This window comes from Adiantum capillus-veneris, chromosome 9 (genome assembly GCF_014529385.1).
Source record: "Adiantum capillus-veneris isolate H3 chromosome 9, ASM1452938v2, whole genome shotgun sequence".
Classification (NCBI taxonomy): Eukaryota; Viridiplantae; Streptophyta; class Polypodiopsida; order Polypodiales; family Pteridaceae; genus Adiantum; species Adiantum capillus-veneris.
Genome location: NC_140939.1, coordinates 99063952 through 99136040, shown reverse-complemented (window position 1 = coordinate 99136040; position 72089 = coordinate 99063952). Strand labels below are relative to the sequence as shown.

The following is a 72089-nucleotide window of genomic DNA, read 5'->3' as shown; positions in this document are numbered from 1 at the left end:
TATTCCTAATGGCTTCAAAAATTTTTAAAAAGGTATTCTTAGTCTATAGCACGCAGCAACAACGGGCAATGGTGAAGCACATAGATTTGCAACAGTATCAGATGGCCATGAGAAGGACGGATACTACAGAGAGAGAGAGAGAGAGAGAGAGAGAGAGAGAGAGAGAGAGAGAGAGAGAGAGAGAGAGCAAGGACACTTTAAAGAGAATAAAATGCTGAAGGAAAATAAAGGAGAAGAGAAACACAAATGTAGACCACCTCTTTATATGGACACAAAAGGTCTTTTGGATTTCCACCTTCATATGTAATTTTACTTTCCACCTTCATTTGTGTTTTCATTTCCTAAACTCACCCTTCACTTACACACTTAATATGTTTTGAAAGACTTTTATTTTTTTGAGATTGAGGAGACCTAATAGGTTTAATAGAACCTTTATTAAAAATACAAATAAAAATTAAAAGGTACTCCTAATGGCTTCAAAAAAATTAACAGGTGCTCCTAATTCAAAGATTTCACTCAAAATCATGCGTTAATCTATAGCACATAATGACAGGCAACGAGGAAGCACATAGATTTATAACAATATTACCTAAGAAAGATGAATACAACATTGAGAAGAGAGAGAGAGAGAGAGAGAGAGAGAGATGCTAAAGAGAATTTAGAAAAAAACGCTAAAGGAAAAATACAAGAGCAGAGAAACACCTATTTATATGGACATAAAAGGTCTTTTGACTTTCCATCTTCATTTGTCTTTTGACTTTCCACTTTCATGCGTCTTTTGACTTTCCACCTTCATGTGTCTTTTCATTTCATAAACTCACCCTTCACTTATGCAATTATTATGTTTTGAAAGAATTTTTATTTTTATGAGATTGGGGAGACCTAATAGGTTTAATAGAACCTTTATCTACATTGTCTTGCAATTGCCTTTCTACCTCTAAGTTGTGTGCTTGGCCTAATCTATAAAGTGGTTTATACATAAGCTTTGCATCTTTGATAGCATGATCTACTTTACCCCTTTTAGGAGGTAAAACTTTTGGAAAATCATTATGATCAGAGTCCATATTGATAATAGATCGGCACATCAGAGTCCATATTTACAATAGATCGACACCAAAGCATACTTACATCACAAGACCTTTTATTTACAAGCTTTTGCAACTCAAGAGAACATATCAAAGGACTATCCTATACATCATGCTCACCTTGTATAAAACATCTTTTATCTTCTTCTTAAAATTCTAGTGAGTTTTGCTGGTAACTCCATTTCATAGAAGGTCCTAGCCCCCACAACCATTCCCTTCTCAAAACCAAGTCTCCAAGATCCACATTCATAATTTTGAATTCAAGGGTATCTTTATACCCTTGTATCTCAACTTCCAAATTGGATACTAGAGAATACCATATCTTCTTGTCTTTGCTATGCATCATGGAGACGACATATTGGTGAGCACTTGGTTGTTGAGAAAGTTTTAGTTTCTTAACAAGAGCATAGTTCACAAAGTTTTTTGTGGTAGAGTCATGTATCACAACCCTGACTCTTTTCCCATTTACAAATTCATTCATTTTTACCAGCTCATGTGGACCAAAGCTTAATTTTCACATGTTGGTTGACAAGCAACAATAGTACTCTTGATGAATTTATAATTTTCATTACCATTTATCGGAAGTGTTGGACAACATGGATTTGCCTATCTTTATGACTCTTATTAGGACCTTTATCCTTTTCGTTTGTTCTTTGGATAATTCCAATGAGAATGGTCTTGTGAAAAACAAGTGCAACACAAGTTTTCCTTTTTAGCCTTTGCAAAGTCCTCTTGGTTCATTCTAGGTCCTGGTACAACCCTTTTTTTAAACAATGATTTACCCTCCTTATTAAATAGAAATTTCCTCTTTCCTTTTAGAAAAGGCCGTGATACCCCCTTATCGGTGGATTTAAGTGGGATAAGAAGCTATCAAGTGAGTATTATCTTCACAAATTTGTGCAAATTTAATTTCTTCCTCTAAAGTTCTTAGTGCAACTGTTTTTACCTCTGGCTTGAAATTTCCATCTTATCCCCCTATAAACCCTCTTGCTTTATGCAAGTCATCTATCCCTTAAAGCCTAAGGATTATTTCTCTATACTCTGTAATGTAAGTAAGCAAAGGCCTACCCTATTGCATAGGTTTATCCCAGTCCTCCCAATTTTTTTTTGCTTCAGTTTCAGGGAGAAATTCTTTCACAAAAGCTAGCACTTGGTTTTTCTCTTTGTTTAAGGAAGTTAGAGAGAGCTATAGGGAGGTTTTGGATCACTTAAGAGATAATTTCTGCAAACCCCAAAACACTCGAAATCTATGGCAAGACATTGTTTTCCCACAAGCAAAAAATTATTGAGGACTACTACATCTACAAGTACGAGTTTCTACATCTTTGGACTATATGGGTAAGGAATATTTCTAACCCCGGGATGGTGCAAACTTCCTAAAGAAGGAGATATTCATTGTGGGATCATATCCCACACTCAAGGTAAAAGTTGAGGCGGGAGCACCTACTACCTTTGATGTTGTTGAAACTAGGGCTATCTTGAAGTACAGAAAACTGAAGTGTATTCAACAAGGGCTTCTTGTAGAGGGTCCTATACCTAAGGAGACAACGCAAGCATCCACTTCTAAACAGATGTCCGAGGTAGCAACCGAGGTAATTGAAAAGTTAAATGAATCCTTAAGCAACTTGTCAAGACAAACAAAGAAAGTTGAGGAGCGAGAGCCATAACCTAGACAAGTACTACAGTGTTGGAGTTGCGGGGAATCTGGGCATGGGATGTATAATTGTCCTTGGCCTCGTGGAGAGCCAAGGAGACCTAACTTGAATTATCCAGTGATGAATATAGGTGAAGGAACTAGTCAACAACCAATGCTTCTGCAAATACCAAATGGAGTAAGACCACCTCCACAAGAAATGGAAGGAGTTCCACCTTTGCCTGATCCAAATGTGCATGTGGAAGAGGTGATAGATTTAAATGAGGTTGACATGGAATAATATTTCATTAAGCGAGACCGTGGAAAAGGTAAGGAGAAAGAAGGAGTCACATCACAGAGTGACCAATGACGAGGCAAGAAGGAGAAGGAGACGAAGGAAGCCAAGAGGACTCAACGTCGTATCAACCTCCAAGACTTTCCTGTTGGACATGGTATGGCTCCATACAACTAGTTGGAAGACATGAGAGGTAAGGATCTTGATAATTCATGGCCCCAATTTCTTGCATTGTGTCGATAAGTTAGGAGGGAGCTATCGAAGGGGATTAGGACTAGGAGAAAGGTAAAAGAGAATGTGCCCGTTGTGAAGGTTGCAGAAGCTGAAATGAAGGAGGATATTACATATGTGCTAGACTATTACATCAAAGTAAGGTTGGTTAGGAAGGTTCTAGTGGATGGGGGTGCACAAATTTGCATCACGACAGAGGGCCGACTAGGCATGCACATCCATGAGACACCTGAAACAAAGCCAAGATGGAAAACAATATCAGAGATAAGTGTGTAGCAAGTTGTAAAAATGTTTTTGTGGAGGCCTTTGACATTAAGAAGGCTATTGATTTCTATGTTATGTCTACCAAAGGAAATGGTTACCCATTTATCCTAGAAACACCATGGCTAATGAAAATGTGAGCTTTGCAAGATTGGGAAAGCAGAAAGGTGATTTGTAGGAATGAAAATCATAAGAAGCTTGTCTTTGACATGACGGAGCAAAGTGAAGAGAAGCTCCATGAAGAATCATCTCAGAGTGAGACAAACACTTGACTGATAGCACTTTAGAAGAAGAAAGTAGTGGCATCATTATTGAAGAGGAGTCTTCTATCAAAGTAATGGGGGTAAGGTTTAAGCCAAGCAACCAAGAGACCTCTTGCCCAAGCTTAGAAGAGGTAGGTCCTGAAGAGAACCAAGATGTGCAAGATGAAGGGATGCTAGGAGGTATGTTATCAAAAACACTTTCAAAGGAAGAAAGAGAGGAGTTCAAAGGTGTGCTAAGGAAGTTTCCTAGGTTTTTTGCTAAATACTACACTGACGTGCGTGGAGTAGATGTTGTTAAGCACAAGATCAAGTTATAGCCTACGGCCATACCTAAGGCACATAAGCTACAAAGGCTAGGAATAATCAAGGAGCAGTCTCTACTCAAGGAGCTACGAAAGCTTCTAGCAATTGGTTTTATTATCTGGTGGAGAATTCAAAGTGGATCTCCCCAGTTCTAGTCACTCCTAAAAAGAATGGGAAGTTGAGAGTATATGTTGACTATATGCCACTCAACGAGGGGACAAAAAGAGATCATTTTCCCCTTCCATTTCAGGATGAGATACTAAATGTGGTAGCTGGTCATGAGAAATACACTGTGTGTGATGGAAACTCAGGTTACTTTCAAATAGGGATAGCATTGGAGGATCATTTAAATACAACCTTCATCACTCCTTGGGATTGTTATGCTTTTAGAGTCATTACATTTGGCCTAACAAATGCTCCAACAACTTTTCAACATTTCATGAACATGGTGTTTCAAGCATTCTTTGGAAAGTTGCTGGGAGAAGGGGAGACTGGATGCTTGGGAAATTCAACAATTCCTCACAAACATCACCATGAACTTGTCACCTTCTCTCCCAAATTCAAGTACACACACACCTAGACTAGGACAACACACACACACACACACACACACACACACACACACACACATAAAGAGAATAGATTTGATGAAGAAAAAGTGTAAGAGAGTGTAATATATTGTAAGAGATGTAGACATGATTAGAGGGTACACAACATAATTTAGCATAGTTTAAGAGAGAAGAGCAGAGAATCTTGCAAGTGAATGGCTTAAAGCATAGCCCCAAATTCCACGGCACCCCTTCTTGTGGAGTTTGGTATTTAATTTATTATTTGAGTTTTTTTGGGTCGAAAATTGGAGACCCCTCTTTTACATCTAGTACACTTTAGTACTTGAGTGGAGCACATCACTTATTGCATGTCCCATAAGGGTGAGTTTCCACTAGAGATATTTAGAAGCAGCCATAGTGGCTTATTGAATAAAAAGTCTAAAATATTGTGCAAAGATAAAATGGCTGCGAGGGTGATTATTTACCAACGCCTCCTTTTCAACTCCTAGAATCCCAATCTAGAAATCATCATCAACTCACTATTAGTAAAATCAAATAGACATCACATAATTAACCATTATGCCAACTATCCCAATTGAACTTAACCACGTATAATAGGAGCGTGCCTAGTCTCGTAACATCCCTCCCACCAAGGATAGCAACGGACCATGAGTGAGGGAAAGTGTGGAGAATGTATGGGACGTTGTGGAAAAACTTTCCAGGCATCCTCTCTAGCGTGGCCTTTGAAAGTCAAAAGATAGTGGATATAAACCATGCTAGTGCCTGTGGTGGTCTCATGATCAACTATTTGTGCAGGGATGAGTTGTTCTTCTTGGTCTACAAGTGAAGGTGGATTCTCATAAATGTGATGTGTAGGTACGGGTCCTCTGAAAGGTCTTAAAAGATTAATGTGGAATGCGTTGTGAATGTGTCAATGTGAAGGTAAGTCTAAACGAAATAAAACATCATTGATCACATCAAAAATTTTGAATGGACCATAAAAACAAGGAGCAAGTTTATAAAAACATGAGTGGTAACACGTTTGATCCTTCATTTTTCAATGTGAAGCATAACATAATCACCTTCTTTTAACTGGCGTGTCATGTGGTGCTTGTTAGCATGCTTAGTGTAAAGTTCTTGTGAATGTTCAATGCACACTTGCATAAACATAATGAAAATTAGCAATAAGATCATCAGTGCGGTAGGCACAGCATTAGAAAGACGTGAAGCAGGAGTAGAAAGAGAGTGATCATACACAATTTCAAATGGAAATTTACCTGTGGTAGCATGAGTGGGATTGTTATATGCAAACTGTAGAATATGCAGATAATCATCCCATTTCTTGGGTTGAGAAGAAACATAAGCTTTTAGCAAGTCAATAATAGTGCAATTAGTGACTTCAATTTAACCTTTAGACTCATGATGGAATGCAAAAGTAAAATCAAGTGTAGTTCCAAGGTTTTTAAAAACAATAGTCCAAAAAGCACTATACAATTTGGAGTCTCGATCTGATATTATAACTTTAGGCAAACCATGATGTGAAAAGACAACTTTAAGAAATAGAAGTGTAGCTTGATGTGATGTGAGTGTTTCCTTACAAGGAATAAAGTATGCTTGTTTAGAAAAACGGTCAATAACATTCCAAATCATATCATGCTTCTGAAAAGTGAGTGGAAAACCAGTAACAAAATCCAGTGAAATGTGTTCCCAAGGTCTTTTAGGAATGGGAGGAGGGTGTAAAAGTCCCAATTTCTTACCTGTTGCTACTTTGATCTTTTGGAAAATCACAAGTTAAAACATAATGTTTAGCATCACTTTTCATAGCAGGCCAATAAAATCACAACATAAGTTTTGAAAAGTAGCAGCAAATCCTCTATGTCTAGCATAGGGTGGTTTGTGCAATTCTTCAATGATCAATGTAAGAAAAAGGTTTAGTTACACATAATTTGTGCTTGAAATAAAAGAAAGTTTTCTTGAATAGTGTATTCCAAAAATGTATGCATAGTATTGTCAAATATATCCAACCATGTGATTTGAAATCATAATCTTGTGCATTAAGTGTCACACATAGAATCAAATGAAGTACCGGTAATGGTTGATAGATTATTAAGAGAGGGTATTCGACTCAAAGCATCAACTATAATATTTTACTTACCAGGCTAGTATTGACCATTGGATTGAACATTTTGGATGAAGGCAACCCACTTTATATGTTTATCATCTATTAAGGGTTGAAATAGTAAGTACTTTATACTTTGTTGATCAGTTTTGATGATTAAATCAACACCCATTAAGTAATCTTTCCAGATTTTTAAAGCATGTACCACAATAGTCAATTCTTTGTCATAGGCACAAAACTTTGATTCAGAAGGTTTGAATTTATGACTTCAAAAGCGAGTGGATGGTTTGTTGGAATTAGGGTTGCAGAGAAACACACACAGCTTGGAGAAGACGAAGGAAGCTCAAGGCACATGATAGAGAGAGTATTACTTAGTGTGCAATGGAAAGATAGATAGCCCTAGAGTGATGGGCGTATATACAATGCTCGGGGGAAAAAACCTCCTAAAGAGGGAAAAAATGCCCCGGCGGTCCTAATGTGTTCACACACATCACTACCACATGTATATGGTAACAAATCCCCCCTGGAGTGATGCGGTGAACGAGAGCTAGCACATGAGTAAAGGGAAGTGCCATGCCCTGAGGACATGATCAGTCCACAAAGGGGAGTAAGCCCAAAGCTTTGCGGAAAGCTTCAAGCTTCTCACGAGATAATGCCTTTGTGAAAAGATCTACAAGGTTGTCCTATGTTGGCACATAAGCCAAGCTGATCTCTCCTGTTGAGAGCCTCTCCCTAATAGTGGTAATACACCTCAATGTGCTTTGTGCGAGCATGAAAAACTGGGTTCCTCGCAATTGCCAATGCGCTCTGACTGTCAGTGTAGATATTGTTGGCAGTGTCCTGTCCAACACCCAAATCAACCATAAGGCGTCTGAGCCATACACACTCAACCGTAGATGTGAAGATTGCCCTGTACTCAACCTCACAACTCGAAGTAGCCACAATAGGTTGCTTCTTGCTCAACCATGATATACATGAACTGCCAAGCATGAAACAAAAACCACTTCTGGACACTCGCGTGTCAAAACAACCAGCCCAATCTGAGTCCGAAAAAGCATGTAAGTCTGGCGGCAATGATCCACCCTTGGGATAAAACAAGCCAAGATGTAAAGTGACACTAAGGTAACGGAAAATCCTCTTCATAGCCTGCCAATGCTTAGACCCTGGGCTATGCATAAATCTGTTGACCTGTGAGACTGCAAACTAAATATATGGCCTCGTGTTGCATACATAAATGAGGCAGCCAACAACAGTTTGTTAAAGAGTGACATCAGCAGGATCGCCAGCATCATGTAGACTCAACTTTAAACCTGTCTACATGGGAATGGCAATAGGTTTGCAATACTCAAGTCCAAAGTTACATAGCAATGTCTCTATGTAACTTTTCTGACACAAGACAATACCACCATCACACTGCTTAAACTGTATACCCAAGTAATGATGCAACAGCCCCAAATATTTCATCTTGAAAGTAGCATTCAATTCAGCCTTAAATTCAACAATATGTCTCTCATTTGGTCCAGTGATCAACAAATCATCGACATAAAGAACCACAATGAGAAGTACATCACCCCCACGCTTTACATACAATGTGCTTTCTGTTGGACTGTTACAAAAGCCTCGTTTGACGAAATGAGTGTCAGCTTTCTCATACCAAGCACGAGGGATTGCTTCAACCCATACAAAGCCTTCTTACATCTGCACACTTTGCCATCTTGCCCTTTTATGACAAAACCGCGAGGTTACGTTACATAAACTTCCTCAAATATGTCACCATTCAAGAAAGCAGTAACAATGTCTGATTGATGTACATCCCAACCAAAATGAGCTGCCAATGCACATAGAAAATGCACAATAGTCATACGACAAGTGGGAGCAAAGGTCTCTTCATAATCTATGCCTTTTTGCTGTGCATAACCCTTTGCAACAAGTCAAGCCTTATGGCGATTGATCTCACCATCCGGCTTGCGCTTCAACTTGTAAACCCACTTCGTACCAATGGTCTTTTTGCCAGGAGGCAAATCACATAAAGTCCATGTCATTTTCTATAAGTGCATCATATTCTTGGTAGCCATCCAATTTTCTGAATTCTGTGCTTCATCAAAAGACAGAGGCTCCTCAACATCATGTAAGCTAGACATAGCCAAAGCATAACAATCTGATGCATAAGATGCATGGCGAGAGCCTGAACGAGTACGAATAGACAAAGGTGCATCCAATTTACTGTCACACAAAGTGTGCACCAGCCATTTTGGCATACCTCTAGCCTGCTCATTTTCAGCCCTTTCCTCATCAAGTACATCATGTACATCTGCATCAGTAATATGCTGGTCTGTAACATTTTCAGAAACCCCCATAGGCTGTACATTTGCCTCATTGGAAATTACATTCATATTTCCACCACTGAAAAGAGGCAACAAAGTGTCATAAATGTCTTGTGAGCTTACATTACTGTCTCTAGTATATGACAGCAAGGGCTGAACAGAATCTTCCACAAACACTACATCCCGTGAAACCAGAATATGTTTTGTTTGCAGATGATACAACCTGTAACCTTTGCTTTCAGCACTATAACCAACAAAAATACATTTGACAGCCTTATCATCCAATTTTTTGCGCCGTGTTTGTGGCACCAAAGCATATGCCAAACAGCCAAAAACACGCATGTGCTCAATAGAAGGCTTTCTATCATGCCATGCTTCATATGGAGTAATAGACTGCAGAGCTTTTGTAGGACACCTGTTTAGTACATAAGTGGCACACATGATGGCCTCAAGCCAAAAAGAATGCGGCAAAGCTTGACTTTTGACCATACATCGTGCCATTTTCGTAAGTGACTTGTTTTTCCTCTTAGCAACACCATTTTGATGAGGTGTATAAGGCACTGTACATTGGTGTTTTATCCCACGACTAGCCAGAAATGCATTGAATTCATGAGACATATACTCCCCCCCTCGATCAGAACGGAGGGTGCCCATAGTACATTTCGAGACATTTTCAGCCATAGCTAGAAATTGTTTGAAGCACATAAAAACTTTGTACTTTGCTTTAAGCGGGAATACCCATGCATGCCTGGAGTAATCATCAATGAAAGTCATGAAGTACAGGTAATTACCCAAAGACGGAGTTTGCATGGGTCCACAAACATCACTATGCACAAGCTGCAACCGGCATGTGGCCCGAACTGAACCATTCTTTGGAAACTTAGAACGCTGCATCTTACCCAAAATACAGCCTTCACAAACATGTTTGATAGGTGCTTCAAGAGGCGGAAAAGAAGCAACCATATCAGATTTCTGCAAATGCAGCAAACTGACAAAATTCAGATGACCAAAACGTGCATGCCAAAGTTTTGCATCTGAAATAGCCCTTGAATCTACAATAGCATTTGCAAAATTTTTTCCACACTTTTCATACAAAGTGAGCTTATACAGACCACGACACAAAAGGCCAGATGCAACAATTTCATCACCAAAATTGAGATCATGAACTGTAGATCTGTCATCCACAAATTTGACTACAAGTCCAAGTCTAGCAAGTGCGGATATAGACAAGAGATTCTTCTTGATCCCAGGTACATAAAGTGCATCAACAAGTGTGAAGGAACTGCCATTTGCAGCAGTAAGCACAATCTTTCCAACTCCCTGAACTGGATAAGAGACATTGTTGGCACAAGTGACTGAATTCCCATGAGGGACAGACTCGAGAGAGTTAAACAATTCACGATGTGAGGTAATGTGCTTTGTAGAACCACTGTCGAAATACCACACATGTGTCTGCAGCAACTGACAAGCATGCGTCATGGACAACAAGATTGTAAGTGCACTCTGCGCTAAAAGCCCATTCTGCATCAACATCAGCAACATAGTCTCCTTTCACAGAAGACTCAACAATGGCTGCATTTGTAGTGGAACCAGCATTTGCAGTGGAACCACCCTCTTTCTTCTTAGCCTCTTTGGCCTTCAACTTAGGACACGACTTGATCAAGTGATCATTAGCTTTACAATAATGGCAACACATCTTCTTTTTGCCCTTATCACCAGAATTTCCAGACGAAGTGATGCCAGCAGAAGCATTGGGAACAGAAGTTTTTCCACTCACAGCAGAACCATAAGAAGTGGTTGCATTGCTGTTACCACCCTTTCTTTGAGAAGCAATAAAAGCATGTTCAATTGTACACTGTCTAGTCTCGTTTTTTCTGGAAAGTGACTCTTGCAACAACAATGTGCATAATGCATCAAACTTGACAACTTATGGATTTCCTTGGGTCATAAGTCTCCAAGTACTAGCAAAGGTCTGGTAAGAATCTGGTAAGGCATCAAGGACAGTCTGCACAAGGGAACTGTCTGAAATGACTTCACCTGTAGAAATAAGTTGCTCATTGATATCCTTGACACTAGCAAGGAAAGTGTCCATATCATCTTCCTCATGCATAATCTTCGACTCTAGCTCTTTACGCAACAAAGCAATTTTAGCCTCATTGCGACTTGCATAAAGACCAGCCAATATATCCCAAGCCTGTTTTGCAGATTTTGCTGAACGGATGTGAGGAACAATGGTGCGCTTCACAAACAATACAATCAATGCATGAGCCCGCACATCCTTTACATCCCAACGAGCTTGTTCTGCCGTAGGCAAAACAACTCTAATAGCAGCAATCCTTGCAGCATGACCTGCAACATCCTCAACATCGCCTACATCCTCAGAACCAGGACGTACATCAATGCCCTGCAAAATGTTCCAGACTCCCTTTGACACAAGAACATGTTGCATCATATAAACCCACATAGGGTAGTTGTCCCCATCCAACCTGTCCTAAGCAGCAAGCATCTTGAACACATCTGTGTTGTTGTCAGCCATGGTAAATGATGCACCTGATGTGAAAACTACCCAAAAATAGGAGAAATGGAGTGGGAACAACACGTGCTATATAGCACAAACCATAGAAGAATAAAAGACACCTATTATGCAAAAAACGGCAACGATAGAAATTCTGCACAAAATGACAAAATAGCATGTGCAGACCTGCCTATAGTGGAAACGGAGGCCGAAATGAGCTCGAATTAGAAATCTGAGCAGATTAAGCTCTACGAGCTTACCCGAAATTTTTGTCGACCTGCGAACGCTCGGCAAACCTCACTGAAATTGGAGAAAGTGAGCAGGCGTGTGCTGGAGCAGCTGGCGACTAAGCCAGGGAGGACGTAACCTACTCTGATACCAATTGTTGGAATTAGGGTTGCAGAGAAACGCACACAGCTTGGAGAAGACGAAGGAAGCTCAAGGCACACGATAGAGAGAGTATTACTTAGTGTGCAATGGAAAGATAGATAGCCCTAGAGTGATGGGCGTATATACAATGCTCGGGGGAAAAACCTCCTAAAGAGGGGAAAAATGCCCTGGCGGTCCTAATGTGTTCACACACATCACCACCACATGTATATGGTAACATGGTTGCCATAAAATCTAACATATAACCAACCCAAATGATTTTTTCATATTAAACTAATCATTTAATGTGGGTGAATAGACGGGAACAAGGTTTAGAATATAGACATGTGCTTTTGGGTCTATCTCGACACGTGGCCAATGGTGAAGGGGACCAAATGAGAGGAGATATGTCAAAGAGAAAGGTTGGCCAATGGAGCTTAAAAACCTTAGGGTTAGATTCATTAAAGACCTCCAATGGCTAGTGTTAAAAGTCCTTTGACCTTAGGTAAGCTAGGGTTGTGCTTGAGGTGCTTGTCGTGCTTTGCTGACTACGGTGCTCTAGGTGCTTGTCATGCTTGTTGACTAAAGTGCTTGAGGTGCTTGTCTTGCTTGCTGACTAAGATGCTTGAGGAGGTGCTTGTCGTGCTTTTCGACTAGGGATCTTGAGGTCCTTGTGGGAACACTACCCAATCTTGAGGTGCTTTGTCGTGCTTGCTGACTGAGGTGCTTGTGTTACACAAAGTCAAAGTAATACTACACAAGGGGTATGAGAGAGAACACACACACTCACAAGGTAAGCTCAAGCTTCAAGAGGCAGTAGGGACACATGTCAAGCCCCTACCTATGGTACCCTCATGGTGTGCCTAAAGCCTATTGGTTGGCCTTCCGACAAGGGGTCCAATGATAAATTACTTAATTTAATTAATTGTTTTAGCATTTATCAAGTCCTCTCTCTCAAAGGACAAAGGTCGACCAAAGCAAGAAGGGGGGTTTCTTGGGGGGTATACTCTCCCACACACACTCACACACACTCTCATTGTGTGAAGTGCAAACTGCAAGAGCTCCATCTCCTTCTCCAAGCTAGTAGAGAAGTTGAGAGCGTACACCAACACTCTTGGCTATGGAATGTAAATCTAACCATGATCCATGCTTCAATGCTTAAGCTTGCCGTCTTCTCCATCTTCATTACTATGCTATTATGTATGCTAGCAGGAAGAGTGATGATAAGTGAGGAACTACTTCTTTCTCCTATGGAATGTTTCTTCTTCCTCTTTCCTACCTTCATTCCCCGCTAGATCTCTCCACCTTCAAAGGTGTTTGAGGCCTTTGGACCGAAGGTAATGCTTTTCGCAAAGTTTATGTTATGCTCGTGATGCATGAAGCTTTCCATCTTCATTGCATCACCTAGGTCATAAGGAGCACAAATATTGTATTATACCAAGTCTCTCTTGATGGGAGAATCTATAATACAAATGCCTATTGGAGGGGGGACCGGCTCCACATTAATCCGGTCTTCAACTATTGTCATGCTCTCTAAACTCTCTCTCTTGAAAAAGTATTGTTCATGCCAAGTTAACTAAGTACTATGATTATGTTGCTAACCATCAATTAAGTTCACCCTCTATGATCTCAAAGTAGTCTCACAAAAATGTTCTCTCTAATTCTCTTAATTTCGCTATTCTCAAAGTTCATAGGCCATTTTCATTACAATGGTTATCTTGCATAAGAACAACACCGATACCTTTTCCACTAGCATCAGTGACTATGACAAAGAATGGTCTGCAGTACACGTGCATTTATCAAAGCATTCTTGAGTGCATTAAAGAAAATTTCTTGCAAGTCACACCATGCATAAGGAGAATTTTTCTTTAATAGGAGAGTGAGAGAATGCAATTTGTAAGCAAAGTTATGTACAAACTTTCTATAATAAATGCATAGACCAATAAAAGAACAAAATTCATGCAATTTTTTGGGTCTAGGCCATGACTTAATGCCTTTAATTTTCTTGGGGTCAACATGTATTCTCTTGCCCGATACAATGTGTCCCAAATATTCAATCTCAAATTGAAAAAATTAACTCTTTTCAGCATTTAGATACAATTGGTTGTGTGTAAACATACCAAATATATGTGTTAAGTGCTCTTTATGCTCTTGTTCAAATTTATTGAATACAAGAATATCGTCAAAGAATACAATCACAAAATCTTAATGGTCAATGAAAATTCTCTTCATCATGCGTGTGAATGTGGCTACTGCATTTGTTAGACCAAATGGCATGACAAAAAATTCATAATGTCTTGTTTGTGTTTTGGAAGCAATTTTGTAGACATCTTGTCAAACATTTTGACTTGATAATACCCCGATTTGAGGTCAGTTTTGTTGGAAATGTTTTCCCCTTTTAGTTTGTCTAACAGATCATCCACTCTAGGAATAGGGAACCTATTCTTGATGGTGATTTTTTTAAAAGCCTTGTAGTTGATACACATACGAAAGATTCTATTTTTCTTCTTAATAAGAAATAATGGAGCTCCGTATGGTGAACTACTAGGTCTAGAAGTCCTCGTTCAAGCAAGTCAGTGATTTGAGTTTGTATCTCCGTGTTTGCAGTCAGATTTACATTGTAAGGTGCTCCACAAGGAGGTTCACTACCCGGTATAATATCTATTTTGTGGTCTTCTTGGCAAGAAGGTGGAATTCTAGGTGGCAGGACATGCATGAAACAATCCTTAAATTGTGATAGAAAATTTGGATTACCAGCACCAGATATGTTTTCCCTTGTTTTTGAACTGTAGTTTGTCATAGCAAAAGCCTCTAACAATTCTTGGACATAGTGTTGCCGAGATTTGTCATCTCAAACTCCTTTTCCAAGATCTTTTTCTTAATGAAATATGTAGAAACAAAGGTGTCCCAATTTAGTTATATTAATGCTTAAATTATCAAATTCTAAGCCCACTTTCCCATAGTTTAGTGTCTTATCGATTCACTTTGGTTATTGAAGACTTTCGATTTGATCATAAACATTGTTTATTGCGTTATGTACATCAATAAGAAATAAAAATTTCTATGGCAATGTTATCTATTTTTTAAATTCATCGTCTATCCCTAGACGCTTTGTTGGCATTGCCTGTTTGCAAGCGGTGATATAGGCGTGGTACCTATCAAATCGTGTAAACATTTTTTAGTCTTTCTTTTAGGCTTTTTAAGGTCATTTTTCAAGTTTTGTCAGCTTGCTTAAAAAACTATTTTTTGACTCTCTCTCTCTCTCTCTCTCTCTCTCTCTCTCTCTCTCTCATCTGCACTATTTTTCAAAGCACTCAAGAGCTCTCTCTCTCTCTCTCTCTCTCTCTCTCTCTCTCTCCAACAGCAGGCAGTGTGGTGACGGCCTTGCCATCTTCTAATTTTAATTTTTAATTTTAACATTATTTTTGACGTGGAAAACCCTCCGACCAGCGTTCTGTTCAAAATCACTTTGGAAATCATTGCATAGTTAGCTTTTCGTTTAGTTATAAGACTACCGGGGTTTTCGAAGGGCAAAGCTTTGAGGTGCTCTACTACCGTGACGATTCTCTGCGCAGGTGCCCATCTTTAATTTTAGGGTTTTTTAGGTTTTCTGCAGGTGCCCATTTCAACCCCGGAACATGAGCTCTCATAGGCATAAGAAACGTAGCGTATTGAATGAGCCCCTGCTTCCTCCACCTGCGAAGTTGCCTCGGACCTACGATGAGCTTCCAGCCACCGATGATAGCCAGCAACTTATAGCCGAACACTACAGCAACCGATCTAACCAGACAGTTCAAGAGAGAGAGGCCAGCCCCATAATCCACCTCAAGAAGCTGAATAATTGGAACAAGAGTGTTCTGATTCAATTATATACAAAGAAGAATGATTCTGTCATTGATATCGCCTGCGGCAAGGGTGGTGATTTGATCAAATGGGATAAAGCCAAGGTGAGCTACTATGTGGGTATTGACCTTGCCAAAGGATCAATAGAGGATGCTGGCACACGCTATAATGGAGATGCAAGCCACAAAAGCAAAAGTTTCTCTTTTCCTGCTCGGCTTATACATGCAGATTGTTTTACTGTTCATCTTGATGAGGTTCTTCAAGATGAAGGGCCCTTTGATATCTGTAGCTGTCAGTTTGCTCTCCATTACTCATGGGCAAGTGAAGAGGAAGCCCGTGCTGCATTACAGAATGCGTCAGCTGTTTTGAATCCAGGTGGGTATTTTATTGGTACAATGCCTGATGCAAATGTGATTGTCCGAAAGCTCCGGGAAACAGATGGCCTAGAGTTTGGAAACGCATGTTACAACGTCAAGTTTGGTGACAAGTATAAAGAGAAGAAATTCTTGCGGTCAGAGCCGTTTGGAATTCAGTACCAGTTCCACCTTGAAGATGCAGTTAGCTGTCCAGAGTGGCTAGTGCACTTCCCAACCTTCCAGGCCCTCGCAAAAGAATATGGACTGGAGCTTGTTTTCAAAAAGAACTTTCATGATTTTTGTCATGAACACATAAAAACCCCCATATTTGCAGAATTGATGAAGATTGTGGGTGCACTTGGCCATGGCAGTTCTAGAGATAGGCTCTCTGATGATGAATGGGATGCAGCTTATATTTACATGGCTTTTGTCTTCAAGAAGGTTGGACCGTCTCATTTGAGGAACCAGAGAGGCCCAAGAAGATTGGCTGGGCCGATTAGCCAAGAGGAGATTTTGCATGTGGAGTAGGAGGCATGGAAGGAGATCATTCTTTCGAGACAGTACTGGAGTCTCTTGGCTGCGAGTTTGTCGATTTTTCTTCCCTGAGCTGGAAACAAGTAGCCGCAGTCACCTTCTTATTCTTTCTCTACTTTAATTGTCACGTAGTTGCAGTTAGTGACACAAAAGACTGGAAGCTGTGAAGCTCCGGATCGCATAATCTGAGTACACAATATGCTTTTCTTTCAAGAATTGACTAAAGGCTATGGAGTTGAACCGTGTGTGGAGTTGTCTTCGTTCTAATATTTGAAGTGCAAGCCAGATGCCTGCACTAACAATTGGTTCAAGGAAGCCAGCTAAGTTTTGCACCTGAGAAGGTATGGATTCATTTAGGTATTTGACATACATTCAGTTTTGTATGTTTTCACTGCAATGTCAGTTAATTGCTCAATGGTTCTGGATCATTTTGTCTTAAATTTTTCCGCAGAGTATCATATTCTTTAGAGTTTTATGCAGGTATGGGAGAACTCTGCAGAGGCCGTGTATAGTGGTCTACTTGTTTGATTGTGAAATTTGCACGGTCTCTGAGTGTTAGGTAAGGTAACAACAATGAGACTATCGGCAGGGTAGGGTGCAGGTTCTTTGCCCATCTTGCAACTATAGGACAGGTTCATTATATCTTGGAAGTGGGGTATAGTACATATCGTCATTAGAGCAATACAAAACCACACAAGACATCATAACCAAGTCTTCATCATGCCAGCCTTCCTTAAGACTTGCTAGCAACCAATAAAAATATTTGTAGATGGCCCAACCATATGTTGATGCCCAAAAATGTATACATAGTATCACTGTGCGAGCAGAAGATCACTTTTAACTTTTTTTTCTACCACAGTCTCAAGATGTTTACATAGCATCAAACACTCTTGGATTATCTTCACTTAATGTGAAAATTCCACGACCATAGCCTATCATCTCATCTTCACTACAAGCATCCATGTCTTCTTGTTGCAAATCTCCTTTTTCAAACATACACTATTCTTTGTGCAAGGCTACCATGTTCTTCATTGATGGATCTTGTAGCTCTATGTCATCATCGTATACATCGCCATACCAACTCTCACCAACATCACATGTGTCACCACAAAGGACGTCTCATTCTCCTCAATTTCATTCTTCTCATCTCCACTTTTCATGCTAATGCTAGACTTTCACATTTATCAATTGTGTCCTTGATGTTTTGCACCACATGCACCTTTGTGCTCTTTACTCACTTTATTTACATTGACTTGAGAAGTGTATGGTTGTTTGCACACTTCTCCAAATTGTTATCATGTAGTAACACGTAGCTTTCTGTCTTTCCGTAGCACTATCTTCAATACTTCACACATAGAATTGGAATCTTTCTTTGTACTTTCACTTTAAGAATCGCTCGACAACAAACTTGTAGATACCTGTATTCTTTGACTATTTGTAAACGCAGAATAAAACTCTCCTTTAGACATGGATTCTGCTTACAGTGGAGCATCTCATAAGGGCCAAAAATTACTCAACAAGGTTTGTGTAAGGAATTGGTTAACTTATTAATTAGTAGAGCCGTTGATGATCAAAACGGCTCTAAATTTGGTCATTTTGGTTATTTAAAGCATTTTTACACAATTTAAAGTACATATCTTCAAATATTCAAAAAGATATCATTTTCTTCACATTCTTTTGCGATTCACCACGAAATTTGTTTTGATTTACTTTACTTGACGATAAATAGTTGTTTTCACTTTTGAATTACTCAATCTCTCTTTTTTCTCTTGACTTTTCACGAGCTTTTTATTTTCTTTTATGACGTTGAAAGCTCTGCTACTACGTTATCTCCATTATACTATTTGTGAGCTCTGCATTGTACATTACTTACAAGGAGTAATACATCTTTCATTAGTGATAACCGCAAGTTTCACTTGAACATTAAGCAAAGCCAACAATATGCTACTACCCTGAGTGTCTATCAAAGACCAATTATAACTGCAAATGAAGCACAACAACTTCGCAATGCGGGGAAGAAACAATTGATCTATGGATAGATGAGAGCTTGTATCCACCGAATCCCAACATTGGAAGGTATCCATTTTTTCAGACACCTCATGATTTGATGAGATTTGTTGGAGATGGGATTGATGGCTTACTATGATATAGTTCTAAGTTATCTCATTTACACATTGAGCATACACATCATTTTCTTCACATTCTTTTGCGGTTCACCACAAAATTTGTTCTGATTTACTTTACTTGACGATAAATAGTTGTTTTCACTTTTGAATTACTCAATCTCTCTTTTTTCTCTTAATTTTTCACGAGCTTTTTATTTTCTTTTATGATGTTGAAAGCTCTGCTACTACGTTATCTCCATCATACTTTTTGTGAGCTCTTCATTACTTACAATGAGTAATACATCTTTCATTAGTGATAACCGCAAGTTTCACTTGAACATTAAGCAAAGCCAACAATATGCTACTACGCGGAGTGTCTATCAAAGACCAATTATAACTGCAAATGAAGCACAACAACTTCGCAATGAGGGGAAGAAACAATTGATCTATGGATAGATGAGAGCTTGTACCCACCGAATCCCAACATTGGAAGGTATCCATTTTTTCAAACACCTCATGATTTGATGAGATTTGTTGGAGATGGGATTGATGGCTTACTATGATATAGTTCTAAGTTATCTCATTTACACATTGAGCATACACATCATTTTCTTCACATTCTTTTGCGGCTCACCACGAAATTTGTTCTGATTTACTTTACTTGACGGTAAATAGTTGTTTTCACTTTTGAATTAATCAATCTCTCTTTTTTCTCTTGATTTTTCACTAGCTTTTTATTTTCTTTTATGGCGTTGAAAGCTCTGCTACTATGTTATCTCCATCATACTTTTTGTGAGCTCTTCATTACTTACAATGAGTAATATATCTTTCATTAGTGATAACCGCAAGTTTCACTTGAACATTAAGCAAAGCCAACAATATGCTACTACGCGGAGTGTCTATCAAAGACCAATTATAACTGCAAATGAAGCACAACAACTTCTTAATGAGGGGAAGAAACACATTGATCTATGGATAGATGAGAGCTTGTACCCACCGAATCCCAATATTGGAAGGTATCCATTTTTTCACACACCTCATGATTTGATGAGATTTGTTGGAGATGGGATTGATGGCTTACTATGATATAGTTCTAAGTTATCTCATTTACACATTGAGCATCCACATTGCATTCAATATCTCAAAACTGCTTTTTCCTCGAATCAACAAGAATTTTAGAACTTGAAAACTAAATAGTGTCTCTAAAATAAGAAAATCATCAGCTTCAGACTTTAAAAGAAACCCCAATAGGATTAAGAGCACGAGTAAAATGAATGAGAAATGTAATAAACTTAACATAAGGTTTCAGACAAAGAAAAAAAAAGTTTAAAGATAACTAGAGAACACGTGTCCAACTTTTTAAGATTTGACATGTCCAATGTTCAAAGAAAGGATGAGATTTTTGAATGAGGTAATGAACAAGAGTGAGATTTTGAAACTTCCCAAATATCGAACCCAAAAGAAATTGGTATTTCAAAATTTATTGAAAGATACGGGTTTATTGGTTCAACCTTCTCAAATGCAAAAAGTTTGACACAGTGGGGGTGAGTAGAAGGGGCTATACGAGGGCAATCCCTAAAATGTAGTTTTAGGTCCTTAAGTATTACAAGGTTAAAGCTTTTGAATTTCCTAAGCTTCACAATGTTGGGAAAGTAAGGACTCTGTTAAACAAAAAAATACCTGAACATTTTGGAGAGTACTATCGTATAGAAGGAACGATGCCATATGAAAAACAGAAGAAAAAATCTTCTTTTGAGTATAATATTTTTAATAACGTTTGGATGAGTATAAAAAAAGTTCAATCTACTATAGTGAGATACTATAACATGTGAGAAGTAGATTGTGAAGGAAAATTTATATTTGTTATGAAATTGGATGAGGCTCAAATTCAGAAATGTCAAAAAATGAAAAGAGTATCCATCTCCCTAATGAATAGAGAATTTGATTATAGCCAGGGTAAGCTTGATTCCCCATACCACAAAACTCAATCAGAAATGGAGCTCTGGTGAATTGGATCAGCTCAAATACCAGTAGAAAATCATGATACATTGAAATGGCTCTTTTTGCACACCGATATCTTTTCTGTTATACAGGATCAAAATGCAGGTGAACAACTCCGTGTAGATGGCATGGGTGACTTCATTGTAGAATGGCACTTGAGTGCTGACCTAAAGGCAATGAAGTGCATATTTGGTGTATATGGAGGTGCCAATACCAAGTATCCATGTCTGTTTACATGGCAAGCACTGGAACAAAAGGATAGCTTTTAGAACATGAGGTTGGAAAACCACCATCGAGAAATAGTGTGAACGTTATCGACTATCCATCGTTTTTTATGATTTGAGGTCCAATTCTAGCAATAGATTTAAAAAATGTACATATATGTTCAATGCATGCACAGATTAGAAGCTTGGACAAATTGCTTCGACTCTATCTTGATTATGCATATTCTATTAAGCCAAGTAAACTTGCAGACGAGTGCATAGAGAAATGCGAGGCTTTGTTCTCTCGAATGAGTTTTCATGGTGGTCAAGTGCATTTAAAAAAAGATCCTACTCTTTTGAAAGGAACGGGTGATGTTTTGCAAGATATTTCAATGGGTGGAGAAAAAGTTAGAAGATTTTTGAGCAACCATGACAATAAACAAGTCAACGCTAAGTAAAACTGTTTGAAGGATCTTTGTGTAATAACAACCAATGTCAAAAGTAGACCAAATGTAGCCAACAAACATATGGAAATGTGAAAGAATCTTGATAAATTTTTGAAAGTTTTGAGATAACAAGTTAGCTCTACTACTTATGCAGATGACTTTAAGAAGCTAATAAAGTTTTAATAACTACTATCACAGATGCTTGGGGAGCGAAACAGATCACATATTACTTGGTGAGCATTTGTGAGGTCCCTACCCCTCTGTCTCAAACGACGGATCTGATGGTAAACCTGGTGGCCACTAGATCTATAGCGGAAGCAAACAAAGTGGTTCAGGGTTCATCTAGCAGATGATCTCTCATCACAAAGTGAATCGAGTTCGAGCCTATTAGCAAGAAGATCTAGCTCCACCTTGCAGGGGAAACATGCTTAACCTATCTAGCGATCCTAAGACCCACCTTCTAAGAGGAGAGAAATCCCGAGTGCCTTTTTTCCCATGTTTCAGAGGTACGTACACTTGAGACCTCGCCGCCCTTGGCAATGAGTATTACTAATGTCGAGTTATACACTATGGGGACGGAGAGTTCCCGACCAATCGGGATCACCCTTCTCATAGGCATTGGCAACTTGAGCTAACCCCCACTTTCCACCCCCACCCTCACACTTCCTTGTGTGTCATAATTACTACCACAATGGTTGTTCAACATAAAAATTCCTTGGTTAGATTCCGAATCACAATGTTCGTTAAGACAGCCCTTCAATCAGTATTGCAAAGCGGCACCAAGACAGAAACTCTAGTAAAAATTCTTACTCAAACTTATTCATTAAAATTCCAATGTTCTGGAGGTACAACATCCCCCCTCCAACAAAAGTTTACTTCTCCCGTTGTCGCCTAGCTGGTACAACTAGGTATGTCCACCGCATAGAAAGCACGACATGGACATTCCCACCGCATAGAAAGCAAGACACGGGTTCCCACCGCATAGAAAGAAAGTCGTGGGTAAAGGCCCTAAGCTAGTAACTCTAGCTACTGCGAAATCGTCGCGAGCCGCCCCCTGTGATCAATAGGGGGATCAAGACTAATTCAACATTGGAAATAGAATCAACATGCCGAGCTAAATTTTTCCTAGCAGACATTCTTTCCTATTGCAAACAGTATATCCGTCAACCACTCTTTCGTACTTAGACTTTAATATCCAATTGAATTCAAATGCCGAGGTTTTCGTCGGATTTTCTCCAACATGTTTTAAGGATATGTTCCTTCCTAATTATCGTATGCAATGTTAAATTAAACAACTTGAATGAAAATGTGACCTATCTCCTCCATTTTCTCGTCAATGGCCCGTGAGATGGCCGGTGCTTGTTCGTCCATGGGAGCTTTTTCTTTTTCATTCACATTGCTCGTTCCCGCCTCGCGGTCATGGGTACCACCGAAGCAAGTTCTCTTTATCAGGGCCATTTTACACTCACTACTTAATTGACAACTTGGAGAAAAGAGCTAATGTCCGATAGTATCATAACAATCAAGATGACAGATTAGAATCACTGAACAATCCTTCTTATACTAGAGGGTTAGATTTTCCTTCCAAACATAGTAATTTTTATGGATAATACTTTACTTGTCCTATGGGAACCGGCTCTAAAGTTAATCACTTGGCTTAAATAATTATCATAATTTTACTAATTCAATTAATATAGAGTGAATTAGACAAGCTCAACCACCTTCCTAATGCAAGTAGAAAGATGCAGAATTACCGTATGCATAGGTGAGAGAAAATTCCCTTCTTAGTGGCTTAATGACGGATTAATTTTTTCTTAATTATGTTAAGTATGGAGCTTGATTTACCCTTGTAATTTTCTGTGGTAAAAGCGCACATTTGTAAGGCCCCCATTATGAGGAGAAGCCATCGTGCGTGAAGGAAAATCACTCACCGGAAACCAAAATTTTCACGGACTTTTTTTTCGCCGGAATATTCTTTTTCGCCGGAATATTATGGCCGGACGGCGGCCGAAAAGTGGTCGGAAAACAACCGGTTGGTTGGTCGGTGGCCGGTAGTCAATGGCCGACTACTCACTCTTACACATCCCTCCCTCTCCTTCCCTCACTCAAACCTGCAATTTCCATGGCTTCTCCCACCCTCTTCACCATTACCCTTCTCTCTCATCCCTATAGTTCTTTTATGAACCTCTACATACATACACCCTCTCCATGTCTCTCTCTATTGCTTCTATGTTACAATTTCATTTACCTCTCCTAAAAATATCTAAAATTCAGCACCTTAACCATGATAACTTGTGCAAATTGAGGATTTTTCATCAACAAATCCTCTTTTCAACGTGGTGGTCAACTGTGGCGGCGGCGTAAAGAAGCGAAGAAGACCAGCGGTCATTTTTTCCACAATCTACACAAGGGTGAGTTCAAGCTTCTTCAAAGCTTCACCATCTCAATGATTCTTATTTAATTCACCCCTCTTCCTTCATCAAATCAACTCATCCTACCCATTGTAAATGTATCACTAACAATTCTAGTGATTATTACCACTAACAACTAACTTCTCTTGTAAAAATGCACCCACACTATCAACATATGGAGTAGGTAACCGCACAAGTAAACCAAATTCACTCACTCACATGGAAGCTTCTCTCCTTTCACCACATCAATAATTCTCTTACTTGAGCCCACATTCATGTGACTCAAGAGATAAGAGAGACCCCATTCTCATTTGAAATTCATAAAAATTCATAATCCTTGATCTTTCCTAATAAAATTGATTAGGCTTAATCCTAATTGATTATGCTTAATCCTAATCAAGGCTTCTAAAACCTATAAATTGAACCCATTCCTCCTTGTAATAGATATGACTATACCATTGCACACTAGATTGAGCGTACCACACGCCAGTTCTATCTTGGTTGTAAAGAGAGAGTAAGCTTTCTATACACCATCACCTTGGTGCATAGAAAAGGTTGAGCTAGTTTGAGTGAGTGCGAGTAGAAGATATTCTTCCTACCATTGTTGTATCTACCCCAACATAAATGAATTGGTAGTTTTGGGTGCAATTCATGTCCAAAGGCGCACGCTTCTCCTCCAATTTGGCTTGGCAAACTCATTCAGCTTCATAAGGTGACTTGTTTCATTGAAGGTTGTTGTTTTGTTGCTTGTGATTCATTGGCTATTGTTTGGCTACCATTGTAAGAGGGTGGATGGTGAGAGGGCTCCCATAACCCTAAGACAATGTGCTAGTGATGCTATAACCAAATCTTGTCACTTGATTCCGCAAGCTCTAAGTTCCTTTTTTGTGCAAAATATAAAGTTGAAGCTAAGTTGTACACCATCTCTCTCTCTCTCTGTCTCTCTCTCTCTTTCGTGTTTTAGTGTGTGAGAGTGTTCCATTGGTGTTAGGGTTAGTGTAAATTCCTTGCTTGTTTGTGGGTTGCTCTAACGATTCTCCTCTTTTGCGTCCCAGTTCGCTCTTAAACTAGGTGGTGCCCCTTGTGTAGTTGGGATTTGGCTGTGGGTTTGTTGTTTTGGTTTGTGTTGTATTGTTCCCCAGCCCCATTGAGCAGCATGGGAGCCTTGAAGGGTGTCTAGAGCTTACTCTTCTTGTTGCCCGCCCCGGACCGCCTCAATTTTGGTGCCCCCACTGAGGAGCGATTGTGTGCTTAGTGTTGTTGTATTGCATGAATGCTTGAATTTCAGCATAATCAAGTAGATTTTATGAATCATGAAAACATGTATGACCGAGTTTAATTTCAAGGAAACAAAAATTGATCTAGAATATGGTTCGGATTATGCATAACATAAGAAAGGAAAAAAACATTTTCACATAAAAGTCTAGAATTCATGTTGAAAGACCTTTCAAAACTTTGTGTAGTTAGTTGATGATTGTTTGGAACTAGTCTTTGTGTGGTTCTAGCTGGAGAGACTATGACACGCTATACCTTTGATGATATCCCAATCTTCTTCGAAAATCCAGAAGAAGATGTTGATGATTTTCTTGCTGATTTTAGAATGGTTTGTAATATCTTTGGTAAAAGGGATGACATTGAAAAAGGGGATTTTCTATTGCTATGCCTTAGAGGCAACGCTGAGAAATGGTTTTGGAGTATGTCTTCTCAGATTGAAGATGGATATACCCAAATTTCCAAAGCTTTGAAGGTCAGATTCTCTAAAGTTCCAACAACGGAGAAAGCATGGGCTTCACTACGGAGACTTCAACAACATGGTGAAGACTACTATGCTTATGAGGATATTTTTTCTCGTCAATGGGAAGGATGTGGATTTAGTTCTACATTTTCAGATTATGTAAAAATGGATCAATTTATTTCGGGTTTGTCTCCTTTCCTAAAGACTAAGGTTACTTGTAGTGGACCCTCTACCTTTGAAGAAGCGGTCACTATTGCCCGAAGGAAGTTTCACAAGTACTTCTACATCAAAAATGGTTTCCACCATGCGGGAAGATCCAACCATCATGAAAGTGTTTCTATCAAGGAGTCATCTCCTTTGCCATACTTGTCTCCTTCTACTACGACAAATGTTGAAGAAGTTACTTACATGCCAACTGATTATTCAAGTGCTAAAGTGTGTGGCCAAGATTCAAATGTGGAATCTCTTTCTTCTACCTTTATCACAAGCATGCAAAAATCGACACAAGATATCTCAAATGGCATTGACGATTCAATAATGGATATATCCAACCCTTTGGCGGAGGGTCAATTTCTAGTCCGAGCAGACGAAGCTTTTGTGCAACATGACTCTATGGAGAATGAAGACCTTGAAGGTAACCTTGATCTTATGGAATGTTCTGAGAGTGTATCTTGTCTAAAAGAAGAGAGTGAAGAAGAAGATGAAATCATAGGTGGAGAGATCATAGACCACATTGATCATAAAGAGATGATTGTGTACATGGAATGCCAACTCCAAAACAAAGTAGAAGAGTGTGAGTTGAATCCATGTGAGGATAATCTTGAAGAAGTGTTTGAGGATGTTGAAAAGCATTGGTATGACCCATGTATGTTAAGCATGGAGGAACCTATCATGCAAGAAGCCAAATGTTTCACAAAATCAAACAGTAATCCATCAATCTTTGAAGTGGTACGATGTGAGGAGTTACAACCTTGCCAAAGGGGGGGCTTAGAAGGGGATGAAGAACATGGGAGAGTAGTAAAAGATAAAATCATAAAAGGAAACTATCAGAAGGGTATCATTCTCTCCAATGGTGTTTTAGTGGGTGGCTCTTCATTCATGGGACAATCTCTTAGCAAGGAAATCCAAGCTTTTGAAGCCCCAATCATCTTCATATTGGGTTTCACCTCTTCAAGGTCAACTACTCCTCTCTTCACATATACCTTTCATCGGGGACACCATACCTTCTTAAGCAGAAGAGGACATGAATACTTGGTGATAAACGGATGTTTCCAAATCTTCTTCATTTGGTTCTTTGGTGTATGGAGGTCGCACATTGTGATGCTTCTGGTCTTCATCATAGATGAAAAACTTGTTGATTGCTACATGTGGATATTTCATCAATCAGTACCAAAGTCTATTCTCTTCCAATGTATTGAAATCAATAGAAACCTTTGTCTATTATCTACTTATGTGGTAAACTATTTGCAATATCTTCCAATAGCAGCTGGAAGCATGGATCAAGCTTTCCTAAATCATGAAGGTCATAGAATTTTTTACTTGTTGATGAGCCTACCCAGGTTGAATGAATTTTATGAGCTACAGTTCAAGAATTTTCTCATACAAGCTCTTGAAGATCGTAGCAGATACATCAACTTTACACAGGAGGAAGAGCAACCAATCTTTTATATCACATTCATAGTGATAGATGCAATGATGGACAACAGTAAAATCTACAAGTTTCTTCAACCAAAAGCAGTAAGTGATTCCATACTTTACATCTCGCTTTGGGAAAGATATTTCAAGATCTTTGATCCTGGGGGTGCTTATGGAAACTTTCTCAATGGAGGAGGTATACTCCGTCACTTCATTTCATTTTGCTATTGGCTCGGAGAACCTTCCATATCACACAAGGTTTTTTAATCATACAACAAAGGTTCTTCAAAGATAAGAGCAGACAAAAACAGACGTTACATAATATACATGTTGTATGATCGGATAAATGGTACATGAATGTACCATTATCTAAGGGGGGGACTAATGATAGCCGTTTTTCGGCTCTCCATGATTGCCATAGTAAGTTACTCCACCCTACCAAATTCACCCAAACGCTATGGCTATCCCTACCATTTCGCTGTACATAGGCGTCTGTGAGTTAGGGGGCTTTTCCCATATCTTCTTAAAAATCCTCAGCTAGCTAGTCACTGGGCTAGTTGAGCCAAAAAAATAAAAAAAATAAAAAAATAAAAGTATATTATGGCCTCTTTGTGTGTAAATACTTCATTGTATATATGGCCTAAATATAGGGATTTTTTATAATTATTTTGGTATTTTATTTAAATATTTCTACTTAGGTGTGTGTTTTATTAAACCTATGTACACCTTCTTTCATCCTCTTACACCATAATTATATTTTTTGCCAATATGTAAATACTCTAACCTCATATTTTTCCTTTATACAAATCACTCCCACATTTTCACCCTCATCCTCGTGAAAACAAAAAATTGATTTCTACTCATTGGTTACGTTTATTATACTATTTACTTGCATACCTTTTCCTCTTTCACCCAAAATAATTCAAGGAGGGACCATATCATATGATTCCAATATCTTTCCATATCCATAACTTCTCCATATTTTTATTATTATTTTTACTCATTATTCTAACACCATGTGCTCATTGAGCTAAAGTCCATGAATAGTCCATACACTAGTCCCACCATGTATATATTTCTTTATTCACCAATAATCCTCCTCCATGCATGGGTCAAGGGAAACTTGGATGCTTTGTATTATAATATGACAAAGGAGGGGATCACTCTTGGATGCATTGTACAAATTCAACCAAGGAGGGGGCCACTAAAAGACTTTTGCAGGCATAAAAACAGGATCTTTTGGTGAGAATTTTGGCACCTATCTCCACTCTGAATTTGGAGCGGTGGTCAAATAAGAAAATGTAGCCCACGTTCTGAATAATCACCTCAAATTTTTTCATGATTTTTGGAGCTACCAACGGTGAGCTATGCTTTTTTGAGTGGACCCCAGTATGCCCACTTTTCTCACAAGTAGCCCTTAGTCTTCTCTCACCCTTCCACACACCTACTCACTCTTACACATCCCTCCCTCTCCTTCCCTCACTCAAACCTGCAATTTCCATGGCTTCTCCCACCCTCTTCACCATTACCCTTCTCTCTCATCCCTATAGTTCTTTTATGAACCTCTACATACATACACCCTCTCCATGTCTCTCTCTATTGCTTCTATGTTACAATTTCATTTACCTCTCCTAAAAATATCTAAAATTCAGCACCTTAACCATGATAACTTGTGCAAATTGAGGATTTTTCATCAACAAATCCTCTTTTCAACGTGGTGGTCAACTGTGGCGGCGGCGTAAAGAAGCGAAGAAGACCAGCGGTCATTTTTTCCACAATCTACACAAGGGTGAGTTCAAGCTTCTTCAAAGCTTCACCATCTCAATGATTCTCTTTTAATTCACCCCTCTTCCTTCATGAAATCAACTCATCCTACCCATTGTAAATGTATCACTAACAATTCTAGTGATTATTACCACTAACAACTAACTTCTCTTGTAAAAATGCACCCACACTATCAATATATGGAGTAGGCAACCGCACAAGTAAACCAAATTCACTCACTCACATGGAAGCTTCTCTCCTTTCACCACATCAATAATTCTCTTACTTGAGCCCACATCCATGTGACTCAAGAGATAAGAGAGACCCCATTCTCATTTGAAATTCATAAAAATTCATAATCCTTGATCTTTCCTAATAAAATTGATTAGGCTTAATCCTAATCAAGGCTTCTAAAACCTAAAAATAGAACCCATTCCTCCTTGTAATAGATATGACTATACCATTGCACACTAGATTGAGCGTACGACACGCCAGTTCTATCTTGGTTGTAAAGAGAGAGTAAGCTTTCTATACACCATCACCTTGGTGCATAGAAAAGGTTGAGCTAGTTTGAGTGAGTGCGAGTAGAAGATATTCTTCCTACCATTGTTGTATCTACCCCAACATCAATGAATTGGTAGTTTTGGGTGCAATTCATGTCCAAAGGCGCACGCTTCTCCTCCAATTTGGCTTGGCAAACTCATTCAGCTTCATAAGGTGACTTGTTTCATTGAAGGTTGTTGTTTTGTTGCTTGTGATTCATTGGCTATTGTTTGGCTACCATTGTAAGAGGGTGGATGGTGAGAGGGCTCCCATAACCCTAAGACAATGTGCTAGTGATACTATAACCAAATCTTGTCACTTGATTCCGCAAGCTCTAAGTTCCTTTTTTGTGCAAAATATAAAGTTGAAGCTAAGTTGTACACCATCTCTCTCTCTCTCTGTCTCTCTCTCTCTTTCGTGTTTTAGTGTGTGAGAGTGTTCCATTGGTGTTAGGGTTAGTGTAAATTCCTTGCTTGTTTGTGGGTTGCTCTAACGATTCTCCTCTTTTGCGTCCCAGTTCGCTCTTAAAATAGGTGGTGCCCCTTGTGTAGTTGGGATTTGGGTGTGGGTTTGTTGTTTTGGTTTGTGTTGTGTTGTGCCTTAGTCCCATTGAGCAGCACGGGAGCCTTGAAGGGTGTCTAGAGGTTACTCTTCTTGTTGCCCGCCCTAGACCGCCTCACTAGCAACAAGATCTAGCTCCACCTCGCAGGGGAAGCGTGCTTAACCTTTCTAGCGATCCTAAGACCCACCTTCCAAGAGGAGAGAAATCCCGAGTGCCTTTTTCCCCATGTTTCAGAGGCACGTACACTTGAGACCTCGTTGCTCTGGCAATGAGTATTACTAATGTCGAGTTATACACTATGGGGACGGAGAGTTCCCGACCAATCGGGACCACCCTTCTCATAGGCATTGGCAACCTGAGCCAAGCCCTCACTTTCCACCCCCACACTCACACTTCCTTGTGTGTCTTAATTACTACCACAATGGTTGTTCAACATAAAAATTCCTTGATTAGATTCCGAATCACAATGTTCGTTAAGACAACCCTTCAACCAGTATTGCAAAGTGGCACAAAGACAGAAACTCTAGTAAAAATTCTTACTCAAACTTATTCATTAAAATTCCAATGTTTTGGAGGTACAACATCCCCCCTTCAGCGAGAGTTTACTCCTCCCGTTGTCGCCTACCTGCCCATACAACTAGGTATGTCCACTATATAGAAAGTACGACATGGACATTCCCACCGCATAGAAAGCAAGACGTGGATTCCCACCGCATAGAAAGAAAATCGTGGGTAAAGGACCTAAGCTAGTAACTCTAGCTACTGCGAAATCGTCGCTAGCCGCCCCCTGTGATCAATAGGGGGATCAGGACTAGTTCAACATTGGAAATAGAATGAACATGCCAAGATAAATTTGCCCTAGCAGACATTCTTTCCTATTGCAAATAGTATATCCATCAACCATTCTTTCCTACTTAGACTTTAATATACAATTGAAGTCAAAGTGCCGAGGTTTCTGTCGGATTTTCCCCAAAATGTTTTAAGGATATGTTCTTTCCTAATTATCGGATGCAATGTTAAATTAAACAACTTGAATGAAAATGTGACCTACCTCCTCCATTTCCTCGTCAATGGCCTGTGAGATGGCCGGTGCTTGTTCGTCCATGGGAGCTTTTCCTTTTCCATTCACATTGCTCGTTCCCGCTTCGCAGTTGTGGGCACCACCGAAGCGAGTTCTCTTTACCGGGGCCATTTTACACTCACTACTTAATTGACAACTTGGAGAAAAGAGCTAATGTCCGATAGTATCATCACAATCAAGATGACATATTAGAATCACTGAACAATCCTTCTTATACTAGAGGGTTAGATTTTCCTTCGAGACATAGTAATTTTTATGGATAATACTTTACTTGTCCTATGGGAACCGGCTCTAAAGTTAATCACTTGGCTTAGATAATTATCATAATTTTACTAATTCAATTAATAGAGAGTGAATTAGACAAGCTCAACCACCTTCCTAATGCAAGTAGAAAGATGGAGAATTACCGTATGCATAGGTGAGAGAAAATTCCCTTCTTAGTGGCTTAATGACGGATAAATTTTCCCTTAATTACATCTTAATCTATGAGTAAATTGAATCTAACTTAGTTACACCAATATTGTGTGGTAATAGAATGAATTTGACCAAATCTACATCGTTACCGACTTGACAATTGATTACTATGCTGCCTAGAGGGAGATTTATCTTCTAATCATGAATTAATCTATGATTAGGAGAGATTAATGTCTGCGTAATTAGCTATTGGATGATGATTATATAATAGAATATTGATATGGAGAAGTAGAGAGCAGCTATTGAGAATTATAGCTAGGATCAAGAATATTAGATGAGGAATTAAGAGAATGATGAAGAGGTTTACAGAAGAGCATAATTTAAATCAATATTACCGTTATTAGGGGCTGAAATCCTCTCGAATTTCTGATCCAATGGAGCTCTCAAGACGAGAATCGGGCAGCACTTCCCTCCTTTGCTTCTTCTCCAAAAACTATGTGTGCCGACAGCACCTCCCCAAGGTGTGTGTAAGTGTGTGTGTGTCGTGAGTGGGTGTGTGAGCATGTGTGTGTGTGTGTGTGTGTGTGTGAGCACACTCTTAAATAGGATCCTCCATTCTGAAAATCGACCAGGCTTGCTAGTTGCATCTGAATGAGCACTCATTTTATGCATGGCAAGTCTAGTTACCTGCCTACCAAGTGTGCAGTTAGCTAGTCTAACTGACTCTCACACTAACTCTCAAGCTTGGAAACTCTCCCAGAACTCCCAAAAGACAAGAGGGTGTCCCCTAGCTGCTAAAGCAGGCTCTGAGTGGCCTGGGACCTGTTCCCACACAGCCTCGAGCCCCGGTGCCTCCCCGCACAACTTTAGGAAAAATTGGTTTTGGGCTAAAATGGGCCATACGAGTCGGAATTCAATGCCGTAAATTGCTATACTAAGCTCCAACTAAGGTGTATCTGTCCGAGTACCTGCCATATTTAGCAGCCCCCGGGATCCAAAAATGTATTTTTTCCAAATTCTGGGTGCGGGTGCAGTTTTTCGAGACGGTCAAAACTAAACGGGTCGGGTGACCAAAAACTTACTATTTTTGGAAATTTTTTCACAAAAATCATTTTAATTCACATTTGGAAGCTTTATAACATTCTAAACATCATGTCACTGACAGAATTTGGAAAACTGCTAAAAATAGTAACTTTTTTCATTATGTTCATTCCATGGTACAATGGTGCTCTTTTTTGGCCGGGGTCAGAGACCTTACAGTATTCAATTACTTCTTAAATTCTAGATAGTTTTTTTACATTGCATCCTATGAGTTCAAGTAACCCTTTTTTTAAAAATAAAAGCATATTCTGTACCTGGATGGACCATATTTTGCAAAACAAGGACCCCTTGCAACATGGAATACTCAGGGAATGGAAAAATCTCACTATCAAGCGAGGACTTCTGTTTTGAGATGTACGAGAAAGGGAGGGGGGTAAAGAAGGAGAAATGCACTAAAGGAATTATTTAATTTGTTCTTAGAAGGCAATTACAATGGATGAGATCAAACAACCATGCTTCGTAACCACAAATGGAGATTAATGCTTCACTTTGAAACTTTGTACGGAGTCTTTCTAAAAATATCCAAATTTAAAAAATATATTTTCACGCAAAGTAGTATCAATTTTACATCAGTTTCTTATTCTTTTGGTATCACTATGCATGTCACCCCTATATCTCAAATTTTTTTTTCTTCTATAGCCCCCAAGAAGATTGATATTTTTCTCCTCAGCTGCTGCTACATAACGGATTAATTTTATTTGCGAGTTGATCAATTCGTGTTTTTAGGCTAAAGGTGATGCTTTTTTGAGTTTATATAATCATGTATTTCTCTCATATTTATGTACGCTCTCTAAGGTGGTGTTGAGGTAGGTGAAATAAGTACCGAGGGAAGGAGAGAGAAGAAGGATTAGACGGAGAGAGAAAAATATATTTGTGAAATAGAGATAGGATAGGGGTGTGAGAGTACCGACAACCAAAGAGAGAGAGAGAGAGAGAGAGAGAGAGAGAGAGAGAGAGAGAGAGAGAGAGAGAGAGAGAGAGAGAGAGGCCCGAGTTTGAGAGGGTGTGTGAGGGATAGAGAGAGAGAAAATGCCAAAGTGAAAGCGGCCCGAGAGAGAAAATCATTTGCACAATAGTCAAATTGTCATTTGTGCAATGATAGGGGCATAATAGTGTATAAATCAAGCATATATTCTTGCACACTCAACTAAAGCAGTTAGTGGTGGTCACTCATGGCACTAGTAGATGCTTTTCAAGATTTGTGACTACTCGTGGCACTAGCATATGCATGTTGTCATAATAATCAATATGTAATTCTCATAAACGATTTTCTCATGTTAAACTGATCATTTAATGGGGAAGTGAGAGGGGAGAAAAAGCTAGAATATTGGTTAAGCTAGCAGACCGGCCACAATAGGGATCCAAAGGTGGGGACCATCTGCAAAAGAGAAATGTGCAACAATGGGCTTAAAAGGCCCTAAGGTTCAGTCCATTAAGACTTCCAAAATACTAAGGTTCCAAAATTCAAAGGTTGTGTCCAAAAGTCAAACATTAAGGGAATTGGATGCTTTGTGTGTGTCACAAAAAGTCTTCATAATCCCTACATAGGAGGGGGCGAGCCTTGCAAGTAGGGGATGAGAGAGAAACTGACCTACACACACTCACAAGCTTCATTTGTACACAAGGGGAAAGAGGGACACATGTCAACGCCCTAGCCCAGATGCCTACAAGGTGTACTCAAATCCTATTGGATGGCCTTGGAGATGGACCAATGAGAATTAGGCTAGAGTAAATCTAGTTTAATTAATTTAAAAACACTTAATAAAAGGACCAATAAGAATTAAGCTCTCTAGAAGACTATTGGACAGTCTCCCAAGGGGTCCAATGAGCATTCAACAGCCCAATGTCTTGCGTGATTCCTATTGGCCAGGAGGCAAAGGGGTCCAATGAAATTTTGGTTGAATTGAATAATTACCTAAAGCTCTCAAAAAAGGGGAAAGGGGGACACATGCCAGAAGACTATCACTTATGCTGCTTAATTTCCATTGGCTAGGCCTGGGGAGGTCCAATGAGGTGTGAGGATGAGCAAATAGCAAGAGGGATCGACCAAGAGAGAGAGGGAACTGATTTTTGCAAGGCATTATCACACACACACACACACACTCACACAATCTCATGTGTGAAGCAAATAAGACTCTCTCTCCTTCTCAAGCTTTAATGGAAAGCTTACCACCTACTCCAAGCTTGTGATAAGGGAGGCCTACACCAACAATCTTGGCTTTGTGATGCAAATCCAACCAAGAGCCAAGCTTCAATGCATGCTCATCTCCTCTACCATGCTAATTACTCAGCTAAGCTATGCTAATATGAGTGATTATGTGAGGAGATGTACATCTTTCTCGTAAGAATACTCCTTCCTCTCAATCTACTCTCATACCCCGCTAGCTCTTACCATCTTCGAAGGTGTGTGAGGTCTTGGGTCTGAGACCGTGAGGGTATTGATGTTGTGTTTGATAAGTGTTTTGCTTAGTGCATGAAGTTTCCATCTTCATTGCACTAGCTAGTATTGAAGGAACACAAAGGATTGTATTGTAAAATGTCTCTCTTGATGGGAGAAACCATAATACAAGGCCTTTTGGAGGGGAGACCGGCTCCATGCAAATCCGGTCCTCAACTATTGTCAATTGCTTAATTTCTCTCTCTTTTGAAGTATTTTTCATTCTATCTAACTAGGTGTTATACTTTTTGTTGCTCTCTCCACCCAAGCACTCTTGTTATTCTCATTAGGAAGCTATTCTAATGAAATGCTCACTATGTTCATGCTATTTTCCGCTACACACAAGTTATTAATCCATTAAATGTTACATTGGTATCAGAGCACAATATTTCTCTTTTCTTGCTCAAGAAGGGAGGTCCTCAAGCTAGCTATAAATGGTTGGTACTATTAATTGCATGTGGGTCAGTAGAATAGGGATTTTTCAGCCTTGTAGTGCGCCTGCCTTTGTGCAGTTAACGGGGCATCACCATCGAGAGCTATGGTCTTAATAATGGACTCCTAATGGGGCTTGCCTACGGCTTAACCACTATTGAGCTATTAGAAGCTTGACATGAGCCGGTGCTGTTTTGGTGTTGAATGACCCTCTCTTCTATTCCTTGCAATTAATGGTATTCGAGCCCTGAGTACAATAGCTTGAGTGCTTTTTCTAAAGGGGTAAAGAGGAGTAGAAACTAGAGCTTGAAGTGCCAAAGTACACCTAAAATGTTTACACCCAAAAGTTGTTAGAATGCCACACAATAGTAAAGAGAGTGAAATCAATGTTGATAACTTTGATTTTGCTAATGAGCAAGCTACTAATGATGTCCCGATGCTTGTTAACTATCTTGTTTCTAGGCTTCAACAAGCCATGGGCAATCCATCCCTCCAAAGTGAAGTGCAACAACAGCTTCGTGCTCATGGCATTGTCCAAGCTCCCCACCACGACGAGAGAACACCTTGGAAGCCTTCTTCTGAGACTTCCAAACGAGGCCTCTCTCGGATTCGGGAAGAAGAAGAGGATCCATATGAAGGGCTCAGAAATTTTCTCCTTGATGACGCATCTCCTTCTCAAAGGAGAACTCAAGAGCCTCCACTGAAGGAACGAGAAATAAGTGAGTCTCCCACCACCTTGATGGAGATGGCTCCACAAAGACGACATGCTAAACACTCTCCATCACCTCCAAAACGGAGAAGACCATCGCATACTTCTCCACACCATACTTCAAAGAGGGATGACAAAAAGCAAGAGAAGAAAAAGGCGAGAAAGAGGACACCCTCTTCTCCATCTTCTTCATCCTCTTCGTCTTATGAAAGTGATGGTGAAGACAATGAAGATCAAGGCAAGAAAAAGGAAAGAGGTCACCCTCTTCTCCATCTTCCTCAAATTCTTCATCTTCTGAAGAAAGTGATGGTGCAACCTTTGAACCATAAAAAAGAAGAGGCCATAGGAAATCCTATGCCGCTTGGAAGAGGTCGTCCAAGCTCAAGAAGTTCAAAGAGGGAGGGAAGAGCATCTCTTTCCTTACCTACGATGGCACCTTTGGTGCTACGGACAAAGTCTTGGCCTTTATCCAACAATTTGATGCGGCGTTTGGAGATGAGGGCTTCATGGAGTCCTCTAAGCTACACCATGTAGCTATGCACTTTCAAAAGTCTGCCAGACAATGGTGGTCTAACCTACGGGCCAACGATGAAGCTCCACAAACGTGGAAAGATTTAAGAGCTTCCATTATGAAGCAGTTTTTGGCCACCGATGCCAAAGACAAAGTACTCACCGAATGGCGAAGCTTGAAGCTCTGTCCCTACAAATCCATTCACAAATATGTAGACAAGTTTTGGGATTTACAACTCAAAGCCACTGTCTTCAAGAAGTTGGATTTTGGAGAGCAAAAGCAACAATTTTGTGCGGGATTAACTGAAGAAATGGTGGAGTATGCTAACTCCCAAAGGCCATACACCATATCGGCAGTTATACACCATACTATGGTGGCCTCTTGAATTAATTTCCAAACGAGGGCTAAGAGAAATTCTAAGCCCACGGAAAACAAGGGTTGCAATGAGCCTAAGGGGAAGGACAATGTCCAAAAGTCTCCTAAGGGAAACTCCAACAAAGCTAAAGAAAAGGGAGTTTATGAAGGCAAAAATAAACTCTCTCTTGAAGAGCTTGAGCATTATCGCAAGGATAACCGCTATTTCAAGTGCTGCGAGCAAGGGCATGCGTACCGTGCTTGTCCCCAAAAGAACACCCGCCATGAACCTCCTAGAGCTACCTTGATCGAAATCCAAGAGGAGGAAATTCACCACAAAGGATCTCCTCTATGCCATGCTTGGGGAAAGGTAAGAGAACATGATGCTTTTATTCTCTTTGACCCTGGTTCTAATCACAATTTATATCTATAGAGTTGGCCACCAAGCTAGGCATACAAGCCTATGAGATGGGAGATGTCCTACCTGCAGATGGTGCTTTCAATGGGCAAGAAGCTTCAGTCACTCCCTTAATCGGGAAATTGAGGCTCCATGTCCAAAGCTATGTGGACAAAGAGGACTTCTTTATCTCTCCTCTCAAGCATGAGGATGTAATCCTAGGGGCACCATGGTTTGATCGCATGGCTGCCAATGTTAAATTCCTTGAAAGGAGAATTTCCTTTAAGTTGAGGGAAAAAGATATGTATATAGATGCTAAGGAAATGGGTAACACTATACCCATTGTACATACACAATCTTTCAACAAGTCAATAAAGAGCTCTATTTCCGTGTACATGATTTTTGTTAAAGATTCTCAAAATGAACCTAATGTTTTAGCAAAACAAAATATACACACACAAAAGGAATTAGAGTTATCCAATGTTCTCAAGGGGTTTCAGGATGTCTTTATGACGACATCCTTTGAGCTACCTCCTAAACGAGGTAATGATGACCATGCAATTGAACTTCTTCCAGGAAGTTCACTGCCTAACAAGCCTCCTTATAGAGTTTCTCAAGCTCAACAAGAGGAGATTATGCGGCAAGTGCATGAGTTAGTTGAGAAGGGCATGGTTAGGCCTAGCTCATCTCCATTTTGTTCTCCTGTGCTACTAGTACAAAAGAAAGACGGCACATATCGAATGTGTGTTGACTACAGAGCACTAAATAGGATCACTATCAAGAATAGTTTTCCCATTCCACGGGTTGAAGACCTATTTGATAAGCTACAAGGATCCACCTACTTCAGTAGGATTGACCTAAAGAGTGGCTATCATCAAATAGGGATAGTTGATCAAGACATTGGAAAGACCGCATTTTGCACTATGTTTGGTCTTTACGAATACATTGTCATGCCTTTTGTCTTGACCAATGCACTAGGCACATTCAATCGCTTGATGGAGAAGCTATTCAGGCCTCACTGAAACTTTACTGGAGTGTTCTCTGATGATATCATCATCTACTCTAATTCATTAGACGAACACAAGCAACACGTCCATGTAATATTTCAAGTTCTAAGAGAGAATAAACTTTTTGTTAATCAAAAGAAAAAGTGAATTTTTCTTACAAGAGATTCAGTATTTAGGTCACATTATCTCTCAAGATGGTATCCAGATGGATCCATCAAAGCTAGAGGTAATAAAAGGATGGCCTAAACCAAGGAATCTTCGTGAATTAAGAAGCTTTATAGGTATGTGCGCATACTATAGATGCTTCATAGAAAAGTTATCACTAATAGCAGGACCATTACATGACCTAACAAAGAAAAACGTTAGGTACACATGGTCTGCCAAGGAGAACATTGCTTTCAAAAAGCTTAAAGAAAAGCTTATCTCTCAACCTGTGCTTACACTACCGGATCTCTGAAAGCCATTTGAGGTCCAATGTGATGCTTGTGGTGATTGCCTTGGAGCTGTTTTGCTTCAAGAAGGGCACGCAATAGGCTATGAAAGTCGAAGGCTTGACCCTGTTGAGCAAGCTCTAGGCATATATGAAAAGGAACTCCTCGCAGTTCTACATGCCTTAGACTCATGGAAGCACTATTTATTGGGGACTCCTTTCATTCTGCGAACGGATCACCAAAGTCATAAATACTTCATGATGCAGACGAAGCTCTCTGACAAACAAATGAGGTGGGAAAATTTCCATTCTCAATTTCATTTCCATATTGCTCACATTACTGGCAAGCATAATCAAGTAGCCGATGCACTCTCAAGACAGCCGAGAGTGAATGCGGTTTCCATAGCAACTCACAATGATCTATCTTCTATGATAGATGAGTATGCTATTGATCCTGATTTTAGAGATGTAATTTCAGCCCTTGCACTAGGAAAGAAAGAGGAACCATTTACTTTACAAGATGGTATCTTCTTACGGCAATAGACTATGCGTTACTAGCTCACTACTTGAGAAAGTAATGTATGAATCTCATGCTCCTCCGCAGGGCATAGAGGGATTCAGTCTACTCTAAAGGGGATTGAAACATATTTCTATTGTCCTACCATGAAAGCAAACATACAAGAGTATGTTCCTAAATGTGTGGTATGCCAAAAGAAAAAGTTTGATAGAGGGAAGCAACCTAGATTGCTTCAACCTTTTCCAATCCCTAATTCACCATGGGAGAGTATATCCATGGATTTTATCTTTGGATTTCTTGAGTCTATGGGAATATGGGCGATAGTAGACAAGTTCAGTAAACAAGCTCATTTTATACCTGTCAAAAAGACTATCAAAGCCCATCAAATGGCAACCCTCTTCATTTCACAAAATCTTCAAGTACCATGGCTTGCCAATGTCCATAGTGTCGGATAGAGATCCTAGAACGACCAATAATTTCTGGAAGGGTCTCTTTGAGAATTTAGGAACAAGACTAAACTTCTCTTTGGCCTATCACCCGCAAACGGATGGCCAAAGGGAAATAGCTAACCTAACAATTCTCGATCTACTAAAAGCCTAAGTAATGGAAGTAGATCAAAGATCCCAATGGGAGAAGTACTTACCCTTAGTGGAGTATGCCTACAATAACACTGTACATACTTCCACGGGAAAAGCACCTTTTGAGGTAATTGAGGGAAGATAAAAAAGTCCCTTGCTACTTAAGGTACACGGGAAGATATTCGCTGCAGATGAGTTTAGTCAAGATCTACAAGAATCCTTCCAAAAGATTAAGGATGCTATCTCTATCTCACAACAAAGGAAAAAGGCTACTGCTGACAAGCACAGAAGAGCCCAAGCTTTTAAAGAAAATGATTGGGTCTTACTCAAATTTCCCAAGGCTCGATTAAGGCACACGACGGGCAAGAATCCTACGAGACACCAAAAGTACTATGCTAAGTTAACAAAAAGGTACTATGGTCCCTTCCAAATTCTTAGGCCAATCAATGAGATGGCCTATCAACTCAAGTTTCCCAACCATTGGCTCATACACAATGCTTTCCATGTGAGCCTACTAAAGACTTACAAAGGAGAGCCACCTCAAGAGACCCACTGGAGATCGAGGACCACGAAGAGGTGGTGCAGCCCAAGTCCATTCTCCGACATGAAGACAAGGTAGTAAGAGGCGGTAAGACTATCTGACGATATCTTATTAAGTTTAAACATTATTCTTTTGAAGATGCTAGACGGATGCAAGGCATACAATTAAAGGATAACCTACACCTTGTCAATGCTTACAATGCTTCCCTAGAGTAAGCAAATGTACAAATGTTAAAAATGAACAAAGTTTTTGTCTTATAAGACTCTCTTTTTCTTTATTGTGCTAAAAAATGAAGTAGTATGCATGCTTAGATTAAGTTTGCGGAGACGACGTCTCCCAAACACCAAGTAGAGCTTGTCACTCTACTATGGAAGATTGATAGGACTAATGTGCAGACATGCTTGCGGCAGCTTAGGCTCTCAAGCGCCAAATGGACTAGTCATCCATTCTGGAACGATATCGTAGGGTAATATAGGGATCCTCTACCCGCTAGGGAAAAGGACTAATGAAGTATCTTCTCTAACGCATAGTCGAGGACGACTATGATTTCAAGAGAGAGGTAATGTCATAATCATCAATATCTAATTCTCCTAAATGATTTTCTCATGTTAATTTGATCATTTAATATGGGGAAGTGAGAGGGGAGAAAAAGCTAGAATATTGGTTAAGCTAGCAGACCGGCCAAGGTAGGGATCCAGAGGAGGGAAAATAGGGATCCAAAGGTGGGGGCCATCTGCAAAAGAGCAATGTGCAACAATTGGCTTAAAAGACCCTAAGGTTTAGTCCATTAAGACTTCCAAAATGCTAAGGTTCCAAAATTCAAAGGTTATGGCCAAATGTCAAACATTATGGGAATTGGATGCTTTGTGTGTGTCACAAAAAGTCTTCATAATCCCTACATAGGAGGGGGCGAGCCTTGCAAGTAGGGGATGAGAGAGAAACTGACCTACACACACTCACAAGCTTCATTTGTACACAAGGGGAAAGAGGGACACATGTCAACGCCCTAGCCCAGATGCCTACAAGGTGTACTCAAATCCTATTGGATGGCCTTGGAGATGGACCAATGAGAATTAGGCTAGAGTAAATCTAGTTTAATTAATTTAAAAACACTTAATAAAAGAACCAATAAGAATTAAGCTCTCTAGAAGACTATTGGACAGTCTCCCAAGGGGTCCAATGAGCATTCAACAGCCCAATGTCTTGCGTGATTCCTATTGGCCAGGAGGCAAAGGGGTCCAATGAAATTTTGGTTGAATTGAATAATTACCTAAAGCTCTCACAAAAGGGGAAGGGGGGACACATGCCAGAAGACTATCACTTATGCTGCTTAATTTCCATTGGCTAGGCCTGGGGAGGTCCAATGAGGTGTGAGGATGAGCAAATAGCAAGAGGGATCGACCAAGAGAGAGAGGGGTCTGATTTTTGCAAGGCATTATCACACAAACATGCTCACACAATCTCATGTGTGAAGCAAAGAAGACTCTCTCTCCTTCTCAAGCTTTAATGGAAAGCTTGTGAGAAGGGAGGCCTACACCAACAACTCTTGGATTTGTGATGCAAATCCAACCAAGAGCCAAGCTTCAATGCATGCTCATCTCCTCTACCATGATAATTACTAAGCTAAGCTATGCTAATACGAGTGATTATGTGAGGAGATGTACATCTTTCTCGTAAGAATTTGGAGGGGAGACCGGCTCCATGAAAATCTGGTCCTCAAATGTTGTCAATTGCTTAATTTCTCTCTCTTTTGAAGTATTGTTCATGCTATCTAACTAGGTGTTATACTTTTTGTTGCTCTCTCCACCCAAGCACTCTTGTTATTCTCATTAGGAAGCTATTCTAATGAAATGCTCACTATGTTCATGCTATTTTTGGCTACACACAAGTTATTACACCATTAAATGTTACACATTTTGAGAAGTGGGACCCCTCATGGAACTAACACATGCGTGTGAGCGCCACTCATGACACTATCATATGCTTTTTGAGACCATGCTGCTTTAGCCTATATAAATGATAATAGAGTCAAGCAGCATATGCAACACAAGTGACTGTATTGTGCCAATCAAGAGAGATTTATTTATTTTCCCTGTTCTGATCACAATGCCTATAGGGTATGTAACTACCGGAATGAGGTCATTGGTAAAATCTACAAAGATCTTCATAAACTTCCCCCAACACACCCCTTGAAGAAAAGAAGATGTTCACGTAGAGGGAGCGTGACACAAACAAGGCCATTCGGATTTTCAACCACCTTAACCGCGCTTGCAACAACGGAGACCTCGAACTCAATGAAGGCTATGAGACACTGAAAAGTGCTCTAGCCGAGTGGGAGACATGGGGCTACATTGACAGCACTCGGAGGGCCGCGTTGTAGGCGAAGATTGACCATTTGCTCGTCTTCAAACGCACAATCAACCCGGTGGGCATCTCTGGCTCTAATGTGGTGAAAGGTTGAGGTGAGATTTAAATAACTATGCACTAATTAATATATTTAAACAATTATGCAGTAGCACACAATGCATTGTACTTGTTTGATGCAAGTTGTACTGTGTGTGTATGTGTGTGTGCACGTTTGCAAGTTTGATACCCTACCTAATATTGTAAAAAACTTATTTTAATTATATGATGGTGTTCTTTGAATTGTAATGATTGATATGACTAATTTTCAGTACGCTCTTATATATAAGGGGACATGAGATCATGTGCACAATATTGTGTTATTCATTGCTTTGTATTTTATGAATTCTAGATAATGTGTGAGACACCACACAACATGTGAGGATGAATGCCTAATAAGCCAATTTGAAAGTAGGAATCTAAAAAATGTTGATGGTTGTACTTGCACTTGTTTTTCCTTGAATTTGGGAAGAGACCTCAAAGTAATGATACACACATAGACTCTCGCAGATAAAATAGTTCTTTACTGAGTTGAAGAATTTCTTACGTACATAAACACACACATATAAATAAATAAATATATTATATAAACGAGTACTTAAAAACACTTTATCGAGTTAAAGAACTGCTTATGTACATAAACACACACATATAAATATAAATAAATAAAGAAAGAAAGAAAGAAAGAAAGAAAGAAAGAAAGAAATATATTTATATATATTCTTAGACCGACAGTGTAAAGAAATATTGACAAGCTATCAAAATCTTGGCAGCATAACGACGTGAAAATGCAAACAAAAAAGTTCTCCATTCCATGCTTCCATGAAAGCTTGCCTAACTTTCCTAAGCTTTGTATACATGAAACCTTGATTACGTTTCCAAACATGATAAAAAATCATGATTATATTGACAAGCAATCAAAATTTTGGCAGCATAACGGCGTGAAAATGCAAACAAAAAAATTCCCCATTCCATACTTGCTTTCGTGAAAGCTTTCCTAACTTTCGTTTAAGCTTTTGTATACATGAAACCATGATTAGGTTTCCAAACATGATAAAAAAGCATGATTACAAGCAATCAAAATTTGGGCAGCATAACGGCGTGAAAATTCAAACAAAAAAAAATTCCCATTCCATACTTGCTTCCGTGCAGTAGCCCAATGCTCACGGGAAGAAGAAATTACATACACAAAAAAACATGTGTTGGTATATTACTTTGGTAAATCCAAAGCTCTCAACTAACCTCTATCTAGCTAAATAAATATGAAATCATGACTGCATTGATAAGGACGATCAACACCAACAACATGTTTTCAATGCTCTAAACACCTAAACACCATGGTCACACGTCATCCCATACAAATCATAAACTAGAAAACACCATAGATAATACCCATGTTGATGTTAATCCAGGCCAGTGTGATCTGGGCTCAGATTGTTGCCAGTCAATCTCCTCGTCGCTATCTGCATCAACAACTGGAATAGCACATACACATGGAGCCTTGAAGTGTGAAACATGCTCCTAAAAAAGACATGTGGATCACTATTTATGTAGAGGTAGTGTCTAGACAACTCACCACAAACATGGCCCAAGCCACCACATCCAAAAAAGATATCAACACTGTAGGTGTGTTCCGCAATAAATGTTCGCACGAGCCAGCTAAAAAAGAAAGAAACATGCACATTTTTACTTTACGTAACATAGTCTAACAAGGCATAGTAGGAAGCATATCTTCTTACCGAAAGAAGTCAAGGCTATGCTCAATGGCACCTTTAACAATGCGTCCTCCAATGTCCTCTCCGTCAGCACGATCCACCAGTATTCCGAACTTGGCATCTAAAGATTTGTTGTCCACTCTCTCTCCATCTCATCGATCGTAGATAGGACGTTGACCCTTATGATACAACAATCCTAGAAATAGTGTTTCCACTTACAAATTACAATTAGAATGTGATCTCATTGAAGAAAACTACGAGCATGCTTTTTCAATCAGAAAATAACTTTACTTACTCTCTCAATCTCAATGGTCTTTCGCACATAACCATCGGGGATAAAAATAAGGATGGTGTGCATCATTTTGAATCCCATCTCAATGGCATGGCCAGACACAATGCCAAAGTGATCAGTGGAGCTTAAGGTGATGCACCACCCATTGTCTGCCACATACTTAGAAGCTATTGTGGCCACTTTCTTACTTAATTTTTAAGAGAATTGATTCCATGGAGAGACTTGCATATTATGCATTGTTAATTTATTTAAAGTTCCAAAACTATCATGGTGCCCATTGAGGTTTTGAAGAATGCATACCTCGTTCTCCGAAAATTTCTCAACTTCAACATTTGTTGGAAAATCTGTAAACAAAAGAGAGTCCACTTCATTGCTCTTTTCCCCATCAACATTGGTTGAATGTAGAAAATCCAAGATCCTGCATACGATCAAATACATGTATTTCAAACATTCACAACACACACCACACATAGTCAATCTTTCTTCTCACATGTATTTACCATTTCTCATCATTGAGAGAAATTTTGTAAACATCTAGCATGTTGCCAATAACAGTCACATCATAATCTATGGGAGGCACTGCATAATCTGAAAATAAAATATTTCATTAAGACTTGTTGAGTAGACAGAAAGTGACAGCTAGATATCTTTACAAGCAAGTTTCCATGTGGAACCTTGAGCACTTTTTTTGTTCTTTTTGGGGGACTTCTTGGGCTTCTTGGATTTAACAAACTCCAATCGTTTCTTTATAGAGGAGACTGTACTAGTGTTTACTCTTTTTGAAGAGGTGGCTTTCTTGGAAGCCGAGCCAATATCCTCAATACCCTCTTCATTTTTTTCAAGAACGTGCTCTAAAGAAAAAAAAAATGTTTCTCTCACAAACATAGTCTAAATAGTATGAGCACTTTAACAATTTTCTACTTTCTATAAATGCCAAAAAATAACCTTTATAAAAGTTCCCTTCGTCACGTGGGTAGGTGCCTCAAGTGTAGTCTAGCCACCAAGGGCAATACTCAATTTCCCAACCAAGAAAACCATAATCTCTCATCCATAGTGGATACATACACTCCTCGCAAGAGAGGTCCCTCCAACTTTCAACAACAACTGGAAACTTCTCCAACAAAGTTTGATCGTAAAGCTGAATTAGCCATCTACATAAAATGCATATAACTTTCTTTGAGCTCCTTTACCGAGTGACTTATTTAGTATACAAACTCTAAGTGTAAAATAGAATATCAACCATAAAGATTCCATGAGCTCTGGAAATTTTTCATCCGACTCTTTTGTGTTGAGCTTACTCCAAAGATCCACAAAAGCTTGATCAATGTGCTACCTCAACCGGTGATAAGACCATGCTTCAAAGCCCTCTCGCATTTCATCAATCATTTTCCCTTTGATCTTTAAGCATTGCTTCAAGATACTTCCCCAATACCATTCTTTACGCAAGTACATTCTAAATTTCATTGCACTAATATAACGATCAGAAGTAAAATTATCTACACGACAATGCATCAAAGAGTGCAATATTTCCTTTTTCCTATAGAGAAAACAATAAAAAAACCATAAATGCATTGATTCATTTGATGATTTCATGTGCATTTTTGAGCCAAGGATTATTACCTCTCCGGTGATATTCTAAAAGTTACCAAAGAGTCCATCTTAAAGAAAAGAAGCTGCACATGCAAGCAAGAGTCAACGAGTCTGAGGAATCGAGCTCAGTCTGACTAACCCCAGTGACTGCAACAGCCGCTCATAGAAACCAACCATAAGAGGCATTAGAAGAGCAACAAGACCTATTGAACCGCATCATTACTCAGCTTGAAAGTTTATCCGTGCATCTAGTGGAGCAAGGGCATGCACCTATCAGAAATCTAGAGTAAGGGATAGGACAACGAAGGAAAAACCAAGAATACCACTGCTACAATTGCGGGAAGGACGGCCATGGCATGTATTACTACCCACATCTGAGAAGGTAGAACTTCAATAGAGGAGGAAGACAGAATTAGATTTTCCCATCAATGGCAAGACCACCACCACCCGGTCCAAATCCTTCGACCACCTGTATAACCACCACCACCACCACAACCTCATATTCTACCGCTACCTACACCACCTGTTGGAAACCAAGCAGTGAGTGTCATTAGCCTGGAAGCTAAAGGGAAGGCAAAGATAGAAGAACCGGTTGGAGATAAGAACAAAGGAAAAGGAAAGCTAGAAGAAGTGGATTCCATGGAAGTGAAGTGTTCTAGGCACAAAGAAGCCTCTCAAAGGGAGGAGAAGATGAAAGGAAAAGGTGAATCTAGCAAACAAGTATCTAAGCCTCAACAGAAGATCGACATTGTGGATTCTTCACTAGGTGAGTATGTTAAACCATATGACCTAGTTCAGGATGTATTGATGCAGGGTCCATAGATAACTTGGCCTCAATTACTCCATCTTGCACCAAGGATGAGGAGGCAATGGATGAAGATGGTAAGTACAAGAAAATCAAGATCAAGGATAGCTGGGTCTATCTCTGGGAGGAATCTTGATGACATCCTACCAATCATGGATGCCCACATCAAGGGGCAACGTATCTCAAACGTCTACATAGATGGTGGCGCATAAATATGCATCATGAGTGAGAAAATGATGCACCATCTAGGCCTATATGTAAGTAGGTTAGCACCCTGTCAACCTAAAATCGAAAATAACATCAGAGTGAAGTGCGTAGGCATTATAAATGCAGTCAAAGTGAAGGCATTCAACACAGAAGTGGAGGTAGACATTTTTATCATGCCACACAAAGGGGAGGGCTACCCTATCATTCTTGGAAGACCTTGGCTCATGGCTATGGAAGCTAAGCAAGACTGGAGTACCGGAATGATTCAAATGACGGATGCTAAAGGGAAGCCCATATTCTATGACATGAAGACTGAGAAGCAACGCAACATGATCTTGGAGGCATCAGAAGATGAGTTCACCACTCTTCGACCACCTCAGGAGAAGAGACAACAACAACTGAAGAGAGCGATAGTAGCATCAAAGTAATGGGGGTCATCCTCAAAGACCCAAAAAGATTGAAACAATTTGAAACACCACCAGTGAACCAAGAGGGGCCATTAAGTACGCAACCCGTGGTGGATACAAGTAAGTTATCTCGGATGCTCTCCAGTGAGTTAACTGGTGAAGAGAGGAAAGAATATGTCTCTATGCTAGGTAACTTCACCACATTGTTCATTGATGGTTATGACAAGATCACATGCATCACAATGGTACAACACCACATAAGACTCAAGGAAGAAAGTAAGCCCATAGTGCAAAAGCTTAGAAGGCTTGGGGTAATTCAACAAGAAGCATTGCTCAAAGAGGTAAGGAATTTTCTATAGTCAGGTTTCATTTACCTCGTCGAAGACTCAAAGTGGGTCTCTCCAGTGGTAGTAACACCAAAAAAGAATGGTGAGTGGAGAGTCTGTGTAGACTACAAACCTCTCAATGCAGCCACAAAGAGGGATCACTTTCCCCTCCCACTCCAAGATGAAATTCTCAATGAGGTAGCAGGTCGTGAGTGCTACACAGTATGTGATGGCTACTCAGGCTACTTTCCGATTAACATTGCAAAAGAAGACCAAAAAACGATAACTTTCATAACACCATGGGGATGTTTTGCTTACAGAGTGATGCCTTTTGGCCTCACCAATGCTCCGGCCACATTCCAACGCTATGTAGCTTTTGTCTTCCAACCATACTTTGGTAAGTCAATACGAGTCTTCGTAGATAATTTTTGTATCTACAGTTCACGCTCCCTCAATTTGAGCAAGGTCTATGATGGCATGGCTAGGTTGCAATCCTTGGGTGGCCAACTTAACATGGATAAGTGTCACATTGGTGAAAGCAAGGGCACTCTTCTTGGCCATGTAATTTCAGCAAAAGGGATTGAGGTTGACCCTAGCAATGGTTTTATTTCTCTTTTCTTTACCAACTTCCATTGGATATGGTAAGCTCAAATTGTAAGAATTCCACCATTATTTCTTCTTGTGCTTCAAACATTAGAAAAAATGGGTATATTTAGAAGCATGGGGGTTATTGCTCCATAATATGTCATCAAAGTATTTGAATGTTTCTCGTAAGTGTGGGATCATTTACACCCTTGTGGCAAGAGTAGGAGGCTTGTTGTAATCAAATTCTAAGGAGTGAAGGTATAGCTTACACCAAAGTGGGGAGCATGAAACGCCCATAGGGATTCCATTAACTTTTATGAGCACAAGGGCTTGATGTTGTATGTATTTGTTTTTTAATTAGCCAAGTGCTTAGGGAAATCACATTATGCTTACTAAATGACATCCCTGATTTGTACAGGTGTCCAGACCATGTACCAATGTGACATTTATCAGGTTGTTCGTTGAAGCAAAATAAACTTGCACGAGAAAGGTCAATGGAATGCTCTAGGAGTCTATTGACGCAACTCTCCTTGGCAAGGAATATTTTCATTGCATTTCTTGACATCACCATTAATGATGTATGTGCATAGGTACAAAGATTGATAATGCATTCGTAAATAGATTCCACAATCCACCAGGATTGGATCTATGTGTTATAGCACAAAATAGTGCCTTTTGATTAAGATACCTAGCTTTCTTCTTTTCCAGTGTAATGCAAGTTTTGAGGGTGCAAGCAATAATGAGTGAGATTTCAAAATATCAACAAGAAAAGTAGAGGTGACCCATCTAGAACTATTTTTATGTGCCTTATATGTATCCATCAAAAGGAAATGGGAATGCATTATAGCCATTAAATGCTTCTAGGTTTTATCTCAATGCTTGACATATTTTGGCGATAAATTTGTCTTCCCTTTTAGAGTAAACACCATGTACTCTCTTGCAAGCCTCCTTTAAGATGAATTTCTCACAAATGAGCACCAAGTTATTTGGTGCTTTTTAAATGCATGTAAGGAAGTATTGATGTTTGAGCATGGTGATTTTATGTGTAAAATCATATGGGTGTGTCAATAGCCATTATATGATGCTAGCATGTCTTGCAAAGGGGGATTGAGCTACAAGACATATCGCTCCTTAGCAAGAGATATGGGTGAGCTTTGGAATAGCTATTTTGAGGTGTGGATAGCTATTTCAAAGCTTACCCTAAATCCAAACCTCAAAAAGGTTTCAAAGCTTACCGTGATGATTAAATAGCTATTGTGAGGTGTGGAATTTTTGAGGGGATGCGATTCAACCCTTTCATTAGGAAAAGTTTGGACTCAAAAATGGGCCTTGTAAGAATTGTTGATGTGGCATAGCTTTCAAAAAGTGGGGATCGGTAAATTTTTTGCAAATAAGATCCAAACTTGTCGGAGGTTGGATATTTAGAATCTACTCTTCAAATGCTATTTATTGATATATAGCATGCATGTATCGGACATTGCCTTCATGTAGATCTAGAAAAAGGTGATTTTAGAATACTGTAACGGTAACAAAACCTGTCTGATTGAAAAAAAATGGCATAACTTTCATAGAAGTCATCCAAAATTTTCGGACCTTGGCTCTTTAAAATCCATTTTTCAAGAACTTTCCAATGATAGGTAATATCATGGGGTTCTAAGCACTATTTAGAGGGGTCTACCGGGTTGCTTTCTTTTGTACAACTTTGATGATGTGGTACTCTTAAAAGGCCCAAAAATGAGTTCAAAATTTTCCTAATGATCCACAAGAGACTTTAGATGATCATTCATATATTCTTCTAGAGAAAAACATTTCCAAACAAAGCATTAAACCATTTACTACTAGGATAAAAACAACTTCTAAAAAATCAATAGAGGTAAAACATTCCTTGGAATTACATATCAAGAGGACCAACAAAACATGAACCCATCCCACTTGGGGTTAGTTTGCAAACCTATACAATACATGAACAAGACAAAAAAACTCTTGGGGTTTTTGATATTAAAAAAAGGATCATAATAATGTAATAATTTGATGCTACCTATGGGTTTGATATTTGTTGTTGCCACCAAATAAACCAACCTATGGGGGTCCCTTATAACGTCCAAGTGCAAACGACTAGACGAAGTGAGTAGGTTAAGTAAACATGGATATGGGAGTATGGTGGCTAGCAAAGCATAGATCAAGTGAGTCAATCTATCGCGGTGGGGTGAAAAAGCTGGCTAACATGCCCTCCCACTCTTAGTGAAGGGCCTTCCACATCCTCTACATGCAAAGTTTCCCCTAGCACACTTAGGGCCATTCCCCCTAGGTGTGATGCTAGATGGTGCTACTATTTTTATGGTAAAAGCATAAATTTTAGAGAGGCTACTAGAATATGGGCTGGGTGATTAAAAAATTTCATGTGTTTGATAGTTTCCATGAGCTTCTCCATATTTAATATATGTGAAAGAGAAAGCTTTGGTTGCCTCTTGTGCCTTAGTGTAGAAATCCATCACAAGATAGTGATCATGAATTTTTTTAGGGATGACGCTCAAAAGAACACAACTAAGTTGTGCTTCATTTTAGGATTAAAGTAAATAATCGTGATTATTTACTTTTAGCTCAAATCTGACCAAGGTTGATACGAGAGACTCTATGTATGTGTACAAACAACTTCTGTAAAGGCCCATAGAATTTGGATCACCGAATTGACCAAAAATTGAGAAAAAACTAAATTCTGTACTGACTTTCAAGAACTTGAGTGAAAATTAGGAAACTTTTCTTCAAACCAAGTGAAAATTGACTTATAGGCTTATATTGATGTGATAGACAAGTTATATGCTCACTTGACTAAAAAGATCCAAAACTTTGCTAGAAATAAATAATCACGATTATTTACTTCTATCCCATTTTTCAGCTTTTTTGACCAAGTCTACGTACCACTAGCTTTAGCATGTTATATTAACTCCACAAATCAAATTTGACAAGATGTGGATCATTGGATTGAAAATTGTGGCCAAATTTGCAAACTCAGTCTGCAGATACAAAATTGATGACCATTTAAACAAAAATTATCCAAACGTGATGAAACTTGGCTAGGGAGCTCAAGTTAAGCTGCTTAATAGATCTGTGTCAAGATTGTTACCAAAAAGTGCACAAAATAATAAGAGTAAATAATCGTGATTATTTACATTTGCTACAAAAAATTGATATTCTTGCATGTTTGAGTATACCACAAGGTCAAGCATATCAAGTAGACCACACAAATCAATTTTGGTGAAATTTGAATCACAAAAGTGAGACTTAAGCTAGATTCTTGAAAACTGAGTCTACGGACACGAAACAGTTGATGACTTGAACAAATTTTATCCAAACTTGTCCAGAAACCTTAACAAGTTATATACTGATAGCCGTTTTTCGGCTCTCCATAATTGCCATAGTACGTTACTCCACCCTACCAAATTTACCCAAACGCTATGGCTATCCCTACCATTTCACTGTACATAGGCGTGTGTGAGTTAGGGGGCTTTTCTCATATCTTCTTAAAAACCTTCAGCTAGCTAGTCACTGGGCTAGTTGAGCCAAAAAAATAAAAAAATAAAAGTATATTATGGCCTCTTTGTGTGTAAATATTTCATTGTATATATGGCCTAAATATAGGGATTTTTTATAATTATTTTGGTATTTTATTTAAATATTTCTACTTAGGTGTGTGTTTTATTAAACCTATGTACACCTTCTTTCATCCTCTTACACCATAATTATATTTTTTGCCAATATGTACATACTCTAACTTCATATTTTTCCTTTATACAAATCACTCCCACATTTTCACCCTCACCCTCGTGAAAACAAAAAATTGATTTCTACTCATTGGTTACGTTTATTATATTATTTACTTGCATACCTTTTCCTCTTTCACCCAAAATAATTCAAGGAGGGACCATATCATATGATTCCAATATCTTTCCATATCCATAACTCCTCCATATTATTATTATTATTTTTACTCATTATTCTAACACTATGTGCTCATTGAGCTAAAGTCCATGAATAGTCCATACACTAGTCCCACCATGTATATATTTCTTTATTCACCAATAATCCTCCTCCATGCATGGGTCAAGGGCAACTTGGATGATTTGTATTATAATATGACAAAGGAGGGGCTCACTCTTGGATGCATTGTACAAATTCAACAACGGAGGGGTCCACTAAAAGACTTTTGCAGGCATAAAAACAGGCTTTTTGGTGAGAATTGTGGCACCTATCTCCACTCCGAATTTGGAGCGGTGGTCAAAAGAGAAAATGTAGCCCACACTCTGAATAATCACCTCAACTTTTTTCATGATTTTTGGAGCTACCAACGGTGAGCTATGATTTTTTGAGTGTACCCCAGTCTGCCCACTTTTCTCACAAGTAGCCCTTAGTCTTCTCTCACCCTTCCACACACCTACTCACTCTTACACATCCCTCCCTCTCCTTCCCTCACTCAAACCTGCAATTTCCATGGCTTCTCCCACCCTCTTCACCATTACCCTTCTCTCTCATCCCTATAGTTCTTTTATGAACCTCTACGTACATACACCCTCTCCATGTCTCTCTCTATTGCTTCTATGTTACAATTTCATTTACCTCTCCTACAAATATCTAAAATTCAGCATCTTAACCATGATAACTTCTGAAAATTGAGGATTTTTCATCAACAAATCCTCTTTTCATCGTGGTGGTCGACCGTGGCGGCGGCGTAAAGAAGCGAAGAAGAAGAAGAAGACAAGCGGTCATTTTTTTCCACAATCTACACAAGGGTGAGTTCAAGCTTCTTCAAAGCTTCACCATCTCAATGATTCTCTTTTAATTCACTCCTCTTACTTCATCAAATCAACTCATCCTACCCATTGTAAATGTATCACTAACAATTCTAGTGATTATTACCACTAATAACTAACTTCTCTTGTAAAAATGCACCCACACTATCAACATATGGAGTAGGCAACCGCACAAGTAAAACAAATTCACTCACTCCCATGGAAGTTTCTCTCTTTTCACCACATCAATAATTCTCTTACTTGAACCCACATCCATGTGACTCAAGAGAAAAGAGAGACCCCATTCTCATTTGAAATTCATAAAAATTCATAATCCTTGATCTTTCCTAATAAAATTGATTAGGCTTAATCGTAATCAAGGCTTTTAAAACCTATAAATAGAACCCATTCCTCCTTGTAAAAGAGATCACTATACCATTGCACACTAGATTGAGCATACCACACGTCAGTTCTATCTTGGTTGTAAAGAGAGAGTAAGCTTTCTATACACCATCACCTTGGTGCATAGAAAATCTTGAGCTAGTTTGAGTGAGTGCGAGTAGAAGAAATTCTTCCTACCATTGTTGTATCTACCCCAACATCAATGAATTGGTAGTTTTGGGTGAAATTCACGTCCAAAGGCTCACGCTTCTCCCCCAATTTGGCTTGGAAAACTCATTTAGCTTCATAAGGTGACTTGTTTCATTGAAGGTTATTGTTTTGTTGCTTGTGATTCATTGGCTATTGTTTGGCTACCATTGTAAGAGGGTGGATGGTGAGAGGGCTCCCATAACCCTAAGACAATGTGCTAGTGATGCTATAACCAAATCTTGTCACTTGATTCCGCAAGCTCTAAGTTCCTTTTTGTGCAAAATATAAAGTTGAAGCTAAGTTGTACACCATCTCTCTCTCTCTCTCTCTCTCTCTCTCTCTCTCTCTCTCGTGTCTTAGTGTGTGAGAGTGTTCCATTGGTGTTAGGGTTAGTGTAAATTCATTGCTTGTTTGTGGGTTGCCCTAACGATTCTCCTCTTTTGCGTCCTAGTTCGCTCTTAAACTAGGTGGTGCCCCTTGTGTAGTTGGGATTTGGCTGTGGGTTTGTTGTTTTGGTTTGTGTTGTGTTGTGCCCCAGCCCCATTGAGCAGCACGGGAGCCTTGAAGGGTGTCTAGAGGTTTCTCTTCTTGTTGCCCGCCCCGGACCGCCTCAATACTTGGCAAATCAAGACAAAAAGTGCAAAAAACTAAGAAAAGTAAATAATCGTGATTATTTACTACTGCTACACAGAGACACCATTTTTGACTTTTGAACTTGTATAGTGTTAGACCGACAGAATACAAGGCCACCGGGAAATTTTGGGTTCAATTGGATCCAAATTAGTACATGTTCATTCAGTTTCCAGGTTGCAGATTAGTCCTTTGGGTTTTTGCAAAAGTGGAATCTGAAAGTATCAACTGCCGACTCACTTAGCTCGATTTGAAGTGATACACATAGACCAGTCACAATAGTAGCAAGAAGTGTACAGTCTTTGTGAAAGAATAGCTAACTTGATTAAAACTGATACATGAATCAGGCTGTAGACAAGGAATTGAAAGCTTGACAAAAGTTGCAATCAAGTCGATCCGAAGGTAAGCACTCTATCCAGGGCTTCACAAGTCTATATGAACCTTAGATCTGGTCGTATACTAGCAAATCAAGGCATATTTGGAGAGACCGCTAGTAGAAATATCCATTTTCAACAACGTATGGTATTCATGTTTGGTGCCCAAAGAGTAGGAGAAATTCTCGCGTCACCAAACCTTGTCATTCTACCTCTTATTGATTATCATAGGTCATTTGATGTGAATATTTTTATTTTGTTGTAGAATAGATTGCAATTTAGAAAATATTATTGTGTAAATCTTTTAAAGAAAGAAAAAACAAAAACGCGTCACTTTGAAATCAATTCTGCCGTATCAAGAGGATAGTAACTGATCAAGAACGTGTAGAAATGTTTGAGGTGGTCCTTAGGAAAGATGCTAGCACTTGGTTTGACTCTTTTCCTGAGGAAGTTAAGGGGAATTACACAGAAGTTTTGAATTGTTTTAAGAGATACTTCTTTGATCCCCAAAACACTCAGAAATTATGGCAAGACATTGTTTGTCATAAGCAAAAAGACTTAGATGACTACTACTTGTACAAGCAAGAGTTCTACGTCTTTGGGCTCTATGGATATGAAATGTTGCTAACCCTGGTGATGGTGCAGAATTTTTAAAGAAGGAGAGGTTCATAGCCGGACTCTTTCCTGACCTTAAGGTAAAAGTTGAGGCGGGTGCACATGCTACTTTTGATGCAGCGGAATTTAGGGCTGCTGAGAAGTATAGGAAACTCAAGTGCTTAAGGGGAGAGGTTCCAATAGAAGGTCTTAGACCCAAAGGTAAGTCACAAGCATCAACATCTAGGGAGCTTCCTAAGGTAACGGCTGAAGTGATTGAGAAGTTAAATGAATCTTTAAGCAGCCTGTCAATTCACCTTGCACAAGCTGTAGGTCCAAAGGGACAAGCAAAGAAGTCAGAAGAGAGAGAGCCACGAACTAGGAGAGTCTTGCAATGTTGGAATTGCGGTGAGTCTGGACATGGGATGTATAATTGTCCTTGGCCCCGTGGGGAGCCAGGGAGACCTAACTTGAATTACCCAGTGATGAATGCAGGTGAAGGAACTAGTCAGCAACCATGGCTTATACAAAGGCCAAATGGAGCAAGACCACCTCCACAAGGAGTGGAAGGAGTTCCACCTTTGCCAGACCCAAACTTGCATGTGGTAGAGGTGAAAAATTCAAGAGAGGTTGACATGGAAGCAAATGGCATTAAGCGTGGCCGAGGGAAAGGTAAGGAGAAAGAAGGAGTTACATCACAAAGTGACCATGGACAAGAAAAGAAGGCAAAGGAGACCAAGGAAGCTAAGAGGACTCGACGTCGTATCAACCTCCAAGACTTTCCTCTTGGACATGGAATGGCTCCATACAACCTGTTGGAAGACATGAGAGGTAAGGGTCCTGATATCTCATGGCCTCAATTTCTTGCATTATGTCCACAAGTTAGGAGGGATTTAATAAGAGCAGTTAGCACTAGGAGAAAGGTAAAAGAGAGTGTGCCTGTTGTAAAAATTGCACAAGCTGAAATGAATGAGGACATTACACCTGTGCTAGATTGTTACATAAAAGGGAGATTGGTTAGGAAAGGTCTAGTGGATGGGGGTGCACAAATTTGCATCATGAAAGAGGGACTCATGCAAAAACTAGGCATGCACATCCATGAGACACCTGAAATTAAGGTCAAGATGGCAAACAATAGCAAGGCTAGGTGCGTAGGCATTTGTAAAAATGTTTTTGTGGAGGCCTTTGGCATTAAGAAGGCAGTGGATTTCTATGTCATGTCTACCAAAGGAAATGGTTACCCATTTATCCTAGGGAGACCATGGCTAATGAAAATGCGAGCTTTGCAGGATTGGGAGAGTGGAAAGCTAATTTGCAGGAATGACAATCATAAGAAGGTTGTCTTTGACATGAAGGAGCAACGCCAAGAGGAGCTCCATGAAGAATCATCTCAAAGTGAGACGGAAGAAGGTTGGACTGATAACACTTCAGAAGAAGAAAGTAGCGGCAACATTACTGAAGAGGAGTCTTCCATCAAAGTCATGGGGGTAAGGTTTAAGCCAACCAACCAAGAGACCTCTTGTCAAGGTTTGGAGGAGGTAGGTTCCCAAGAGAACCAAAAAGTGGAAGATGAAAGAATGCTAGAAGGTATGCTATCTACAACACTTATAAAGGATGAAAGAGAGGAGTTCAAATGTGTGCTAAGGAAATTTCCTAGGATTTTTGCTAAAGACTACACCGATGTGTGTGGAGTAGATGCTGTTCAACACAAAATTGAGTTGAAGCCAGAGGCCACACCTAAGGCTCAGAAGCTACGAAGGCTAGGAGTCATCAAGGAGCAGGCTTTACTCAAAGAGGTAAGAAAGCTTCTAGCAGCAGGTTTCATTTATCCAGTGGAGAATTCAGAGTGGGTCTCTCTCGTTGTTGTCACTCCTAAGAAAAATGGAAAGTGAAGGGTGTGTGTGGATTACTGTCCACTCAATGAGGCAACAAAAAGAGATCACTTTCCCCTCCCATTTCAAGATGAGATACTAAATGAGGTAGCTGGTCATGAGAAGTACACTGTGTGTGATGGCTACTCAGGCTACTTTCAAATAGGTATCGCATTGGAAGATCAATTGAAAACAACCTTTATCACTCCTTGGGGCTATTATGCTTTTAGAGTCATGCCATTTGGTCTGACAAATGCTCCTGCAACATTCCAACGTTTCATGAACATGGTGTTTCAAGAATTCTTTGGAAAGTCAATTAGGGTGTTCATTGATGATTTCTGCATTTATACCTCAAAATCATTGCATCTACAAAGGGTACAAGAAGGTTTAAAGAAGCTCTACGACATGGGAGGTCAACTCAACCCCGACAAGTGCCACATAGGTGAGGATGAAGTGATCTTGCTCGGTCACAAGGTTTTCTATAAAGGCATTGAGGTGGATCCTTCAAAGGCAAAGGCTCTTATTGAGCTCCCATCACCGAAGAGTCTTAAGGAGGTCATCTCTTTCATTCAGAAGGTGAAGTATATGTCACGCTTCATTCACTTAGCCTCCGAGTTGCTTCATCCTTTGCAAAAGTTGACACAACAAGTAGAATTTGCATGGTCTGATGAGCTTGAAGAGTATTTTTGTAACATTAAAGTCATTTTGTCAGAGCTACCAACACTCATGCCTCCTTGTTGGGAGTACACATTCTTTGTTAGCTCTAGTGTTGGAAGGGAAACAATTGGTGCTGTGTTGCTACAACAAGATCCCCACAGTACAAGGATGCGACCCATCTACTTTGCTAGTAGGGTCATGAATGCTTTGGAGAGAGACTACATAGAAGCAGAACTCATGATGCTTTCTCTCATGTTTGCGGTGAGAAAGTTTAGATCCTACCTGCTACCAAAACCTTTTGTAATTCTCGCTGCAGAAATTTTTTTCCCTTGGGTGTCATCTCAAATGAATCTTAGTACTAGGATCTCAAAGTGGATTATGGAGTTGCAAGAGTTCCAATACTCTTTCAAGGTAGAAGATAGTGTGCGTGCACAATTGGCAGGGATTCTCACTTATAGGGTACATGAGAAGGAAATTAAGGTGCCTCAAGTAAAGACCCTACCATTGCCACCACCAAAAAGTATTCCCAATGCTTTTACCTTGTTCTTTGATGGAGCTTTTCGACGAGCCACAGGGAAAGCAGGGGGAGGGCTAGTGTTGCTCAATCCAAGTGGAGAGGTGGTCATGAAAGAGAAGGTCAATCTACCAGGTTCAACTAGCAACAATGAAGCAGCATACGACACACTACTTCATGGTTTGAAGATGTGCATTGGCCAAGGGATAAAACGTCTCATGGTAAAGGGAGATGCACTTCTCATTGTTAAACAGATTTTAGGCATTTGGACATGCAAGAATGAAAGCTTAAAGACAAGTTCATGCCATTCGTAGGATGTTTAATCAGTTTGAAGAAGTGCAACTATATCATATTCCGAGGAAACAAAATGAAGATGCCGATTTACTTGCACAACAAGCAGTTACATGTGTTGAGAGAGAAGTGCAGGTCATCATGGTGGCAGCAGCTGTCAAGCAACCGAGATACCAGGGATTGGAGTTATTGGCTTCCATTATTGGCTACATTTTGGAGGGTGAGTTTCCACAAGACTTCACGAAGGCTCAGAAGAGGAGACTCATGAAGAAGGCAAGTTTCTATCTCTTCCTAGAAGGCTCCCTCTATCAAAGAGGGAAGGATCAAGTGTGCAGAAGAGTACCAACTATCGAGGAAATTCCAGCCATTCTAAAAGGTTTGCATGAAGAGGCATGTGGTGGTCATTTTGCCCAAGAATCAACTGTGAAGAAGATTTTGCTTGCGGGGAATGTTTGGCCAAGCTTGCATGTGGACGTTCAACATTGGTGTAAAAGCTGTCACAATTGTCAGATAAATGGAAATAGAAGGTTGGTGCATGGCCCGAGGCAAATAGTTCTTGCAAATGGACCCTTTGAAAAGTGGGGTATTGATGCTATGGGTCCTCTGCCTAGGACAAAAAAATGGTAAACTCTACATTCTAGTGGCTGTAGACTATATGACTAGGTGGGTGGAAGCTCAAAGTGTGGCAAGAGTGAATGAGAGGACAGTTAGCAAGTTTGTGTACAATCACATTTGTTGCAGATTTGGCACACCTTTGGAGATTGTTTCTGATAATGGTCCAGGGTTTAGGAAGGGCTTGCTCACAGAAGTTTGTGAAGAGCTTCACATTCTACATCGTCATAGCACACCATACTACCCACAATCAAATGGTTTGGTGGAGAAGGCTAATGGTGTCATTGCAGGAATCATTAGAAAGATGGTGCAAAACAAGACAAAATTATGGGATGACTTCTTGGATGGTGCCTTGTGGGCATATCGAACCACATATAGGGAAGCCACGGAGCTCACACCATTTCACTTGGTCTATGGTCAAGAGGCTTTGCAGCCTATCGAGCTCAAAATTCCAACAATGCGACTTCATGGCAAAGGAGCACAAGATGATCAAGAGGTATGGATGGATCGACTCCTTACGTTAGTGGAGCTTGAGTGGAAAAGAGAAGCAGCATATGAGTGCTACAAGAGGAAAGCCACACAAGCGAAAGAAACGCACGACAAGAAACTGAAGGACAAAGGCATCAAGGAAGGAGAGCTTGTGCTAAGGTATGACAATCGACTTGAAAATCGTTTTGATACCAAGTTTGAAACTAGATGGCAAGGGCCATACATAGTCAAGAAGGCTTTCAATTCTAGTTACTATCAGCTTATGGACTTGAATGGTAAAGAGCACTCCAGGAAGGTAAACGGGTATCGCTTGAAGCCCTATTTGAGTCGCCTTCTACCAAAGGATCTACCAAAGATCTGTCCAAAGGCCGCTGTCTCATGTAAGTATTGTTACATGAAGCATGAGTGTAACTCCAGCCAAAATTCTGAGGGGCCAAACAATGAAGATTTCGTCAAGGACTCTGAAGCACTCTCTTTGGAAAAGATGCTCTATGATGGTACATGAATATACCAACATCCTGGGGGAGGGCTAATGATAGACGTTTTTCAGCTCTCCATAATTGCCATAGTAAGTTACTCCACCCTACCAAATTCACCCAAATGCTATGGCTATCCCTACCATTTCACTGTACATAGGCGTGTGTGAGATAGGGGGCTTTTCCCATATCTTCTTAAAAACCCTCAGCTAGCTAGTCACTGGGTTAGTTGATCCAAAGAAATAAAAAAATAAAAGTATATTATGGCCTCTTTGTGTGTAAATATTTCATTGTATATATGGCCTAAATATAGGGATTTTTTATAATTATTTTGGTATTTTATTTAAATATTTAAATATCCCTATAGTTCTTTTATGAACCTCTACATACATACACCCTCTCCATGTCTCTCTCTATTGCTTCTATGTTACAATTTCATTTACCTCTCCTACAAATATCTAAAATTCAGCATCTTAACCATGATAACTTCTAAAAATTGAGGATTTTTCATCAACAAATCCTCTTTTCATCGTGGTGGTCAACCGTGGCGGCGACTTAAAGAAGCAAAGAAGAAGAAGAAGACAAGCGGTCATTTTTTTCCACAATCTACACAAGGGTGAGTTCAAGCTTCTTCAAAGCTTCACCATCTCAATGATTCTCTTTTAATTCACTCCTCTTACTTCATCAAATCAACTCATCCTACCCATTGTAAATGTATCACTAACAATTCTAGTGATTATTACCACTAATAACTAACTTCTCTTGTAAAAATGCACCCACACTATCAACATATGGAGTAGGCAACCGCACAAGTAAAACAAATTCACTCACTCCCATGGAAGTTTCTCTCTTTTCACCACATCAATAATTCTCTTACTTGAACCCACATCCATGTGACTCAAGAGAAAAGAGAGACCCCATTCTCATTTGAAATTCATAAAAATTCATAATCCTTGATCTTTCCTAATAAAATTGATTAGGCTTAATCGTAATCAAGGCTTTTAAAACCTATAAATAGAACCCATTCCTCCTTGTAAAAGAGATCACTATACCATTGCACACTAGATTGAGCATACCACACGTCAGTTCTATCTTGGTTGTAAAGAGAGAGTAAGCTTTCTATACACCATCACCTTGGTGCATAGAAAATCTTGAGCTAGTTTGAGTGAGTGCGAGTAGAAGAAATTCTTCCTACCATTGTTGTATCTACCCCAACATCAATGAATTGGTAGTTTTGGGTGAAATTCACGTCCAAAGGCTCACGCTTCTCCCCCAATTTGGCTTGGAAAACTCATTTAGCTTCATAAGGTGACTTGTTTCATTGAAGGTTATTGTTTTGTTGCTTGTGATTCATTGGCTATTGTTTGGCTACCATTGTAAGAGGGTGGATGGTGAGAGGGCTCCCATAACCCTAAGACAATGTGCTAGTGATGCTATAACCAAATCTTGTCACTTGATTCCGCAAGCTCTAAGTTCCTTTTTGTGCAAAATATAAAGTTGAAGCTAAGTTGTACACCATCTCTCTCTCTCTCTCTCTCTCTCTCTCTCTCTCTCTCTCTCTCTCTCTCTCTCGTGTCTTAGTGTGTGAGAGTGTTCCATTGGTGTTAGGGTTAGTGTAAATTCATTGCTTGTTTGTGGATTGCCCTAACGATTCTCCTCTTTTGCGTCCTAGTTCGCTCTTAAACTAGGTGGTGCCCCTTGTGTAGTTGGGATTTGGCTGTGGGTTTGTTGTTTTGGTTTGTGTTGTGTTGTGCCCCAGCCCCATTGAGCAGCACGGGAGCCTTGAAGGGTGTCTAGAGGTTTCTCTTCTTGTTGCCCGCCCCGGACCGCCTCAATACTTGGCAAATCAAGACAAAAAGTGCAAAAAACTAAGAAAAGTAAATAATCGTGATTATTTACTACTGCTACACAGAGACACCATTTTTGACTTTTGAACTTGTATAGTGTTAGACCGACAGAATACAAGGCCACCGGGCAATTTTGGGTTCAATTGGATCCAAATTAGTACATGTTCATTCAGTTTCCAGGTTGCAGATTAGTCCTTTGGGTTTTTGCAAAAGTGGAATCTGAAAGTATCAACTGCCGACTCACTTAGCTCGATTTGAAGTGATACACATAGACCAGTCACAATAGTAGCAAGAAGTGTACAGTCTTTGTGAAAGAATAGCTAACTTGATTAAAACTGATACATGAATCAGGTTGTAGACAAGGAATTGAAAGCTTGACAAAAGTTGCAATCAGGTCGATCCGAAGGTAAGTACTCTATCCAGGGCTTCACAAGTCTATATGAACCTTAGATCTGGTCGTATACTAGCAAATCAAGGCATATTTGGAGAGACCGCTAGTAGAATATCCACAAAGAGAGTGTGAATCAAGGAAATCCCTTGCACACTATCCAAGAAGAAGTCTCTCATACTTTTTCAAAATCAACATATGAAATGTCTTCCTATTCAACTCATTCAGAAACCGGAACGACAGTGCGTTATAAGCATATACTCTCTTTTTATAAAACTAATTGCCATGGTGCTCAGGTTTACCTAGATCCTAATGAAGAGTATGCCATTTGCATTGATGACCATGACATGGAGTCTGGAGAGGAAATTAGAGAAAATAAACAAGGAAAAATGTACATGGATAAAAATGAAACTCAATATTTACAAGTTGAAAATCCTGATGTGATAGACAAATGGGGGTTAGAAGTAAATACCATAATTCTAGATATGGAAGGAAAAGAAGGACCACCAACTTTAGATGACCGACTTGACCTCTGAAACAGTATAGTATGGATAATCCTAAGATCGGAGTCTAATGTTGGGAGGATAGAAACGTCAAAGATCTCCTATGGACTTCTCATGCCAAATCAAGACAGCTAATGCCCATGAAGATTATTTATATCTTCAAAATCAAAGACAAGGGTTTAGCAGACCTACCAACCTACCTGTTTAGGGATTTTTATAACAATAACTTTGTTATGATGACTTTTGAAGAGGTGGAACAAACCAAATATCAAGGGTACTCATTAGGGATTGGATATTGGGCCAAGGACTAGAAACTATTCCGAGAGATCTTTTGAGAGTAATGTTAAAAAACCAAAAACCACCTCATCACAAAGAAAAGTGGGTGACACTAAAGCTAGTCCAGGGATACATGAGTCACTATTTTCAATAGAGTGGCTTGAACGACTTGGAACAGGACCAACTGCCAGGAGATCAGGAGTTGAACCAAACAGACGTGTCATACCAACTGATTTTCAGACGGGACAAAAAATACAGTAGATGTGGGGATCCATATGACCACTTAGCAAGCTTTAAGCAAGTGCTAAGAGTAGAACTCATATTTGATTTCCATACTCAATTCAAGGGATTTGGAATGACATTAGAAGGAAAAGCACTCACATGGTTCAAAACATTCCACCACGGTCGATCATGGACTTAAATACATTAGCTCAAGGATTTATAGCTGCATGTTCCAAAACAGGGATCAAACACAATACGGTAGCTCAAATATAAAGCTTAAAAAAAAAACAAGGTGAGTATGTTAGGGATTGTGCAACTCGAATGAAACTATACATTGCAAGATCCCCAGAGCTAGAGATACCTGCAGAGGAAAGACTAGTATCATTGTTTCTAGAGAGATTGCTAAACAAAGAACTTCATGCTATACTATATAAAAAAAGCATACGATCCTAGAAGAGTGTGTGTCAGATGCTACTGACTTAGGAGACAATTGTGATATTTTCAATGAAGAAGATGTCCCTAAGGATAACCAAAGCGAGAAAACAACATCCACCAAACCAGCACAAGTGGTAATAGCTACTGCAGCTCCGCTTTCAGCCATAGAATGCATGCTCAAAAGGATGAATTACATGATGAATAACATGCAAAAATCACCTATGAGGGTACTAGGGCAAGGGATACCTCAACAGAGACAACTAATTAGGCCACAAAAATGGTGTGCAATCGAGGAAAAATGGACCAACCATGAGACCAATGAGTGATGTTACTGACCAAAGTATGATGGGAATGTTCAATATGTGTCTATGAGGCCACAAGGACAACCCATGTACAGATATTAGCCTAATATAGCCCCAGCTCAAAGACCGCCAATGGGTATGGAAAGACCTCAGCCTGTGTTGGGTCAACAACCTCCATATCCTGGACATAATGAAGTGCCTGTAAAGTAGATACATCCAGAGGGAGTCATAGATGAACAAGCATTAGTGCCTGTTACACCCTATGCTGAGCCTAGTCCATCTACAGTAATGGCAGAGGAAGATACGTATAATTCACATCCACCACCAATGGAAGAACCTGTGACTTATACTACACCAAAGCTTGCACCAATGTACTATGTAGCTAATGAAGGTGTTAGACCTCCGATGGTAAGACCCATGATTAAGCCAAGAACTGGAAACTGTCATAATTGTGGTGCAGATGATCATTGGAAAAATGAATGCCTAGAGGCTAACAAGAACCTCAAGTAAGTTGAAGCTTATTGCATACAACGTTGCAAAAAAGGAGGACACTTTCTTGAAGACTGCCCAAAAAATTCTTTAAACAAGGGTAAAACAGTAGTGAACGTAGTCCAAGTAATACCTAGTAGCTTGACTGAGAGTGAACCGATTGTTCCAATCAAGGTAATCACTAGAGCCCGGGCTAAGAAAAAGAAACATACTCCTCTGTTGATTCAGAGAATACAAAAATTTCCTCTCAAAAGACCAAAAGAAGCAGAAGCAAAAGGTATGAAATGAGAAAACAGAAACAAGGGCTGAAACCGAGGAGAAAGCAAAGAAAGTATTCCAAGAAAAGGTGAAAGAAACTGGAAGTGAAATCAAGGAAACCACAGTGAAATCTGCAGGATCAATTTTGGTAGACAAAATTTTTGAGCATATTAATGCAGCCTTGGAAGATTACCAAGCGAAACTTAAAGCAGGCTAAAACATGGAAAAACTATCCTTCTCCAGATATGGAAGCAGCTAAGCTTGAAGCATATCAAAATTTGGTAAAAATTACTTAAGAGATGCTGGGAAAAAAAAATCAAAGCTTGGGAGTATGACAAAACCTGAAGAGCTTGTGGTTGGAGCCAGTAAAGAGAAATCAGAAGAGGTGGTAGAACCCCACCTTGAAACGAAAGAGCTAGAACTTATAGTGCCATACAACAAAGATGCCTTAGAGGGAAATCCATTCGTAGAAGAAGTATGGCGAAGAAACTTATGGGAAAAAGTGAGAGAGATTAATGACGGGAGCCTAACTTTGAAGTCAGCTCCTACAGAGGAAGTTTGGTTAGACAATCTACCTCATGATATGGACATGGATGTACAATCCTTGTATGGGGATTGCAGCTTTGAAGCTTCAGAAATGTCTAACGATTGACTTTGAAAATATTACCCTCTTACTTGGGAGGTAACGAAGATGAATCCATAGTGTGTAAAAGCACTCAGGAAAAGAGAGTGGAACAGACCCTAGAGGTAGACAACATTCATTCAATCATGTCTACACCCATTCAATACACTCTTACTTTAGGAGAACTGTAAAAAATCAGACCATATTTATGGAATGATCTAAAAAAGAGTCTAGATAAGGTGGGATAACAGGGCTAATCGCAAAGAATATGGGAGAATTGAAACACAAATTGGATAACAAAGAGATTCAATCTATTCGAATGAACAAAGTTGGAGAATACTACAACGGGGAAGAAGGAAACACAACCCTTCCAGTGAGATATAATGATGTAAAAACTCAGAATTTCACAGTAGGACACAAACCAATGGGTGTAGCAATGGATCATGCTCTCTTGACACTTGACGTCTCCTTTCAATACAATACAACGCAGGTATCAGGAGAGAGGACACATACCCGCTATACATTTACACCAGTGGGCCTGACTCTGTTTTATACACAAGAGATCTATAGTTGTCTATGTACACGAGCCAGCAGGCCAAGACTCCAAGACCGCTTTACTGACTGAGACATTACATGATGTAGAAGCACAAGCATACCCACACACTCAGACAGAGATGTCGTTCTGGGAGCATGCCTCAGAACAGTTGGTATGACAAGGAGTGTAGAGAGACAAGAGTACATAACTGTCTAATCTATTTGATTTAAGGACTTCGAGTGGATTAGAATATTTTACTAAGTGTGACTTTGATTGATATGGTGCAGTAAGTTACCATGCCTCCTAGGGGAAATATGGTTGCTGCTAACGCAAATGCACCTATTTTTCCTCAGCACACCATCATTGATATCATTGATAGAGACATTGATGCTATGCTTTGCAAGTCTCAACCTGTAATACACACACACACACACACACACACACACACACACACACACACACACACACACACACACACACACACACACACACACACACACACACACACACTCTCTCCAAAGCTTCCCCCATAGGGAAGACTGGACACATGGAAGACTCCTAGGCTAGTTGCCCCCAATTTCCCCTCAAATCCTATTGGATGGCCATAAAGGTGGACCAATGAGAATCAGGCTAGAGTAAAATTCTTTGGTTGACCCCAAAGATCAGCATAAAACTGTCTTTGCAATTGAATGTGGTATTTTTGTCTATTGGGTTATGCCTTTTGGGTTAACTAATGCTCCTGCCACCTTTCAAAGATTGATGAGCCATGCTTTTAAAGAATACCTTCGAAATTACTTGGAAGTATATATGGATTACCTGTGTGAATATTCATCAATCCGGGCTGATCATTTTGAACACCTCAAAAAGGTATTCAAAAAATATAGACTTTATAGGATTTGCTTAAAATTTCTTGAGAAGTGCACATTTATGGGTAGACAAGGAAAAATTCTTGGACATATAGTGTCTAAAAATGGCATAACTACTGATAGGATAAAACTCATGTTATTGCTGATTTTCCTAAACCGACAACAGTCGAAAGGGTTTAAGCCTTCATGGGACATTGTGGATATTACAAACGATTCATTTACATGTACGCTGTAATTGCAAAACCCATGTATAGCTTGATTACACACTTTGAATGGACTGATGAGTGTGAAGAGTCCTTCATGAAGCTTAAGCAAGCTCTCCCTTCAGCTCCAATATTGAAAGCACCAGATTGGAATAAGATATTCCACATACATGTAGATGCTTCCAATTTTGCCATCGGGTGTATCCTAGCTCAACCAGGAGACAAAAAAAATGATTATTCTATTTCTTATGCTAGCCGACAATTGAATATGGCAGAGAAAAACTACAACACCACCAAAAGGGAAGAACTAGAAATGATTTATGCCGTGAAAAAGTATAGACATTACCTATTAGTTAACAAATTTGTGTTCTTTGTGGACCACCAAGCCTTATTGTACTTGGTCAGCAAGCCATGCAACACGGGAAGAATAGTGAGATGGTTCATCATTCTTCCTGAATCTGATTTCATTGTAGTTGTAAAAAAGGGCACCACTCACAAAGAGAGGATCATTTGTCAAGGATTGTTTCAGGAGAACCACCTAAGGGAGTAGACGATGATCTAGCGAATGCATATCTCTTCTCAAAAATCTTCAACAGGGGAAATTTAACTGATAACATCTCCCTGATGAGTGTAGATAGTGTATATACTATGAGAAAATCATCAAAAAATAGTTTTTTTTTGATATTGGGACTTAAAAATGAAAAAATCCAACAAAAAAAATAAAGTTGTTTTTTTCAATGGATATTCTTAATTATTCGATTTTCACTTTGCTATTTTAGAGTATTTTGTTATTTTCTTTGATTTTTTCAAATAAATAGGTCAAAAACTAATAATAAATAGCAAATGAGCTCATATGGAAAAATTGAAGATACGCTGATGATCAGAAGGACAAGGAGGACAGGCACAAAAAAATTCAATCAAATCGGGAGATGGAAGCGGAAAGCCTAAATTAAGCGGCCAAGGCCTACTTTTGCAGAATTCTTGCAAAATGAGCTACAGGAATCCGATTGAGGAAATTTTTGAGTCTAACATAGATTTCATGGCCTAGTAGGACTAACAAGGGAATTTGGGGAAAAATGCTTTGCGAAGTCCGAGTATAGATATCTAATGTAGTCTAAAATAAACTCATTTCCACTTGTCGCCCTTGAAGAGAGAGCTTTCGATCTTCTTCGCGTGCAATTTTTTGAGTCCACAGTCGCCCGTTTACAGCACTGTCTCACACGAGACATGACATGTATATTCTATACTTATTAATAATCCATTCTGTATGGCCGGTAGCTAGTCTAGGCTTGACGAAAAAACCCTAGAATCTGAGTAGTGCACGTAGTCCTACGACCAAAAATTGACCATAGCGGCCTATCAAACTGAATCCAAATGGGCCAAAATTGGATGAGTAGCTTCAGGACTATGTAGCGGACAAGTCCATAGCCTCAAAAGTGACTAACCAACTCCACATGCCATGTAGTCACACAAATCGGTGATTTCAGAGTCGACAAAGCAAGAAGTGATGCCGACACGCAAAACTTTGCCAAATTCAATTTAGAACTTGTTTTAGGTGTATTAAATATATTTAGGTCAAAATTTGTCAAGTTTGACCAAAAACGTTGACTGCTGTAAATAATTGTGATTATTTACTTTTGCAAATTTTTGTCTTGAAAAAGGTACCTTCACTTGACCTATCACTTGTGCACACCTATTACATGCCACATTTCAAGTATGAGCCAAAATGATCAATAATAACTTGGAAAATTGTCAAAAAACGCAAAGAAGTCCTTCCAAGCCAAGTTTTGAGTTATTTGTCACAATTTTTGATCCAAACACCCCATATCTCATACACAGAGTCTACATCAAGCCTAGAACCAAGTTGCACCAAAAAATGTCCATTTTGATGAAAAAGTTAATAATCACGATTATTTACTTTCTTGCCAAAATGGGGGGAAATTGCAACTTTGATCTAATGGGACCAAAGAACATGACGTCCCAAGCCCACTGATCAACTTAGAGCAAATTTGGATCTCAAAATCTCAAAAAACCTTTATATCTATTGTTTCAGAGATGGAAAGCCTAAATCTGGCACCATTTCTACCATGTGCACTCAAATGAGTCCAAATTTCACTCAGAGTATTTGCTATATATTTCAAGCCTATGATGCCAAAAATGCAAAAAGTTGGAAAATTTCCTCAGCTGTAATTATTTATTTTTGTTGCAAATTTTTGCTTGGACTTTATATGAATTTGACCTTTACATGTTTTTATGCATCTATGCATGTTCCTAAATTGATTTGAAGCAAATTGGACTCAATTTGTCAGCAATTCAGACTCAAGGGCATTTCAAATCGGAAATTGCAAAAATTTTCTAACTTTGGCACTGTATTCACTTAACAGGAGCAATGCAAGCTACCGAGAAGGCCAAGAAGAGGGTGTCTCAAAAAGAAAAGTTGCAAGAGATGCCACCCTACCAACTGAACCCAAGTTCAATAAAGAATGCCAAGGCAACATACTTGTCCAGAGAACAGCTCGAAGAAAACAACACCACAGTTTTCAAAGGCAGATTTAAAAGTGAAGAAGGACACCAAGTAGAGCTGCAATTACTACCGAAAGAGATCTATGATGTCGCAACAAATCTAGACACAAAAGAAGCTAACAGAAGGTTAGGCCTCAGGTATTTCTACGACCAAGAACCATGTGGCGTAGATTTCAAGAAAGCATATGAGTTGTTATCTACAATCAAAGAGGATGGATCAGCCCAAATCATTGACCAACAAGGGCAGAAAGTGGAAGTGGTGATCACGAAAGAAATTGTGGCGCCCGATGTAGTGAAGTTGCCAGCGGAAGGGATAACGATGAGGGCCTGTGAGACAGGAAGACATCAGGCACCTTCACCAAGGAGACTGCTACGGAAACCTTTGCAGATCTCATCCAAAAGCAAGTGGAAGGACCACCACAGGTATATCATCATCCATTTTCTAGCAAAGAGACCGCCAAGGTACACCACACCAAATCATGCAATTGCGACTACATTCACCCAAATGTTGAAGTCGACAACCAGGCAACTGATTGACCATGCTCAATATGTGCTGACAATGCTAAAGGGCACCAAGAAAGAGGGTAAGATCACGTATCTGGGTGCACCTGAAGTATTGACAAGAATAGCATACCATTCTATTGGCATGGCAGACAATTTTTCGCATGCCCTAGATCAGAACACATGGATTGTGTCCACACAGCCATCTCCAAGAACCACCCGCTCGTCAAAGAGAGTTTACAAGTCAGATGAAGAATCGACAGAGAACTCTCATGAATCGCATAGCGGTGAAATCTCAGATAATGAAGAGAGGAGAGCTAGAATAGAGAGATGAAGAAAAAAGTAGTGGTTGCACACCAAGAGGAACCTCAACAGAAGAAGGCGAGGTTTGAAAGAGAAAAACAAACCTACGACAGAAGCTGCCAAGTTGCAGGTGAGGACCCGACAAGGCCTGTTCCAAGAGATATAAGAGGATCCCGAACCAATAATTTTTCCAAGAGAGAACCGGAAGATCCCAAGGATTCTCTTGAACGCATGTACGTAGAAGCAAAATCCTTAAAGCTAAAAGAAGCTCAAGAAGCTAAAAGAAAAGCAAGGAAGATGCGGTGGAGCAGCAGAGACAAGCTGAAATGGCCCAACAAAGTGAAGCCGCAAGCCCAACACGAACACGGTGAGATGTCTCCTAGACCATCATCAACATATACGGAACAGGAAGATCAATTGATTCCAAGCCCTCCACCTTCACCAATCATTAGATCCAATGAGGGCAAGGAAGCCAAAGAAAAAGAGCATGAACCAGAGGAGGCATCAAATTTTGAGCAACCAAGGACAACTGAACAAAGAGAGGCCACACCTTCTACAACCACCCAACAGGAAACGACTGAGGCATCCACGAAGCCTCAAGAAGACAAAGCAGCCAAGGCAACCGCACAGCCTCAAGGAGAGGTAGAAACCCCAACGCAACCACAAGCAGCCACAACCCCACCCAAGGAGCCACACACAAAGACTGATAAAACATCTAGGCATCCTACAGATCATGAAGCATGGGAGACAAATGACATATTCATTCTGCAAGTTAATGAATATGCCAAGCAGATGCAAGAGATGACTGAAAAAAGGCAAACAACATCACTTAGCCACAGTGCTAAGGCTAGAGAGCTAGAGATGGTCATCGACGCTCTCCAAGGAGAGCTAGAGGATAGGATGAATGTCATAATAGATCTACAAAGACAAATCCAAGAGTTGAGAGCTAAAGTTGAACAACACCAACTAGCCAAAGACAAGTAGCTAAAGGAAATGGAAGAGCTGGG

The 72089-nt window shown here is 39.6% G+C and overlaps 2 pseudogenes; one reads left to right on the top strand and one right to left on the bottom strand.

Moving 5' to 3' along the window:
- The first annotated feature begins 15466 nt into the window (after window positions 1-15466).
- Window positions 15467-17058, top strand: LOC147450881 (mRNA cap guanine-N(7) methyltransferase 1 pseudogene; annotated as a pseudogene).
- Window positions 17059-45002: 27944 nt separating this feature from the next.
- Window positions 45003-45888, bottom strand: LOC147450880 (uncharacterized; annotated as a pseudogene).
- Window positions 45889-72089: the final 26201 nt, after the last annotated feature.